The 68,751-nt window shown below is 57.8% G+C and overlaps 3 protein-coding genes across 5 annotated transcripts in view; 2 read left to right on the top strand and 1 right to left on the bottom strand.

The window, feature by feature from the left end:
- Window positions 1-3,598, top strand: part of LOC121167552 (protein NATD1) — a 7,275-nt gene extending 3,677 nt beyond the window's left edge. The window contains exons 2-3 of the mRNA XM_040997025.1: window positions 365-483; window positions 1,130-3,598. Coding sequence (XP_040852959.1) covers window positions 365-483; window positions 1,130-1,246 — 236 coding nt within the window. The 3' untranslated portion in view covers window positions 1,247-3,598. The remainder of the gene's footprint in view (window positions 1-364; window positions 484-1,129) is intronic.
- Window positions 3,599-14,786: 11,188 nt separating this feature from the next.
- On the top strand, window positions 14,787-24,597 carry LOC121167551 (transmembrane protein 11, mitochondrial). 3 transcript variants are annotated; one of them, XM_040997021.1, is made up of 2 exons: window positions 14,787-14,874; window positions 23,829-24,597. In XM_040997021.1, the coding sequence occupies exons 1-2, from the start codon at window positions 14,810-14,812 to the stop codon at window positions 24,343-24,345; spliced, it is 582 nt and encodes a 193-aa protein (XP_040852955.1). In that variant the 5' UTR covers window positions 14,787-14,809; the 3' UTR covers window positions 24,346-24,597. The 3 variants fall into 3 exon arrangements, with proteins under 3 accessions (XP_040852955.1, XP_040852956.1, XP_040852957.1); XM_040997022.1 differs by lacking the exon at window positions 14,787-14,874 and adding an exon at window positions 18,237-18,285; XM_040997023.1 differs by lacking the exon at window positions 14,787-14,874 and adding an exon at window positions 20,046-20,059.
- Window positions 24,598-25,797: 1,200 nt separating this feature from the next.
- On the bottom strand, window positions 25,798-58,979 carry LOC121167536 (dehydrogenase/reductase SDR family member 7B-like). The gene is made up of 7 exons (XM_040997006.1): window positions 58,938-58,979; window positions 38,685-38,863; window positions 34,707-34,816; window positions 29,566-29,782; window positions 29,136-29,228; window positions 27,226-27,378; window positions 25,798-26,554 (listed from the first exon to the last, which is right to left on the bottom strand). Exons 1-7 carry the CDS (start codon window positions 58,955-58,957, stop codon window positions 26,349-26,351), a joined length of 978 nt encoding a protein of 325 aa, XP_040852940.1. The 5' UTR covers window positions 58,958-58,979; the 3' UTR covers window positions 25,798-26,348.
- Between the last annotated feature and the right edge of the window lie 9,772 nt (window positions 58,980-68,751).

Here is a 68,751-nt window from a genome sequence, read left to right as displayed (position 1 = left end):
GTGGGCGGATGTGTTCGTGGAGGAGTAGCTAGCTGGATGGCTCGATGGAGGGGTGAGTGGTGAATGGATAAGTGGGTGACAGGATATGCTTATCCAGGCTGATGGGAGGTTGGATAGAAGAATGGCTGGATGGGTCAGTGGGTGCCTGGGATACATGAGTGGCTGGATGGAGGAGTGGGTAGAAAGATGGATAGTGAATGGAGGCAGGTGGGTGACTTGGGATGGGGTTCAGGTGTAACCATGGAGGGGGCAGCAGAAACTGACCAGGGTAGCAACCGATGCCCACCTGAGTGTTCTTTGGGGGCTGCCATGTTCAGCAGGCCTGGTCTCTGGTGTCCCTGAATGTACCTGTTCCCTCCCCCAGGGTGCCATGACCGGGCTGTCCTGCTCTATGAGTACGTGGGCAAGCGAATTGTGGACCTGCAGCACACCGAGGTCCCCGATGCCTACCGTGGCCGAGGTATCGCCAAGCACCTTGCCAAGGTATGGGCTGGTGGGATGCGGGGCTGGAGATGGGTACAAGGGCCTCCATCTTTACTAGCCTATTGCTGGGCCAGCGTGAGCCCGGTCTCACGCTGCAGCTGGTAGGTTGAAGCTGGCACCTGGCGCACCTCACCTCCTGAGCATCTCCTGTGGTTGCCGGTGGTCCTTGCGAGCCCTGTGCTTCTTGTCCTGCAGGGTTCTAGCACAGTGAACCCGCCAGGGTCACCACGTGCCTGCTGGGTTAGCCTGCTCCTGTTCCAAGACCCAAGCACTTGGCATATAGCAGGTGTACTTCTGTAAACCCTTGCAGAGCTGGTGGTGGCATTGGCATGGGGGGTGGGATGGTCATACCACCTGGCCCATGTCCAGGCTTGGGCTGGACCAGGGGGTATTGCAAACACAAGCGAAGAATGGCCTGGGGGCCCTCAGCTATCCCTCCTCCTCTCACCTGTCCTGACCCCTGCTCCTTCCCCAGCCTAGCTCAACAGAATGGCAGACCCCTGGGGACTTGCACCTGTACCTTGTACCAGGGTCATCCTGGGTTACCAGGGAGGAGGAGGCTCAGAGATGCCATCAGTAAAGGCCCTATACTACTATGTGTGTGGCAGGACTCTGACCCCTCCCCACTCCTCTACCCTGGCCCCAGGCTGCGCTGGACTTCGTGGTGGAGGAGGACCTGAAGGCTCACCTCACGTGCTGGTACATCCAGAAGTATGTCAAGGAAAACCCCCTGCCGCAGTACCTGGAGCGCCTGCAGCCGTGACGGCCCCCAGCTGGCCCCACGGTCTTTCCCCCTGCCGGGAGCAGACGCCAAGAGGACGCTTGCCCGCCTGTGGACCCCGGCTCCTACTCCTGGCTAAGGACGGGTCCAGCACCCACAGCCTCGGCTCTCGGCAGCTCCTGCCATGCAGACACCAGCCGAGCTTCGCGGGGGGGGTACCCCAGGCTCCCTACAGCAGCGCTGTCCTGTGGCCACCGCCTGGGAATGGCTGTCCTGGGAGCCAGGAGAGCATCTCCGGCAGCCCCATGGAGCAATAAATAACCCTTGCATGCCAACTTCCAAGGGCAGGAACACTGCACCCCAGCTACCAGCAGCACCCCGTCCCCCCAGCCTCTCCTAGACCCTGTGTCCCCAGCAGGGGCCGTGAGGGGTGAGGACTGAGCACCAACCCAGGCTCAAACTCATTCACACACACACTTGCACATGCACGACACACACACATGACCACGTGCTGAGCGGTGGCCGTGTTGTCCTTGGCCGTCGACCTCTGCAGCAAATGGAGGTCGCCACTGCCTGCCTGCCACAGGCAGCCCGGGCTCAGCTGTTTCGGAGGCAGTGGGGACCCCAGGATGCCTTGGGATGGGGGAGTCTCCGCTCTCCATCAGGGCCCCCCCCCCAGTCCTGCCCAGAAGCCCAGTGTAGCAGCAGGTCGTGGAGGACCCCTGTGGGGGCTGGGATGAGTCCAGGCCCTGCTTTTCGGGTTCACGGCTCCCTCTGTGGGCTGGGGTGTCCACAGGAGTGCTTTTGCATGACCCCCCTTCGCTGCCCAGTGCTGGCACTGAGACCCTGCTCTCTGTGGGGAGTGCGGCGGAAGGGAAGGGACATGCCCCAGCCAACTTCCCAAGGGTGGTGTTGTGCGCAGGCGCAGGGACCTCAAGACTGGCCTGGGCTCCCAGGTGTGGGTCAGCAATGGCCACTGGCTGGCTCCCCTCGGTGCCCTTCAACCTGGGATCGGGGAGCAAGGGGCTCAGCTGGCCTGTGCCAGGTGCCTAGGGTTACAGTTTGAGAGGAGAGAACAGGTTGTGGGCCTGGGAGTGGCTGGGGGGGCTCCCCAGGAGGTCCCCCCTACACACACACACACACCCCCACACACACACACACACACACACACACGTGTACATACCTAGAGCACAAGCTCCTGACTTCTTTGTGGCTCAGTGGCCGAGCATCACCAGGGCTGGCCATGGAGCAGAGAGGCAGTGATGCCCCCCTGGCCCCAGCAGGGCCCTGCACACTGTGCTCCTCAGCAGGTAACTGACCCCCCCCCTCCGAGTACTTGACCGTGGGGTTTCCACAGGCGAGGCCCAGGCCTCTTGGGGCTGCCTTAAAGTGACACAGACCGCCCCTCAGCCAGCATATCCTGATGGCCCGTGGCTGGCCTGTCCTCTGGTGCTACCCCACCCCTGTCCCCAGGAGCCCCGTGTGGCTGGGGCCTGGGCCCTCAGCCCGTACAAGACCCTGGTGGGAGCAGGCAGGGAATCCGTGCCTTTCTACTCAGGACCTGCTCCCTGGGCCGGCTCCGTTGACCCTCACGTGGCCTGAGCGTGCCTCCAGGGCAGTCACCCAGTCACCCCGATTTTGAACAGACAAGGAGACAGACCAAGGCTCAGCGGGTAGACCCAGGTGTGATGAGCGTGGCAGAGTGGCTGGGGCCTCCCAGCTGTGCTGACATCAGGATTCCCCACCCCACCCCGCCAAGGCCGGGCACCTTTGCTGCCTGTGCCCTGCCCATCCCCCGTTGCCTAAATGCCCCAATGGGGATGTATTTTTTTTTTTTTCTTCTCTTAGCCCTGTTTCTTTCTCCCAGCTGTCCCTTCCTGGGCCTGCTGGGCCAACAGGAGGTGCACCTGAGGCTGAGGGCGGAGGGATTCGAGGGGTCTGGCTCACAAACCTGCAGCCCACACAGCTGGAGCAGCCCAGGACACAGCCAGTTTCCAGCTCACGTGCTGCCGGATCTCAGCAGTATCTAGGCGACAGGTGGCCACGGAAAGCAATAAACAGGTGCAAGCCCCCCCCCCGCCCCCCCACACACACCCCCCAGCTCCCTTGCAGCGTAGCCATGGGGCTCTGCCAGGCTACTCCCAGGCTTTCCTGGCACCCTCCCCCTCCCCAGGCCTGTCCCTGTCCAGCTCAGTGTGTCTCTACCGTTCTCAGGGTCTCACTCCTTCCAGATCACTCCCCACACCAGAAATCCAGCGGGGCTGTGCATGCCGCCTGGGGTGCAGCTCCGCAACCGGCAGGATCAGATTGAGGGGGTTTGTGTTTTTTTGGCCATTTTTGTTCTCCGTGTCTACAAGAGGTTAAATAAAAGCAGGATGCTTTTCTGGTTGTCAAGGGTGCCGTCTTGTGCTGTGTGTGTGCCTGGACACTTTTTTCCCCGGGCGGGGGGATGGGGGGGGAGTCAGAACCTGCCAGGTGTCCCTGACCCGGGACCCTTAAGGTTCATGTTCAGCATGTGTTACCCAGGGGTGCCTGTCAGCCACTGGGGTGAGGTTCTGCCCTGTGCTGCTGTGCAGTTGCTTAATGGGGACTGAAGAATTCTCCCTTGCAGTCCAGGAGGCTGGGGGTTGGGGGGGGCCAGGGACCCTCCTCTGGGTCATCCCACAATGAGAGACAGAAGGACAAGAAAGCCCTGGGGTCCCTCGCCCCCGTGATGGCACACAGGTCCCACCCTGTAGTCCTGGCAGTTGTCCACTTGCAAGGTCCCCCATCTCGGCATGCTTGTCTTAGCTTAAGTTTCCAACACATGAACTTGGTTGTGGGGGTGGGGGGAAATTTAGATGCAACCACTCTCAGGATCCCAGCCCCACAGGGAGGTCATTGCCATGTCCCATCATGCCAGCCAACCAGGGCCTCGGTTTCAAGGAACTGTGTGCTAGAAGATGACCCCTGCTACCAACAGGGATGCCAGCTGTGGCTGGAGAGGGGGCACAGGGATGGGGCAGAGGAGACCTCAGACAGAGGGTTGATTATGGGAGCCAGCTGGGCAGAAAGGAGGGCGAACAGGTGACACTCCTGGAGGGTGCAGGATGCAGGAAGTGGAGCTCGTGCAAGGTTGGAACAGCAGTCACAGGCGTCAGGATGAGCAACGGCTGAAGATGCTCTGGCAGAACCCAGCGGGACCTAGCAGTGTGTGTGCACTCCACAGCTTCCTCACTGCCAGGGCCTCCCTGGCAAGTGCAGCGTATTGGCCCCTTGGTGATGACACCCCAGCCACTTGTCAGAGGGCACGTCGTCCAAGGTTTGTCCACGGGTGCCGAAGGCCACAACAGGTCGCAGAACCTGGTGGCTCTAACACGGGGCCCCTCCTGGCTGCAGCACCTGCAGGAGACGCTCACTGTCCGGAGGAACTCTGCTGGAAGTCAAGGGCGATCCAACTGGCTGAGCTTCAGGAGGCAGCGGAACCTGGGAGGTCCCAGGGCCAGGAGGGTATGGAGGACTCTTTCAGGACTAGCCTGACCCCCCTAGAGCAAGTGTGGGAGGTGCTGGGCCACTCCCCATCCTTGAAGTTCAGGGTTCAGAAGGCTGCTCAGCCATCCCTTGAGGACAGGCACCCCCCGACTCCTCCCAGATGGGGCAGCAGCCCCAGGCCAGGCCCCTCTGCGTGCTCAGGTAGGAGGTGAGGCCATCCTGGCACAGCATCAAAGGTGGTGAGATCAGACACGCCTCCCCTACCCCACACCCCGCCACCATCCTTGGCAGGACGGTGGGTGCCCGGCCCAGACATGTGACCATGCCTCAAAGATGGGTGGCCTCTGCCCAGGACAGCCTGTAGGCACTACAGGCTCTAGACCATTCTCTGACCTCTCACACTCCCACCCCAGGGCCTTTGCGTGTGCTACCGTGTCCACCTGGAGTGGGTGGAAGGGTGGATGAATGGATATGGAATGTGGGTGAGTGGGTGGTGGGGTGGCTGATGGAAGGGCAGATGGGTGGGCGGATGGAAAAGTACACGGTTGAATGGATAAGTAGGTGGAGGGGTGGGTAGGTGAGTGGGAGGGTGGGTGGAAGGCTGGTTGGGCAAGGGAAAGGAGGCTCTGGCTGCCTGAGACATGAATGAAGACCTGGAAGTGAGATGGCTGTGGCATATATGAGGGCCTGAAGGGAGGCAGGTGAGGCTGTGAGGAGGTGGGAGTGGACAGGGCTGGGCTGGAGCATGGAGGGCGTGGTGGGGTCCTCAGCCATGCCACACCTTACCACTGCCCTTCCTGCAGCCCTGGCAGCACGCATGCCTGGAGGCCTGACTCCTGCCTGACAGGTGGGTTGAGTGTGGCCCCCAGGCTCTCTGCTCTGAGCATGCTGCTTGCTCAGGCCTTCGGCAGGGTGAGTCCAGCAGGAAGAAGGGCTACTTGCCCAGCCCAAGCTCCTGCTTAGCGTGGCTTGTTCCCCGAGGTACAGACATCCCTGGGTGGGGTCACCGCTTTGTATGCCATGGTCTGTGGGCTGTGGCACACGGAATTCTGATACACTAAACTGAGTGGGGGTGGGGACCATTTGGCCCACAAGAATTGTGTGGTCCGACCCTGCCAAGGCAACTGCAGGCAGGACTCCAAAGGCAGTTTATCCATGGCAGGTTAATTTTTTTTTAAAGATTTATTTATTGTTATTGGAAAGGCGGATTATACAGAGAGGAAGAGAGACAGAAAGGAGGATCTTCCTTCTGATGGTTCACTTCCCAAGTGACCGCAATGTCTGACCCCGAGCCAATCCAAAGCTAGGAACCAGGAGCTCTTCCGGGTCTCCCACATGAGTGCAGGGTCCCAAGGCTTTGGGCCATCCTTGACTGTTTTCCCAGGCCACAGCAGGAGCTGGATGGGAAGTGGATAGTAAGCTGGATGGTAAGGAGCTGCCAGGATTAGAACTGGAGCCCATATGGGATCCCAGACATGCAAGGGGTGAGGACTTCAGCCACTACGCTATTACACCGGGCCCTCTTTTTTTTTTAAGAGATCGATTTCTTCATTTAGGAAAGGCAGAATTACAGAAAAAGAAATATAGACAGAGGTGAGAGAGGGTTTTATTCTGCTGGTTCACTCCCCAAATGTCTGCAGCAACCATGGCTTGGACCAAAGCCAGGAGCTCCTTCTGGGTCTCCCACACGGGTGTAGGGTGGAAGCGCTTGGCCCAGCCTCCACCGGTTTCCCAGGTGCCTTCGCAGGGAGCTTGATGGGAAGTGGAGCAGCCGGGACTCGAACCAGCTCTCAGACATGGGTTGCTGGTGTTGCGAGCAGCAGCTTCGCCCGCTATACCACAATGCCAGCCAAGAATGTATTTTTGGGGGGCAGGGGGAGTGCGTATCTCAGTCCGTTGAACTCACTGACAGCATTTTCCTCCTCCTGTCTTCACCGATGTGCGGCTTCACTGTCCCCCTTCCCTCCCCCTGACCCCCGCCACTGGGCCCTGTCCTTCCCCCAGGTCATACGCGAAGGGGCAAGGCAAGCTGTTTAGGGCACAAACCAGACATCCCCAAGCCCGATCCCCACGGCTGCGGCCCCCACCACATCGGCAGCTTGGTGCCCGTCCTTGCCTCTTGCGCCTTACTGCGACACACGTGGGGGAAAAATGGTGTTGTTTAGCGCAAAGTGCACCCGTATGCATAGCGGCTCATCCTCCCCTGTGCGATCATGCCACGCCATGAGCGTTCCTCCCACATGAATGCAAGGTGGCTTCTCAACTCTGCGGAAACACACAACATTTAATGCCACTGTCCATGAAAGTGCTCGTTGATTTTATTGGTATTTAAAAGGCGCTCTTACAGAGAGGAGAGACTGAGCAGTGGGGGCAAGATCTTCCTGGACTGAAGCCAGGAGCCTCATGCAGGTCTCCCACGTGGGTGTAGGTGCCCAAGGCTTCGGGCTGTCCTCTGCTAGCCCAGGGAGCTGGAGAGGAAGTGAAGCAGCTGGGATGTGAGGTGGCACCCATATGGGAGTCCAATGTTGCAGGCAGAAGCTTAGTCTGCTATGCCATGTGCCACCCTCCCTACCCCGACATTTGAAAGCAGTCCTGTACACGCAGCTCTATTCCACTGCTTGTATTAGTAGTTCTAAGGGCACAGTGCTTGTGGTGTGGGTGCCCAAAGTCACTGCCTGCAGTAGTCCATATGGATGCTCATTTGAGTTTTGGATGCTCCACTTCCAATCCGGCTCCTTAAGAACACGCCTGGGGAAGGCAGCGGAAGCTGGGCTGAGTGCTTGGGCCCCTTTACTCATATGGGAGACCCAGACGGAATTCCTGGCTCCTTGGCCTCAGCTTGCCTCAGCCCTGACCACTGCGGCCATTTGGGCAGTGAACCAGGGATGGAAGCTAGCTCTCTCTCTCTCTCCCTCTGTGTGTGTCTTTCTCTCTCCTTTAATCTCTATAACTCTGCCTTTCAAATACATAAATGAATATTAAAAAAAAAAACCTAGTCCCTCCTAGATGCCTCTTAGGACAGCATTTGGGAGATTATAAAACCAGCAAATGTCTTTCAACTATGAAAAAATGGCTACTGCCAACAACACTATCATATCCTGAGAGATGCTTAGATGCTTTCTATTTGATAGGACGGAGCCTACCAAGCCGACACATTTTTATTTATTTCATTTGAAAGGTAGAGAGGCAAGGGAGAGGTCTTCCATGCAGCAGTTCACCTTCCAAATGCCCAGGCTGAAGTCAGGAGCCTGGAACTCCAACTGGGTCTTCCTTGTGCGTGGCAGGGGCCCAAGGGCTGGAACCATCTGCTGCTGCTTTTCCAGCTGCGTCAGCAGGGAGCTGGAGCAGAAGTGGAGCAGCCAGGACTGGAACAGGCGCTCTGATACCTCCTGGATGCTGCAGGTGTAATGCCAGCTCCTGGTCCTCCTGACATCTCTCTATAAGGATTCGAACCTGGCAGGTTAGGGCTCACCATCAGGATCTCACTGGTACTCATTTACCCTTGAAAAGGCTCCTCTCAGGTCACTTCCAGAGGCGCTGGGTGGTCCGGGCTGTGACCTAGGAGTTGGAGGGGACATCGGGTGGGAATAGAGGCTGTGAATAGCGCTGCAGGTTCAGGGCAGCACATTTGGCTGGGCATGGCTGTTCCCGGGCTCCGGTCCTGTCTCCTTCCCTCCCCCACCGGGTCCTGTGGCCCTGCCCTCTGCTGCTACTTAACAGTACCAGCCCCTCTGGGGAGTTCTGCCTCTGGCAAGGACCTTTGGGGCAAATCGTCTCCTCCAGCACCTCCTCCTCATCCTTGTTTGCTTATTATTTTTTTAAAGATTTATTTGTTTATTGGAAAGTCAGATATACAGAGAGGAGGAGAGACAGAGAGGAAGATCTTCCCTCTGATGAGTCACTCCCCAAGTGACCACAACGGCCGATGCTATGCCGATCCGAAGCCAGGAACCAGGAATCTCTTCCAGGTCTCCCACACGGGTGCAGGGTCCCAAAGCTTTGGCCCGTCCTCCACTGCTTTCCCAGGCCACAAGCAGGGAGCTGGATGGGAAGTGGAGCTGCCGGGATTAGAACCAATGACCATATGAGATCTCACTGCCTGCAAGGCGAGGATTTAGCCACTGAGACATCGCCGCACTCAACCCCCTCTGTAGGAGGACATTGTGATCCATGAAGGTCAGCGAACACAGGATTACAATTAATTGGATAGTATCTGTATGATAAAAACCCAATGGATACCTTTAGTATAACTGATTGGATATCATTTGTAGCTTTCACAAGCAGGGAGCTGGATGGGAAGTGGAGCTGCTGGGATAAGAATCGGTGCCCATATGGGATCCCAGCATGTGCAAGGTGAGGACTTTAGCTTCTAGGCTACAGTGCTGAGCCAGGAGCCAGGAATTTCTTCTGGGTCTCCCATGCAGGTGCAGGATCCCAAGGCTTTAGGCCATCCTCCACTGTTTTCCCAAGCCACAAGCAGGGAGCTGGATGGGAAGCAAGGCTGCTGGGATTTGAACAAGCACCCCTGGTGGATGCCAGGAGCCAGGAACTTTCATCTTGGTTTCCTACATGTATTCCGGAAGGCCTAAGCACTTTTGTCCTCTGTTTTCCCTGGCGCATTAGCAGGGAGCTAGATCTTAAGTGGAGCAGCCAGTACTTGAACTCGCACTCCTATGGGATGGCCAGGCTACAAGTGGCTGCTTAATGGAATGCATCAAAAGCCCCCTCCTTCCTGGGTCTTTTCTTCCTAGCACTTACTGTTGTGCGAAAATATGAATTTATTAGTTGCTTTCCCCACACTTTGCTAACTTATGCTGCATCGTAGACCAGAGGGTGGCCCTAGAACTGCTGGAAGAAGCGCAGAGGTGGCAGACTGTCCCGCAGCAATGGACTTGGCGCATGGAGCCGATAGCAACACTCATGGACTCTGACTGATGGTCAATAGCCTAAGTGTATTAGTGGCATCAGACTGTATACACGATTGACATATGGGATAAGGGAGGAAGTGGAACTCCTTTTGTCTTGTATATTCCAAGTGTTCCCATTCACATGCTGTCTACTCAACTGTTCTCATACAAATGACATCCAATCAGTTATACAAAAGGTATCCACTGGGTTGTTATCATACAGATACTATCCAATCAGTTGTAATCCTGTGTTCCCTGACCTTCTAGGGTCACAATGTCCTCCCACAGAGGGGACCGTGGCAGGCACTGCAGCTGCTATGCAGGTTCCGGAGTCTTCACTGCTCATGCCTGAGCATGCCGGAAACTGTCAACCTCTGCCACCTGAGCGGAGCAATTAAGAAGCCGGGTTGGCCAGGATCCCTCCCGCCCAGGACTTCTAAGTTGGGTTGGGGAATGTGGGAGGGTGGGGATCTCAGTGCAGGTGGGCAGTCCGGAAGTTAAGGCAGTGGCACCAGGGCTGGGAACCTGGGCTTTGGTCCATGTTGCCTGTGTGTGGTTTGCATGCGGCTGCCTATATGCACTCCCTGTATATGCTGGCAGTGTGACCCTAGCGGCTCACCTGTTCTCCTCACAGTGGCAAATCCATTAAGGCAGCTCCCGGCGCTACAAATGACAGTGTGCTGGTACACAGAGGTTTGCTTAAGATGAATGTATTCTTGGGCCCAGAGCACTGTAGCCTAGTGGCTAAAATCCTCAGCCTTGCATGTGCCAGGATCCCACATGAGATCCGGTTTGTATCCCTGAGGCCCCGCTTTCCATCCAGCTTCCTGCTTGTGGCCTGGGAAAGCAGTGGGGGACGGCCCAAAGCCTTGGGACCCTGCACCCGCGTGGGAGACCCAGAGGAGTCTCCAGGCTCCTGGCTTTGGATCAGCTCAGCTCCGGCTGTTGCGACCACTTGGGGAGTGAATCAATGGATGGAAGATCTTTTTCTCTGTCTCTCCTCCTCTCTGTATATCTGACTTTCCAATAAAAATAAAATAAAAACTATATATATAAAAAAAGAATGGGAGGCAATGACCTGCTGCCATGCTCCACAACAGGGTGCACTGGCCCAGGGGAAGGGTGCGGGCACCCAGGGGGGTCTGAGGATGCAGGTGGGGGGGGTGGAGAAGGCCATGGGAAACAGCATGGTGGGCATGCTGGTGGGCATGTGGGGACCTGGGAGCTCACCTCTAGACAGGTGGAGCCTATGTGCTTGGTACTGGGTGAGGTGAGGAGAGTGGAGGGGAGAGTCCCAGGTCAGCATGCTGTCCTGGTGTGCTGCTGGGCCAGGCCTAGAGACTTCAGTGGGTCTGGATTTTAGGTGTGTGGAGCAGAAAGGCACCAGGCCAGCACATGTGCCAGGAGCTTGGGACCCTGGTGGGCGGCAGAGCACTGGACCGACACACCACCCACTGGGCTTCTAGAGGCTGGGATGGAGAACCCATGCACGCCTGGGCACAAGGACTGTGGACTGATTAGGAAAGGAGCAAGGGGATATAAGGTATGGAAGACCATCCTGTGAGTATCTGAGGTATGGAGCACCATCCTGTGAGTATCTGAGGTATGGAGCACCATCCTGGGAGTATCTGAGGTATGGAGCACCATCCTGGGAGTATCTTGCAGGTGAGGAATGACTCCTGAGGGACTCCCAACGACAAGGCCACTGTACTTGCAGGTAAGTGAGGGGACTGAGACCTGGTAGTTTGGAGGGGAGAGCTCGGGAGATCTTTATGGGTCAGACCGATGCCCCAGCCCAAATGGCAGTTCTGAGATGGGCTTGTTAGCATTGAACATCGCTGACCACCATGCACCAGCCCGCACAAAAGCTAGGACTGTGGCCTTGTGTGGCAGGGCTGGATCCCAGTACCTGACAGTGATCAGGGGATGGGTCACAATAAGTTGGGCCATGACACTAAGCAGCATGCAAGAGAACCAGGTCTGGGGGTAGATTCTGTGGGGGTATGTGGGCCCAACCCTATGGAATTACAAGTCCCGCTGGTTAGCTTAAGAGTTGGAGTGGTGATGGGCTGCACTAGGTATGACCATGGAACCCACCAACACTCACAGGTCCTGAGGCTGGGAACAGGCAGGGAAGGTACAGGCTGCAGTACCTGCATGAGCACCCTAAAACAGGGTGTGGGGCAGTCTGAGCCACAACATCTACCAGTTCATACAAAGACCAGGATACAAATGGGGCAGGCCGTGCAGGGTAAGGGCCTAGCACCCGTTGGCATGTGTGAGATCTGGGTAAGGGAGTGAACCGAGAAGGGGGAACTTAGGAAACTCCCCTAGTGGGTCATAGCTCCCGTTGAAGAGCACATGGTCCAGATCTGAGTGTTGGGCAGGCTGGGCAAAGTAGCTCTATCCGTTGGCAAGTGTGTGAGTTGGTTTTGGAAAGGTGTGGGCCAGGCAGGGCCAAACAAATCTTAGTCCACTGGCAAGTGCAGATACCAGGATGAAGTGCGGGTCATTCTGGGCTAGGCTGTCACACCTACTGGTTTGCATGAGCCATGGATGGGAGCAGACTGAGTAGGGCCAGGTTGTAGTATCTGCAAGCTGGAGTTAGAGACTGGGGGTTGGACCAGGCGAGGCTGCAGCATCTGAAGCCAAAGGCCAAAATGGGTGAGGGGCTTTGCCAAGCCGGATCATAGCAACCTCTGGCATGCAAGAGGTCTGTGGCTGGAAACAGGCCTGGTTGGGGAGCTAAGGGGATGCCCTGGCTGGGTTGTGGTTCCCACTGGTGAGTGTGAGGGCCAGAGTGGGGGCTGCTGTCTGGTCTGGACATGGCTGCAGTGTCCCTTGGCACAAGTGTGGACTGGATCTGGAGTGTGCCAGACTGGGCTAGACTCCAGCACCCACTGGTGCTCATGAGAACCAGGGTAGGTGTAGGACAGGCTAGGCTAGGTCTCTGCCCCTGCTGAGCCATGTGTGAGCTGTGTCTGGGTGTGGACCAGGCTTGGCTGGGCTGTAACACCCAACAGTAAAAACCGGAATGGGTGAAGGCCAGTCAGGAAAGGCCACTGTTCCTGCTAGGACAGGAGGTGGACTGAGTAGAGCTATGACCCATGGACCCACTGTTGTGTGCAAAATCCAGCATTGGAAGAGGTTCTAATGGAGGAGCTTGGGGAACTCCTCTGTTGGGACACAGTCGCTGCAGGTGAGCAGGCCACTGGTATTCTTTTGGCTCAGGTCGGGGGTAAGCCAGGCTAGGCCAGTTCATATCACCTGCTGGTGAATCCGAGAACCAGAATGGTATGTGGGTCATGTCAGGTCAGGCAACACTAGTCAGGTCACGTTAGGGCTGGGACTGGGGCTGGTTGGGCTGGGCCAGGCTATAGCACCCACTGGTAAATGCTGAGGTAAGGCAGGCCATGCCAGACTAGGCTGCAGTGCCCAATTAGCGCACATGAGATCCAGGGGAGAGGGCGTCAACCTAGTAGGGTGGTGTGGGGGGCTGCCCTGCTGGGCCATTACTCCCACTGGTTTGTGGGGCAGACCAGGCTGGGCAGGGCTACAACACCTGTTAGCCTCATGTGAGCTGGATCAGGAAAAGCCAGGCTGGGTTGACTGTTCCTACTGGTGCATGCATAAGCCAGAGTGGGTGTGGGTTGACTGGGCTTTGCCACAGCCACCAGCTAGCAGATGTTGGCATGGGGGGCAAATTTTGTCAAAACTGCAGAACCACCTGGAGAGTACAAGATCTGGGAGTGGGCTCCTTAGGGAAGTTATGGGCACCTCTCTGATTGGCTGCAACTGCCAGTGGTGAGCATGGAAACCAGGATTAGGGGCAGGCATGGCTAGACAGAGTGGCACCTGCTGGCATGTGTGTGAACTGGATAGTGGGGCTGGTTGGGTTGAACCAGGCTTCAATGCCCATTGACATGTACGAGAGCTGAATGAGATGTGGGACAGATTGGACCAATCTGCTGTTCATGCTAACACAGAAACCACAGCAGGGCGTGGGACTGGTGGGGGTTATTGCGGGTCGCTCCAACTAGGCTGCAACTCCCACTGGTTTGTGTGAAGGCCGAGTGTGTGGTGGGCAGGATCAGGTTGGACTCCAACACTCATTGGTCTGTGTAGAAGACAGGGCTGGAGACAGAACTGACCCAGCAATTGCAGCTACCAGTGTGTGTGTGGTCTGATTGGGGTGACAGACTGTGCTGGATCCTGTATTGGCAAACACACACAAGAATCAGGTCTGGATCACCTTAGACGAGGTTTCTCTGGGAATCGCTCCAATTGAATTGCTGGACTCAGAACTCCAACCATGGCGAGAATGACATGGTCTGACTATGGAGTTTAACGTGTCAGAGCTGGGCCTCCTCAATGGCTTAGACTGAGCAGTGGACAGCATAGCCAGATGCACATGGAGGATATGGCAGCCCATTGGAGCCTGCAGAGGACACCTGGTACCATAACAGAGGACGGAGGACAGAACAAATTGATCAACTACCCCAGCCAAGTGTTGGCAGTGAATATCTGGGCAAACGGAGACTCTAAGGTGGACTATGTCAGCCAGTGGATTCTGGAGAGATTTCATCGTGCTTGGAGTGGCAAGATTGGCAGCAATTCAGAACTGTTGAACAACCGAACCCACCTGAGCAGGACCCTTGGAGCGTGCCCCACATCGGGGACCCCGAGATGGTTGGGAGGCTTGCTGCGGCCGACCAGAAGGGCCCGGAGGCGCACCGCAGGCCCCGCCTAGGGCTCCGGGGCTGCGGGTCCAAGGCGGAGGCCGCGCGGCGCCCCGGGAGTCGTAGACGCCCGGCTCTCCAAGTTCCACAGACGTCGGCGCGGTGGGCGCCCGCGCGAGCCGACGGAAGCCTCCGGGACACGGGGTGGGGAGGCCGGCTGGCGGCCGGGGCGTCCTGGCTTCTCCCCGCGTCCCGCCCGTGGACGCCGGACTACATTTCCCGTCCTGCCCTGCCGGGGCGTCAGCGCGGGGGACTACATTTCCCGTCCTGCCCTGCTGGGGCGCCAGCGCGGGGACTACATTTCCCGTCCTGCCCTGCTGGGGGCGCCAGCGCGGGGACTACATTTCCCGTCCTGCCCTGCCGGGGCGCCAGCGCGGGGACTACATTTCCCGTCCTGCCCTGCCGGGGGCGCCAGCGCGGGGACTACATTTCCCGCCGCCGTCCGCCCAGGCCGCCGCGCCGGCGCCGGCGAGCCAAGTGTCTCCAAGATGGCCGCCTGGGGAAGGAGGCGTCTCGGCCCGGGCAGCAGCGGCGGCGGCAGCGCCCGGGAGAGGTGAGGCGGAGGGGCCCGGCGCGGTCGGCGCGGAGGCCGGGGTGGACGCGGGGGGCCGTCGCCGTGGCGCCGCTCGGGCGCGCGTGGGGCGCAGCGGGCCTGGGGGAGCCGGGCTTGGCCGCGGCCTCGGCCTCGGCCCCGGGGAGGATCGGACACCGGGCGTCCCCCGCGCAGCTCCCCGGGGCCCGTCCGCCTGTCCCCGCCGACAGGGCGGCCTGCAGCGCGCGCCTCGTGTGTCCGCGCACGTGGCCGCGGCGGGCCCGTTCGGGGTGCGTGGCGGCGAGGTTGGGGGTGGGATGGCGAGGGCAGCGGCGGCCGCGCGTTCCCCTCGGGGCGTGGGTCCTTGGCCCGCCGGGACGCGAGCTGCCGTCCCGGGCCACGCTCGCTCGCTCGCTCGCCTCCCTGCGACTTTTTCCGGGCGTCCCGGCGAGCGCCGGCGCCGCGGAAGTCCTTTGGAGTGACCTTTGCGTTGGTAATGAATGATGTGCGGGGAGGGAGGGGCGGGTGGACGGGCATGGCGCTTGGGGGGAGCGGGGGCCGCTGGCGCTCGCCGGGTGGGCTAGCAAAAGTTTCGAACTTGGCCTTTGTATACTGCGCCGCTCCTGCCTCGGAGGAGAAAAAAAAAAAAAAAAACATGGTTTGTTTTTCCTGGCTGCTGTGTGAGATGCCTCTCTGTGGGGAGGGGGCGACCCGACCCCCAGTTGCCGAACTGGAAGGGCCTGGCCGTCGTGCGCTTCTGCTGGACGCCAGCCTTCACCTGGCCGGTTCCCCCGCGCCCCCGGCCTCCCTGCCGAGCCCCCAGCCTCCCTGCCTCCCTGCCGCGCCCCCAGCCTCCCTGCCGAGGCCCCCAGCCCCCAGCCTCCTTGCTGAGGCCCCCAGCCACCCTGCCGCGCCCCCAGCCACCCTGCCGCGCCCCCAGCCCTCCACGCGGGGCCTGTCCTGCGGCTCCTCTGCCGCTTCCGAACGGGACGGAAAGACGCCTGCGTTTTGGTGCAAGTCCTTTTCTTTTTTTCTTTAAAGTCTCCGCCTACTTCTTTTTTCTTCTTCCACAATAACTGCGTCTTCCGGGAGCTTTTGGAATATTCCCGATCCCTGGGCTAGGCAGACTTAAACTTTCTTGCCGGGAGGCCAACAGGGCTGCCTTCAGCCCGTTGATCTGTGGCCTTTTGGAAGGAACCTAGAAGTTTCTAGCACGTGGACAGAAGTGAGCCCCCGGGTTTCCAGGAGCGCTTAACAACCCCTGACGCTCATCCACCATCCGCTGCTGACTTCCTGCACCCTGCTGGCAGGGGCGCATTAAGCCGTTGTTTATTTGGGATGCCAGTATTGTTTTTGTTCTGACTTGGCTGAGGTGTGAACTGCAGGCCTCTCGGCTGCTCACCTGGGCGCTCACCTGGGCACGGAGCAGAAGGGAGATGGAGGGAGCCACAGGCCTGGTCTGCCTGAAGCGCTCCAGGTGAGCGGGGTGTGGCTGGCTGGCTGTGGGTCAGGCAGGTGCTTGCCTCACCTGACTCACCGGGCGACCTTTGGCCTGGAAGGGAAGGCTGTGTTCCCACACGCGAGAGTGGGGCGCTGCTCTGGTGACTTGCGTCTTGCCATCTGTGTGGAGGGCTGGAAGCCCCAGCCGAGTTGTCTCTGAGGATCCGTGCACGTGTGCGCATGCGCCAGGCTTCCCTGAGGTTCTCCCCGCGAGCGCTGAGCAGGGCTGGGGGTGTCCCACTGCCGGTGTCCCCCGCAACACTCCTCCCCTACCAGCTGCTCCACTCGGCGCCACTCAGCCGCACACCTGGCTGGCGTCTGCTGTGTGCTGGGCCTGGGTGGGGCTCTGGGCAGAGAGCACTTCGGGCACACACGCCAGATTGGCCCGTCCCCCGGACTCGGCAGTGTCCTCCATGAGTAGAGACCCGGCTGGTGCCAGAGTGTCCCCACTGTTACTGTCGGGAGAGGCCTGCCCCGGGGAACAGCATGCTGGTAGCTCCATCTTAGTTTTTCTTTCCACACCGTTCAGTGTAGGGAGCCAGCAGGGTCTGTAATGAAGAGCCTCATTCTCTGAGCTCTAACCTGAATTCTTGTCCAAAATTCAGCCCCCTGGCAGCGCGCACGCCACACACACCACCGCTTGTCCTGGCAGCGTCTTTGAGACACGTTTGCACGTCTGGGAAAGTGTGGGGGCAGGTAAATGTGTTGTGCCACCTGTGTGCAGTGGGTCCCATGCAGGACTGGGCCTGGGGTTCCATGAAGGCCGCGCTGCCGTGTGGTCACATGGTGTTGCGGGCTGTGGGGTGCCCAGGTCTTCGGGTTTGGTGGTTTTCTGTGCCTTCTCTCCTGTCCTGTGCAGCCTCTGCCTTAACTTTTTTTTTTGTTTTAAGATTTATTTTATTTTGCTATCGGGAAGGCAGATACAAAGAGGAGGAGATAGAAAGATCTTCCATGCTGTTTCACTCCCCAAGTGGCTGCAACAGCTGGAGCTGATCTGATCTGAAGCCAGGAGCTTCTTCCAGGTCTCCCTTGTTGGTGCAGGGTCCCACTTTCAGCCATTCTCCACTGCTTATCCAGAGCACAAGCAGGGAACTGGATGGGAAGTGGAGCAACTGGGATATGAACCGGTGCCCATATGGGATCCCAGTGGATGCAAGGCCAGGATTTAGCCAATAGGCTATATTGCACCCAGCCTGGCCTTGACATTTTGAAGGCAGCAGCTCCTGTGGTGACTGTGGAGCACATTTTGTGCCTGGAACCTTGTCATCCTCTTGGGCTCCAATGGACAAGGTCCCAGATGGTCATATGCAGAGGGGTGCCAGTGCCCAGTTCTGTTGAGTGGAGAGCCCCCAGCCTCGGAGGAGGCCAAGTCATGTTCCAGGGCTGCAAGACCCCTTCCTGACCTCGTCTTGCCCGTGTGAGCCAAGGGTCTTGGAGTTTGGGGTGACAGGCGGGTGGGCACACGAGCTGGTACAGGACTTGCATGTGGGGCTGGTGGTGTGAGCCACCGTGGGGCCGATGGGGGCAGGGGCTCCTGGTTCTGGCAATAGGTTGGGCACTGCCCTGCACCTTTTCTGTGCCACAGGTGAGGCCTGTATTCAGCTGTGTGGAGTGGACCTCCAGGCTCAGTCCTTTAGACTGCATTTTTGGAGGGCCTGCTCCTCCCCCCTTTTTATATTTTCTTTGAAAGGCAGGGATATGGAGAGAAAGGCAGAAAGAGGGCGTTTCCATCCTGTAGTTCGCTCCCCTTGATTACAGCAGCCAGAGCTGGGTCTGTCTGAAGCCCGGAGCTTCTTCCAGGTCTCCCATGTAGATGCAGGGTACCAAGGCATTGGACCATTGCAGAGTTGCTGGGAAGTGGAGCAGCTGGGACTTGAACCAGGCGACTACAAACAGAAGTTTAGTGTGCCCTGCCATGGCGCCAACCTCTCAGTAAGTCTGCCTACCTAAAGACAGGCTGAGCTGCTGTCTTGGGTAGGAGGTGGGAGGTGCCTCAGCCAGGCGGAACCCACTGGGGTCTGCTGGGTGCCAGGCCAGCTGCGGGACCACTCGTGGTCTGGCCAGTTGGGCATCTGCACTGTTGCCTGGGGGTTTCCTCTGATGGTAGCCGATTTGGGTGCCTGGGAGCACTAGAGGTGCTTTGCCCTGGTAATGAAGGCAGTGAGTGCGTGGGAGAGGGCCGGAGCCCCGCTCTCTTCTGCTGCCCCCTGCTGCTGGGGTTCTGGATGTGGCTCCCTAGTCCTGGGGGCTCTGACTGCAGCCCAGCTGTCTGCTGCACCCTTGCTCTGCATCCTTAGGGAGCAGTGCTGGGTCCCACAGTGTCCGGTGGCACCTGCTCAGGGTGCCCACATCACGCACGAAGCAGCCCAGCCTCTCGCCCCGCGCTCTGCCCCATGCACCCTCAGGCAGATGTTCCTCACCCGCGTGTCTGGGGAACGTGTGTTGGGCACTGTGCAAAGGGTCCTGCCTTCTGGGAGCTTGAGTACCCCCCGTGACCCTCCATCTCCCCCCATGAGCACCTGCAGCATCCCTGCGCGGGGCACGGGCTGAGGGCTGAGTCCTTGGTATGGCGAGGGCACACTGGCAGGGCAGGCGGCCTGTGCTTGCTGGAGTAAGGCAGGGCAGGGGGTCCCCTTCCCTGGCAGACGTGGGGCAGTCACCTGCTTTCCCTGCTCGGGGGTCGGACTGCTGTTTGCTGGGGATTTTTCTTGTTGTAAAAGGAGTACATATTTGTTTTTTTGGGAAATGCAGGAAAGCCTAAAGAAACAGAAAACGGAGTTTACCTGTTAGGCCTTGCTGGAGAAACCCAGTGTTGGTCACCGTTGGCATATAGCTACTTCGCTATTTATCTGGTCTTAGACTTCTAAGACTATTTAAACACACCAAAAGTTAGGTCAATGGGGCAGGCGGTGTAAGCCGTAGTGTGGGAGACCTGTGTCCCATACGAGTCCCTCCGCCCCCACTCCCGACACAGCTCCCTGCCAGCGTGTGCCTGGGAGGCCGCGCTGACGTCAGTGCTCGGACACGTGCTACTGCGCGTTGAGACCCAGATGGCCTGTGAGGATGAAGGGCTGTGCAGCTCTGCACAGAGAAATTGATTTTCAGAATAAACCTTTTTTAAAAAAATGATTTATTTGGAAAGTGAGATATACAGAGAGGAGGAGAGACAGAGAGGAATAATCTTCCATCCGCTGATTCACTCCCCAAATGGCCACGACGACCAGAGCTCCACTGATCCAAGGCAGGGGGCTTGGCATTTCTTCCGGGTCTCCCACACAGGTGCAGGGTCCCAAGGCTTTGGGCCGTCCTCCACTGCTTTCCCAGGTCACAAGCAGGGAGCTGGATGGGAACTGGAGCAACTGAGATATGAACCAGTGCCCATGTGGGATTCCGGCTCCTGCAAGGCTGAGGACTTTAGCCACTGGGCTACTGCGCCGGGCCCTCAGAATAAACTTTTAAGAAAGCTAGGTTAACGTGTGATAAACTGGCATGCTACAAGGCAAGAGGCAAGATGGCATGTATAGGAAATTTGTGGCTTGGCACATCTTTAGTCTGGTGGTCACCAGGGCTGGGATCAGTGTGGCGCTGTCTGCAGCTCTGAAGTTTTGGGCCTGCTGTAAATGGGGTGGTTTTGGGGTCCAAGGAGGCCACTTTGCTAAGGTCATTGCTGTCAGGAAATGGCCACCAGAGTGATGTTGGCTGGGATGTGAAGTGGCATCACATCGAGTGCCCGGGTTCAAGTCTGGGAGCTGGCCCCTGGCCCCGGTCTGGGGTTTGTGGGGCTCATGCCACTGGGGTGTTGTGCAGGTGGATCATGCAGGAGTGTGTCCCTCAGTCACAGGAGTGTAAGATGTCGTTCTTAAATTTGAAATGTGGGTCCGGTGTGATGGCTCAGTAGTTAAACCCCTTGCCTTGAACTTGCTGCGATCCCATATGGGCATTGGTTCTAATCCTGGCAGCCCCCTTCCCATGCAGCTCTCTGCCTGTGGCCTGGGAAAGCAGTTGAGGACGGCCCAAAGCCTTGGGACCCTGCACCCGCGTGGGAGACCTGGAGGCTTCTGGTTTTGGATCTGCTCAGCTCTGGCTGTTGCGGCCACTTGGGGAGTGAACCAGCAGATGGATCTTTGTTTCTGCGTATCCTTTTCTCTGTAAATCTGCCTTTCCAGGAAAAATAAATCTTCAAATTTGGAACAGAGTGACCAAGTTGATGTTTCTCTCCACTGGTTTACTGCCTAAATGGCCACCCAGCCAGTTCTTGGGCAGGCTCAAGCCAGGCACCTGGAGCTCCATCCAGGACTCCCGCACAGGTGCAGGGACCCAAGCACTTGGCCCGTCCTGAGCTGCTTTCTCTTGTGCGTCAGCAGGAAGCTGGTGTGGAAGTGGAGCAGCCAGGACTTGAATTGGTCCTCAGATATGGGAGGCTTAACAGAAGCCTGTAACAGACAGGCAGTGGCTTACCCCGCTGTACCACAGTGCCATGCCCAGGTGGTAAGTTTAAGTAGAAAACCAGGGTTGCCTTAGCCACCTGGCTCCCTGGGGGCTGGCTGTGCTGGAGCCCACTCGTGGTTCCCTCCTGCCAGCTCTTAATGTACAGAGGGGTCTCTGCAGGCTGGCCTGCCAGGATGGATGACAGGCCTGGGTTGGGGTAGGCCACCCTCCCGGCGACACAGGACCTGTCCTGCTCTGCAGCAGCCCCAGTGGCAGCGTGGTGAGTGTGTGCTTCCTGTCCCCGTTCCTTACGAGCCAGAGCGGCCCAGCTGAAAAGAGCCCAAGCAGGGCCACTCTTCGTTGCCCGACCACCCGGCTGCCTCGGTGCCCGACCCGAGTCATGTGTTTGGATGGTGCTGCAGCTGGCCTAATCTTGGTCACTTTGTCGTTATCAGTACTATGATTTACCCTTCACTTGTTTGATAGAGGTCTTTACTTCCCATGTAGTTGCAACAGCTGCAGCTGGGCCAGGTCAGAGCTAGGATCCCCGTGCCATCTGGGTTTCCCATGTGTGCAGGACCAAGCACTCGTGGGGACTAGATAGGCAGCATAGAGTAGCAGCTGAATTTGAACCAGTGTTTCAATGAGGATGTCACATTGTGGGCAGTGGCTTACCCCATTGCCCATGGTAGTCCACTGCTATAATAACACACACTTTATTCTCTTTCCAGTTATTTACTTTGTTGAGAGGCACAGAGGGCCGGAAAGCAGTGGCTCCCATCCTCTGCTTCATCCCCCCGGTGCCTACAGAAGCGAGGGGCTGCATCTGGGCCTCCCACGGGCGGCAGGAAGGTAGCTACCTGCATCTGGAGCAGAGCCGGCCTGCGGCTGCCCTCTCTCTGGGCCAGATGCTTGCCCCCGCTAGGCTGTCCCACTGGGTGCCTCACACCTGCAAAAATGTGACCTCTCAGGAGGCCTGGAGCCAAAGGCTGGTGGAGAACAGTGCTTCTGTGTGCCCGGGAGCGGGTGGGGCCGCCTGTGCAGCCTGCAGGACCAGCAGGGGTGGCGTTCCTGGGCTGCCTCACCAGGCCCTCGTGTTCCTTACCCTATCTTTGAGCCAGAAACAGAAGTGAGCTCAGGTGCATGGGTGCTGGGCAGCTGAGCCGTGGCTGGAGCAGGCTCCCTCTCAGAACCCTCGGTCTGCAGTGTCCTATGCAAAAGGCACAGCAGTGCACGTGTGGCATGTGGTTCATGTGTGGTGTGTGGTGTGTGTAGTATGCATGGTATGAGGTGTGTGGTTTGTAGTGCGTGGTGTGCATGTGGTGTATGTAGTGCCTGTGCCGCTGTGGTGGCAGCTCCAGGCTGGTCTGTCTGCTGTGAGCAGATGCCATGGACTCTGACAGGCATCCGCCTACTTCGCGCTGTCCTGGTTTGAAGCATGCTGTCTTCCCATCTTGCGTACCATCAGGGGGCCCTGGCCTGACTGCAGAAACCTCCCCTGTAGACCCCCCTCCTGGCAGCAGGCAGCCATGGGATGAGCTGCCCTGTGGCCTTACGGGCAGTGGGGAGCGGAGCTGTGGGGCTGTCTCCAGGGACGAGCACACCTATGTCCACACCGGCCCCAGGAGTGACTGTGGCACCGGCATGTTGGGACAGGTGGACATGCTCCTGTACCTCCTGGGTTATGCCTGCTCTTCCCGCTCTGCAGTCCTGTGCGTTGACCAGCAGGATGCTGCACCCTCTCGCTAAGGGAACCATGTCTCCCCAGAGCCCAAGGCTGTGAGGTACCTCGGAGAGCCCTAGTGTGAGTCCATCCTGGTTAAAGCAGCCCTGCCTGAAAGCAGAGCCTGCCCCCTGTGCCCCTCTTCCCACTTCTGGGTCTACCGTGATCACTGGGTGTTTATCCAGTTAAAGGTTTGCTCTTTGCTAAAGTCACTTTTCAGGTGGGCGCCCTGCTTGGAGTGGCAGGGTCATGTGGGTCTTCTTGGGGGGATGCCCCGCAGGCGCAGGGTCCCAAGGCTTTGGGCCGTCCCTGCATACAAGCAGGGAGCTGGATAGGAAGTGGAGCAGCTGGGACACAAACAGGTATCCAAACAGGATTTGCAGGAAGATTAGCCAGGCGAGCCAGCACGCCCCACTTCTGCTCCAGCTCCCTGCTAACGGCCTGGGAAAGTCAGACAGGATGGTGCAGGTGCTTAGGCCGCTGTACCATGTGGGCGACCGGAAGAAGCTCCTGGCTGTTGCGGCCACTCCGGGAATAGACCAGCAGATGAAGACCTCTCTGTTTCCCTCTCTAACTCTTTCAAGCAAGAATAAGTAATGCTTAAAAAAAGCAGTGTGAGCAGATGACCTGAGACAAGGAGGTGATGGGTGTGTGCAGCCTCCTGCACCGGGATCTCCTCTTTAGGTCTGTTTGGCGGGAGAAGCTGGTCCTGCATCTGTTTCCACAGTGACTGAGCCCGGGCAGGGCCAGGGGCTCCTCTCAGAGCAGCTGAACACCACTGGGGAGCTGGATGGGAAGCAGAGCAACCCTGCACGGGCAGGCATGTTCTGAGTGGCAGCCTGCCCCGCAGTTCTGTGGAGTGCTTTGTGGTGTGTGCTTGAGAATGGCCTGGATAGGCTGAACAAGCCCAAGAAGTAGGAATCGGTGGCAATGTGGTGTGTGGGTGCCCCTTGAGTGTGGTGAGGCCTCGCAGTGGCTGGGAGAGGGGCTCTGGGCACACACAGGCCGCGGCAGGCCCGGCTCCGAGTGCATGTGGAGGCCTTCCTGGAGGGCCAGGGCACTGGGATGCAGCCGGGCCCCTCAGCTCTCCTGCACAGGTGTCCACGCCCTGCTGGTGGCCGGTGTGCTCCTGGGTCCAGCCAGCCTGTGCCGCGCTCCCTCGCCCTGCCCAGTCTGTGTTTGGCATGGACACCCGGCATGCCTCTTCCTGCACCTTCTTTGCTGCTGTTCACTGGGTCTGCAGGGCATGGAGACCCAGGCGCCCCACAGAGCCTGGGGTCGTGCTGACCCTTGGCCTCACGCTGTCTCCTTCCCCCCCTCCCAGGGTGAGCCTGTCGGCCAGCGACTGCTACATCGTGCACGAGATCTACAATGGCGAGAACGCCCAGGACCAGTTTGAGTACGAGCTGGAGCAGGCCCTGGAGGCGCAGTACAAGTACATCGTGATCGAGCCCACGCGCATCGGCGACGAGACGGCGCGCTGGATCACCGTGGGCAACTGCCTGCACAAGACGGCCGTGCTGGCGGGCACCGCCTGCCTCTGCACGCCCTGGGCCTTGCCCCTGGATTACTCCCACTACATCTCCCTGCCCGCCGGCGCGCTCAGCCTGGCCTGCTGCACCCTCTACGGCATCTCCTGGCAGTTCGACCCTTGCTGCAAGTACCAGGTGGAGTACGACGCCTACAAACTGTCGCGCCTGCCGCTGCACACGCTCACCTCGTCCACGCCCGTGGTGCTGGTCCGCAAGGACGACCTGCACAGAAAGAGACTGCACAACACGATAGCGCTGGCCGCCCTGGTGTACTGTGTAAAGAAGGTGTACGAGCTCTACGCCGTATGACTGCGGGCCGCCCAGCCCGGCACGGGGCTAGTCGGATCTTCATTCTTTTTAAAGTAACACAGATCATGGGTGTGCCAAGGGGTTTCCAGCTCGCTGCACTGAGCTGTGGCTTCCCGCAGCCCAGGGGGGCCGGGGCCAGGGGCACCTGGCGGGCCGAGGGGCGCGTGCTGGGGGGGGCTTGCCGTAAGCTGTGTCGCTGCACCATCCAGAGCCAACCGGGAGCTGCTGACCATTAAAATTATGATGACTGCAGCGCCCACCCGTCTCCTTCCCTGAGTGGGGGGCTCACTTGGACTGCCTGCTCACTGCTGCGGAGCGGGCAGGGCCCCCCAGATGTGCACAAGAACTTGGCCTGGGGGATGGGCTCTAGGTGCTGTCTTGCTGGCACATGGTTGTTCACCCAGCACCTTGGGCCATCAGGAGCCACTGTCACAGCCCCGTGTCAGCAGAGACCAGACGCACAGTGGGATGGCCCTCATGGGCAGAGCCCAGGTCTTGAAGGGCTCTTGCGCTCTCCAGTCTGGGGAGACGGCTCAGCGTGCCCCAGGCCCCTGCCCAGTTGGGTCCCATCACAGCTGCCCCACTCTGGCTCAGTGCTAGTGTGGGGAGTGAGATTCTGTTCCGCAGTAAGTGCGTCTGCTGTCTGCAGTGGGCTAGGAGCCAGTCCCCTTCTTAGCTGCCATCCACTAGGCAGTGGGGACTGGGCTGGGGCGAAACCAGGGGCAAACCCAGCGCTGCCCTCCCCCACAGGCCAGGATCTGCTCTGCCAGGAGCCAGGGCTGGGCACCCTGCAGTGTGCCTCTCCCAGCTTGTGCCTGAATAGCCCTGGCATGCTCTGGGGTGCCTCCTTGGTGTCCTGTTGGCTGTGTCTGGGAGCACCCATGTGGCTTTCTCTCCCATTCCCTGGTTCTGGCTGTGAGTCCTGGGGAACCAAGTGCCTGAACCGTGGCATGCCTGAAGGCAGAACCAGCACAGTGCTGTGTTCTGCAGCCGTCCCCGCAGGCCCAGGGCCGAGACGCCCTCTGCACAGAGTGGGGACTGCCCCTGGCTGTGCACAAAGCCAAGAGCTGCCCGCAGTGCACCAGCTCACCCCGGGCACCTGAATCGGCCTCAGAACACTGAACTCCAGGAGCTCTGTGCTGGGCAGAGCAGGCGTTAGCTGGCCTTGCGCGGAGGCAGCTGTAGGGAGCTGGACCTGGGCAGCTGTTGGCTTTGCCCTGCATTATTTCCTATGTGCGTGACTGGCTAAGACTTCAAAGGCAGCTCACACACTCCTCCAATGTGCATGCCCGGCTGGGATTTGTAAGGCAGGTCACCCTCAGACACAGGGCCCCCCTCCCCCCCAGAGCGTGCCCATCTGGGATTTGTGTAAGGCAGGTCTTGTGGAGTGGCACACCTGCCTTGAGGATAGCCACGCTTGTGATGAAGAGGGGTGTGCCAGTCCCTGGGGACCTGGGGAAGACATTGCATGTGCAGGAGTGCATGCTGCTGTGCTCCTGGTGGCCATGGGATGGAGGGGGAGGCAGTCCCCCAGCTGCAGTATCTGACCTAAGGAAGCAGCCTTCGATAGACCAGGCATCTGAGCTAGTGTATCAGTTTTTCTTAACTTTGAAGAAATGAAGCTGACCTTCACCACAAACCTCAGCTCTTTATTGTCCATAAACTGGACAGGTGGGAGAGGGATGCCTGGCTACGGCCAACTGGGACAGCCTGGCCTGGGCAGGTCCTCTCCCTGCTGGCTGCTGTTGCTTAGTAAACTCCTCTTGGAGTGGCACCTGCTGTCCCAGCACCGGCTGGATGAAGGCCAGTAGGGGAACAGGGCTCCTCTCAGGTGCTGCCGTGGGCACTACATGGGACACTGCAAACCGTCCTCAGGCCCACACTCTTGGCTGTGAGGGATGTCCTTGGGTGAGGGTTGGGAGGCTGTGCCACAGCAGGCAGGCAGCCTCAAGAGCTGGCAGGCAGAGGGCCTGGCCCGGGACCTCCTGCGCTCCTGTGTGCTGCTAGGAACCCTTGGCCTTGTGCTCCTTCCTGGCCCTAGAGGCCATGAGTCTGAAGAAGAGTCCGGGGGCCAGCGTGCGCAGGTAGATGGCCAGGGAGGGCTGCAGGTCGGCCAGCACCACGTCCTTCTGCTTCCTGCCCACGGCCGCCAGCACGGCCTGGGCCACCTGGGTGGGGCTCTGGCCCTGGGCTGTGTTCTTATCCATGGCTGAGGTGAACAAGCAGAGCACACACAACCTGAGTGCTGGAACGCAGGCCCAGCACCCTGCACCCGTCAAGGGCCTGGGGGATGCTGGGGCAGATGGGAGCAGAGACAGAGGCCACCTGGGTGTGTGTGTGGGGGGGGTTCTCCAAGCAGGCCCCCACCAGAGAAGCAACATGACCTCTGAACTCCATGTGATCAGGAGCTGCAGGACCTGGGGTGCACTGCAAGCTTATGCTGGCCAGGCCAGAGGTAGCCAGGGAAGGTCCCCTCCTCCACATCACCTTGGTTTTGCAACCTTAGCGCCCCCTACCCCCTAGGCTCCCTCACCCACCAGCATCTGCCCTGTGCACTGAGAACACAGATGGGAGTTTGTGGACAGGAAATGTGAAGCCCAGGCCCCTGAGTGCTTGCTGCCACACAGAGCATCCATGCCAATGGTCAGGCATGGCTTGGGAGGGTCACAGTGGCAGGGTGGGCAGGAAGGCACCACCAGCCCGACTTGAGGAGGGGCTCTGCGGTACCACCACCCACACCTGCCATGGGGCTGGGGCCAGCTCTCCTGGAACCCTGGAACAGCTGGAGTCGGGGGGCCTCCAGCAGGGTAAGTGGAGACAACCCACCCTCCCTGTCCAAGCACTGTGTCCCTCTGCAGATGCAGGAGGGCCTGGCCTCACCTCCGTATCTAGAACCGTTGGCAGTGACGGCGTTGAGAGAGAGGTTGGTGTGGATGTAGCCGGGGCTGACGACAGTCACCGCAATCTGGTCCTGTTCCAGCTCGGCGCGCAGACAGTCAAAGAATGCCTGGGTGGCATGCTTGGAGGCTGCGTCTGGTGGGGCGGGTGGAGGGGCTGGTGAGTGCCCTGGCTGGGTGGCAGTGAGGACCAGCTGCATCCCATCCCCCCTCTTCACACACATAGCTTTAAACAATGCTTAAGTATTTGGAAGGCAGACACACATCTTGCATCTGCTGGTGGATTCTCCCCAGATCCTGCCATGGCCAGGGCTGGGCCAGGCTGAAGCTTGGCACTTGTCTAGGTCTCCCATGTGGGTGGCAGGGACCCAAGCACTTGAAGCGACACCTGCTGCCTCACAGAACGTATGCTTAGCAGGAAGCCGGATGGGAAGCAGGGAAGGCACCTGAACAAGCCCTCCAGCCTGGGATGTGGCCATGGGCCTGCCCATAACTGCTCAAATCTGCCTTCAGAAACGGTGCCGAGTGAGTGCAGTTCCTGCCTGTGACACCTGGAGAGTTACGAGTCGAGACACTGAGTCTCCAGCTTCCTTTCAGATGGTCCAAGAAAAACTGCAGGTGCCATGGCCTTGCGCCACACTGCTGCTCCTGTGTACAAGGCCTGTGTGTGCGTCAGGCCCTGGCAGGCAGCAGCAATGGCTTAAGTAACAGCTTCCTACTCTAACCTCCACTCCTGTGTGCAGGACACGGCCTTGGGCCTCAGCAGAGCTCTGTTTCTTGGTCTCTTCCTGCCTTTCAAATGAGTGAGAAAAGGGCCTGTGCAATGGCTTGATTGGCTAAGCCTCCTGTAAGTGCAGACACCTTATATGGGTAACACCCTCCAGCTCCCTGCTTGTGGCCTGGGAAAGCAGTTGAGGATGGCCCAAAGCCTTGGTCTCTGCGTGGAGACCCAGAAGAGGCTCCTGGTCTTGACTTCTATCAACTCAGCTTTGGCCATTGTCGATTACTTGGGGAGTGAACCAGTGGATAGATCTTTCTCTGTTTCCTTTCTGTAAATCTGATCTGCCTTACCAATAAAAATGGAAAGACAACTGCTTTCTGGGTAGGCATCTGCTGCTGTGACGTGAATGACACAGCTGTATTCACACAGGGAGTCCGTGTGGCAAGTGTGGTTTCTGACTCCACCTCTCTTCATTGTGGAGCCTCCCAGGACCCAGGGGTGAAGGTGTCCCTGTACACGGTGTGTGGGACCTCATGCTTCTGGTCACGCCCTGGCTGTCCAGGGCTCCGACGACGCAATGAGAAGCAGACTGCAGCCTGTGGATGGCTTTGGGTGTCTCATGCACAGCAGAGCCTGGAGGTGGGGACACGCAGCACCATCTTCGCAGCAGTGGATGCTGCAGGCCAGCAGTACTGCTAGGGGCCCTCAAACTCACTTCTGTCCCCTGACAGCCCCCCTGGCAGGGTATGGGGGGCCCAGGGTGCCAACCCCCTAGATGTATCCAATTCCTGGCTAAGCTGTGAACCCTGTACTCTGGGGTGTCCGTGGGCTCAGGCATTCCCTGGGCACAGCTGGTGCCATTGCTGGCTCTCAGTGCTGTTTCCTCCATCTGTGTGGGCACAGCTGGAAGCCCCCACCTTTGCTCTCACCCAGGTAAGCCAGCGCACATTCCCAGTGTATCTCTCAATGTCATGGCCCCTCAGCCACCAACCTTTACATCATCCCGGGGGGTTTAAGAATTGCTGGCACGCCCACCTAGGCTGCCCGAAGTACCTTCTCTCAGCAGCAGCCTGGGCTGGGGCTCCAGGGCACACTCGCTGAGGGCACCTATCTGTGTGCTGCCCTGATGACTCAACTGAAGAGGTGGCTGCAAGGAGGACCTGGATACTCACATGCCGAGCGAAAAGGGATGCTGATTCTGCCCTGGACGCTGCTGATGGCAACCACGTGGCCCTGCTGCCTCTGGATCATGCCAGGAAGGAGTGCTGAGGAGAGACGGTGCAGGCATGGGTGGGGGCCTCAGGGGCGCTCCCTCTAGTGCCAGCCCGCCAGGGGCGGCCAGGGTTCCCTGTTCCAGTGCTGGCAGCAGTCCACTTTGCACACAGTGAAGCGAGGCGAGGAAAGGAGTGATGCTGTGCCAATAGGACCACTGCCGAGGACAGCACCTCAAGTGGAGGCTGGAAATCAGGCAGAGACACAGCACCCGTCCCCTAGCCACAGTGAATCCCCTCCAGCCCTGCCCTGGGGTGGGAGGACAGGACAGCCGAGGCTGGGCCGAGAAAGACCAGCAGAAGCAAAGACAGCCCCATGCCAGGCTGTCACCTTTCGTTAGAGCCACCGGGCCGAAGTAGTTTGTCTCCATGACCTTCCTGTCCACGTCCACGGCCGTGTCCTGGATGGCGCCACGGTAGCTGATGCCGGCATTGTTGATGAGGATGTCCACGTGGCCGAAGCACTGCACGATCTGTGCTGCCGCCACCGCTATGGCCCCAGGGTCTGCGAGGTCGAAGGTCACCGTGTGAGGCTTGTGTGTCTGCACCTGCTCAAACGCCACAGACAGGAGACAGCTGAGCCACCGGCCCTGTGGACTGCAGGGCTCTGCGGGAGGCTACAACACGAAACGACACGACTGCCACAACCCTCTGCCCAAGAGTCAGGGCCCGGGGCTACCTTTCTGCAGGTGCATAGCCGCCTCTGCACTCCACCAACTCCAATCTGGGGCTGCTCGTCCCCTGCCTGGCAGGGCGCCAGCTGCACAGGCCCAAGTCTGATGCTGTACGTGTCCCTGGAGTGGTGTGAGATGCCCCACAGCTCTCGCTGTTCTCTGACCATCACTGTGCTGTCTGGCTTGGGTTAAGTGCCATGCATTCACCTGCATGAGAATCACTTTTGGCAGGCCCCCTGGGTGCCAGGCACTGGGGACATGGCCACTCTTTGCAGGCCCCGTGGGTGCCAGGCACTGGGGACATGGCCACTCTTTGCAGGCCCCCTGGGTGCCAGGCACTGGGGACATGGCACAAGGTGCAGCTGGGTCCTGGAACTTTAGGGAATGCTTATAAGGCTCCAGAGAAACGAGGGATCGAGCAGCCTGACTCAGAGGGCTTTTCCATGAAAGTGAGGGGGTATGAGGGCAGAGCAGGTGGCAGAGCACAGCAGCCCAGCCCTTTGCCCTCTTAGCTGCGCTGGCACCCTCTCAGGTTTCCCCTCTGGGACCTGCCTGCAGCTTCTTCCAGGGCCTGTGCTATTCCCCAGAGACTAGTAGCCAGGAGTCCTGACCAGGGAAGACAGGTGACTCTCCATGCCAGGGAGCACAGGGGGACACTGCTTGCACAGTCCCCAGAGCTGGAAGCGCCAGCATCCTGCTCAGGATGTCCCTTTGAGGAAGAGGGGTCAGGATGGAAGAGCAGATCTGAACAGGCAGAGAGCTGACACCAAGAGGTGGCACTGTGTCTGAAGAGAACCGAGAAGAGGATGGCGACTGGTGAGCAGAGGGACCCGCGGGCTCTCACCACACAGCCAGGCAGCCCAGCACAGGAGCTGTGGACATCGGGGTGGGGAGAGAGCAAGGAGCTCTCCTGGAGCTGGAAGCCTTCCAACGCTGAGGTAGGACCCTAGGTGAGACAGAGCTTGGGCGGGATCCCAGGTGAGGCAGGGCCCCAGGCGGGGTAGGGTCCCAGGCAGAGGCAGGGCCCCAGGTGGGGTAGGGTCCCAGGCAGAGTAGGGCCCTAGGCAGTGTAGGGTCCCAGGTGAGGCAGGGCCCCAGGCGGGGTAGGGTCCCAGGCAGAGGCAGGGCCCCAGGTGGGGTAGGGTCCCAGGCAGAGTAGGGCCCTAGGCAGTGTAGGGTCCCAGGTGAGGCAGGGCCCCAGGCGGGGTAGGGTTCCAGGCAGAGGCAGGGTCCCAGATGGGGTAGGGCCCCGGGCGGGGTAGGGTTCCAGGCAGAGGCAGGGTCCCAGATGGGGTAGGGCCCCGGGCGGGGTAGGGTTCCAGGCAGAGGCAGGGTCCCAGATGGGGTAGGGCTCCAGGTGAGGCAGGGCAATCAGATGCCCACAGCCAGAGAGGCAGTTCCTCTCCTGCCTCATCTTCAGCGTGATGGCCAGAGGACTTGTCTGCAGAAATCTTGGAATGCCAAAGCCAGCGGGCTGATAGATTCAAGTGCTAATGAACAAAACCAAGCAAACCAACCAGCCCCAAACTCTGCCTGGTGTGACTATTCTCCAAATAACCAGAGCCGAAGGAGTTCCGGCCGGCAGCCCTGCCCCGCAGGGAGCGCTCACGGGGACCTGGCTGGGCAGGAAAGGAAGGGGCCGGTGAGCGACCTGGCAGGCAGCGGAGGAGACAGCCACCTCCAGGAGTCGCACCCCTCCCCTCCAGCTGCGATGCTGGCTTAGGGCTCTGCTTTTCTACACCACCTGAAGAGCCATGTTACAGAGCAAACAGGGGACGGAGCTGTGACCCGTCACACGAACAGGAAGGGAGACAGTGTTCCTATCTGCTACTGAAACGGAATGGTGTGTTGGTGTTGGAACTTCAGTACAGGGATGGAACCCCCAGGCAGCCACCAAGAAAACATACATGGGGGTGCAGGGGAAGGACACAAAAAGAGAAAACATTTCACTACCAAAAACTCAGCTAAACACAAACGAACAGGATGGGAAGAATGAGAGGGAAAAAGTCAGGTGCCAGGGAAGTGGGCAGAAGTCGGCCACACTTCCTCAGGGATTACTTTAGACACGAACAGATTAACGTCTCCAATCAAAAAAGACAGAAATGGGCAGAATGGATCTTCTTTATTTGAAAGGCAGAGTTACAGAGGGTCTGTCTGCTGGCTCACTCCTGAAATGGCTGCAGTGGCTGGAGTTGAGCCGGTGTGGTTCAGAATCTGCAGCATGGAGCTTCCGCTGGGGCTCCCACATGGGTGCCAGGGACCCGAGGACCTGAGCCGCCATCCACTGCTTTCCAGGCACAATAGCAGGGAGCTGGATCGGAAGTTAAGCAGCTGGGACGGGACTTGAACCAGTGTCCGTGGGGGATGCCGGCACCACAGATGGAGGCTTAACCTCACTACGCCATGGTGTGGGCTCCAGAATGGATCTTGTAGAAAGGGATCCACTCACACACTATCTATGTATAAGAAGTTCACTTTAGGCCCGAAATTACAAGTGGGTTGAAAGTGAAAGGATGGGGGGCTACTGTGGTGTCTCAACAGGCAATTCTCTGCAAGTGGAGGATGCCCCAAAGCCTTGGGAACATGGGAGACCCAGAAAGAGCTCCTGGCTCCTGGCTTTGGATCGGTTTAGCTCCGGCCAAAGTCCCCACTGTGGCCAGTTGGGGACTGAACCAGTGGTTGGAAGATTTCACTGTCACTCTGCCTTTTTCTCCCTCATTCAATGCAATTCCTACAAAACAACAACAAAACCACCTGATGATATTTTCTTTTTCTCAGAAATAGTGAAAACCAATTCCTATGGGACAGCAGTGGATCATGAATAGCTAAAACAATCCTGAAAGCGCTCTTCGACCCCAGTACTAGAAACCCGCAGTGATGAAAGCGGAAAAGCACCGACACGGACAAATACATCAATGTAACAGAACAAAGAGCCTCAAGTGTGTGGGCCACTGCAAGGTGCCAAGAACTGTCCAGTAGGGAGCCCTCAACAAGCAGGGTTGGTCAAAGTGGACACCCAAGGGCGGGCACCAGTCAAGTCACTGCCTGCAGTCCCAGCACGCGTATGGGCACCTGTTTGTTCCTCCTGAAGTCATGCTCCCTGGGAAAGCAGCAGAGGATGGCCCAAGTGCTCAGGCCCCGGCGCCCACGCGGGAGACCCGGCTGCAGCTCCCGGCTTCACACCGGCCTAGCTCTAGCCGTTGAAGGCACGTGGGGATTGAACCAGTGGATGGAACATCTGCCTCTAATTCTTTTAGATAAGTAAAATAAAATCTTCAAAATAGATAAATACAGTAGAAGATTCACACTCTGAACAATGAGGCTGAAGCTCTATCTAATACCATATCTAAGAGTTGCAAGTAAAAAACCCCTCATAGACCTCATAAAAACTCAACGGGTGTGGTCGCTCAACAGGCTAATCCTTCACCTGCAGCGCCTGCTTACATCCACATGGGTGCTGGTTGGAGTCCCAGCTGCTCCACTTCCACAAGCTCCCTGCTTGTGGCCTGGGAAAGCAAAGATGGCTGGCTCAAGCCCTTGGGTTCTTGCACTTCAGTGGGAGGCCTGGAAGAAGCTTCTGGCCCCTGGCTTTGGATCGGTTCAGCTTTGGGCAATGTAGTCATTTAGGGAATGCAGGGCAGCTTCTCTCTGTAAAGCTGCCCTTCAAATAAAAATAAGTAAATATTAAGAAAAGTTATAGAAGAAAGCACTGGAGAAAAATCTTCATGACAATGGACTCTGTAACAACTTGACAGATGTGACATCCAAAACATGAACAAACCAAACAAACCTAAAGAACTGCCACCACAACAAAAGCAGATGAACTGCATTTCATTAAAAACAAAGCTTTTTATATAGAAGACAGTCTACTGATTAGGAGAAGGTACCCGAGGCTGGCGGACCTGATGAGCAAAACCCAACAAGAATTCCCAGCCGCCTGCTTCTGCTAGGGCAGAGAACAGAGGTGCTCCTGTAAAGGCGTACAAATGCCGGGAAAGCATGAGCACACACACTCAGCCCCTTCGGGACAGGGAAACAGACATGAGACCACGGGGAGCGTCACTTCCTACCGGGATGAAGAGAATCACGAAGGTGAGGCCCCCCCAGCCAGGGGCCCTGCTGGTGGGGTGCTGCTGCTGCTACTGTGGCAAGCATCTCAGCAGAGCCACCTTCCCTCCCAAGGCTGAGATGGCCAGACTGCCTGGCAAGGTGGCTCAGAACAGCAAACACTGCGATGCAGGACCCTGAGTACCAACGCTCACTAGAGTCAAAGGGTGGGAAACCAGCAGAGGGACAGGTAAGCCTGTCACACACACACACACACACACACACACACACACACACGCAGCGGAGTATCGCTCAGCCTTCAACAGGATGCTGACCCTGGCACAGGCTGCAGCAGGAGGACAGCGTGCCAATGGCATGTGAGGCACCAAAGGCAGCCGTCATGCACGGACATGGGGTGATTTCCCCCCATGGTGGGGATCTGGAGTGGTTCCACTCACAGGAACAGAGAGACATCGAGAGGGCTTCCAGGGGCTGTTTGACGGGCGCAGCACTTTGGTGGGGATGTTGGGGGAGTGTTGGATGTGGAGAGTGGTTCACACCGCTGAGCTATGCGTTAATAAATGGCTGACACACCGCATGCTATACAGTTGACTTAATGGCTTCAGATCTGTGACTGTTTTGGAAGGTCACTGCTAACCCCAAACACTGAGGGTGCAATGTGCCATGTTGTGGGGATCCCCCTGGGACCAATCCACCCTTCTCCCCCAAGCACAGCGGCCCCGGGGCTCACCTTGGTGGCAGGAGTGGCAATGAGCTCTCTGGCGAGTTCCTCCAGGGCCTCCACGTTCCGGCCACAGAGCACGAGCTTAGCCCCCGAGGCGTGGAACACTTTGGCACACTCTGAGGAAGGAGGTAAGCATCCTGAGGCCAAGGCAGGCCTGAGCTGCCCACCCGCCAGCCCTCCCCAACGTGGCACAGCATAGCATCTCTGCTCCGGCCCGTCAGCCCACGGTAGAGCCCACATCCACACTGGAGCCAGGCACAGAGGCAGCTCGTGGAGAATGGCTAAGTAAGCTCCGTGCTCAGAACATTCCACAAGCAGCCCTGTGGCCAGCGTCCCATTTGCCCACGAAGCATCAGCAATGTTCCCCCAGGTCATGCGGCAAAGCCACCCGGATGTTGTGGTCTCTGGACCCCATGCTGCAGCCCTGGCCAGCTCAACTCCCAGCAACACAGATGCGCTCGGGGCACTCACACAGACTGGGGGACAGGGGCCAGAGTCCTGCAGTCAAGCGTGTGAAGTCACCAGGGCCAGGGGTGATGACACCGGGTAGTAGTGGGGGTCTCACAGCCTGGTTGGGCTGGGGGCTGAGCTCACAGGTGAATGCCGGCCACAGCAAAGGACTCCTCCTGCCGCCAGGACGATGGGGACCGGGCCAGGCCAGGCTCCAAGAAGCCAAGCCCAATGTGACAGACAGGGCTCGTTCTCACTCAATTCGGGCTTCAAGCGATATAACTGAACTCACACTGGGGCATAGCAAAAAGAGAACTCAACTCCAGAATGAAGAGAGAGCTGGTGGCTTGGTGGCCTCTGGCCGGGCTTCCTTGAGCCACCTTCTCCAGGACACGGGCAGGCGGGCAGCCTGCTTCCCGAATCCCAGGGAAGGCCTTTGGTCAGTAACCTGGGAACTCAGTTCTTTTTAAAAAATTTATTTATTGGAAAGCCAGTTACAGAGAGCGAGTGAGAAACAGATCTTCTATCCAGTGGCCACAGTAGCTAAGGCTGGGTCAAGCCCAAGCCGGGAACTTTGGGCTCCCACGTGGGTGGCAAGGGCCCCAAGCACAAGGGCCATCTTCCACTGCTTTCCCAGGCCCTTAGCAGGGAGCTGGATGGGAGGTGGAGCAGCCGGGACTCTAACCTGCGCCCATCCGAGATCCCAGCACTGCAGGTGCAGCATTATCCACTACACTGCAGTGTTTGAAGAGCTAGAGCCCAGAGGTGAGGGACAGGGACAGAGTGGGACGCACACAGGCAAGTGGGCTCCCACCGTGGTCGGCTCTGTGCCCTTCATTGTCCTCTTATATAAGAAACAGATGAACAACACAGCTCCCTCGGCTGACCGTGTGGGGCCGGTACTCTGCGGCCTTCTCATAAGCCTCTGAAAGCTGCCTGATGTGACCCACAGCTCGCCTGTCTGGGGTCTGAGAGGCACTGCCCATGCTCACCTAAGGCCTTGTCTCCTTCAAACACTCCCGGGCCCCAGTGACCATGGCACAGCCACTGGGGCAGCCACACGAGCCCAGATGGAACCTCAGTGGTGTGCGCTATGGCTTAGAGGGGTACAGGCCCGCCCTGCGGGGCCGTTTCATCTCAGGGTAAGCAGTTGGAGAATGAGGGTGGTCACAGCCCTCGCAGAGGGGCCCACTGTGTGTGTTGGCCTCAGCCCTTCCCTCACAGACCTGCCCACCTCCCCAGAGCTGGAGGGGTGCAGTGGGGCGCCCTCTCTGAACCTTCTCTGCAGAAGGTTTGGCTGCTCGGCTCTCTGGCACACAGGACAAAGGCCAGGGCCCAGAGCGAGCTGCAGCCTGTGGCTGCCCATCCCTGGGAGGTGTGGCGTGGCCAGAGCGGCAGCCTCCATCAGTGAGCTGCCTCAGCAGAGTGGCAGGGGGGTCTCGGGGTGTGGTGGAGGGCAGAGGCCGCCATCCAAGCCAGCTGCCGGCATTCCTGACTCTCGTGTGGTTGGTTCGGTCAGAGCCTGAGAACTTTGGCCCATTTTCACTGCGGTGAGCAACCCCGCGGGGTACAGATGCACCATACAGTTAGGGCAGTGTGTTAGAGGACGTCGCCTCCCTCTCTACTTTGGGCAAAGCCAAAGTGGCAGGAAATCAAAGCCATTCAGGGAGCAGCAAAGGTGGGGACAGCCGACTAGAAGTCGTCCATCTACCCTTCTAGAAAATGCTGGTTTGGGGAAGCAGGAAGGTCCCGGGAGGAGGAAGGCAGCTCCATCTATTCAGGCTGGATCGCCAACATGGGCTCAGAAATCAATGGGGCTATGCAGCGCCATGCAGGGCCATGTAGGGCCACGCAGGCCCAAGGAGGCGCGGGGAACAGGCCGTTCCTTCGCTCAATGGTCCCATTGTTGGCAAGGACAGGCTCCTGGAGCTCTTGCCCACCACCCAGGAGACAGTGGGAGGGGACAGGAAGCCGTCAGGGCCCTTGTCACTCAGGCCCAGCTGCCGTGGAGCTGACAGGGCAGGGGCTGGCAATGACCTTGGTGCCTGTCCTAAGGTGGCTGGCAGTTCAGAGGCTGCTGTCACCTTCTCTGAGATGGCACCTCAGATGCTGGACATGGTGCCATGCGGCGGGGGAAGGGCGCAGAGCATGTGTTTCCACGGGCTTCCCAAGGACTGAGTGAATACACAGGGGCTTCTCCTCCCTCCACATTCCTGGTGGCCTGGGAGTGGGGAGGTAAGGAGAGCTCCACCCACCCCACCAGTCGCCAGCACGCTTCTCTCTGGGACCCAAAGCAGCAGCTGCTGCCTGTCCTACACAGGAGTGGAGTGCAGTCAGGGACAAGACTGAGTGGCAGGCCTGGGGGCAGCTGGCTATCGGGTCTGCACAGCTAGCAGTACAGGTGGCACTCATGCCCGTGGTCTGTGCAAAGCCAGGAACCTGGGGCCCTGGAAGCCACTGGCTGCACACTGCTCCCATCTCTAGCTCCATCCAGGACGACCCCCTGGCCATCCCCACCTGTCCCGCTAGATGAGGTTTCAGGAGTGTGAGTTCTGGGGTCCTGGGGTGTGGGCTGGATTCTCAGCGACAGGACAGCAGGCCTGTGCAGCACATCTGCCTGGCATGTCTGCCCGCCCCTACGCTCCTCTGCACTGCAGAGGATGTGGGCGGGGGCTCGGATCAACTCCAGGCCTGGGTCCCAGCCCACAGTCCCTGAGACTTGGGGGGCAGGGCATTCACGAGTTAGGATGGACCTGAATGGAGAACCACGTTGAGGCGTCCCTTGCCCCGGATCTCCCTGCCGCCCTGGTCTGGCCCCAGGGAGAGCATGGTGAGGACAAGGCACACGGAAGGCCAAGGCAGGGGGCACTGGCTGCTTCCAGGCAAGGACAGGCTCCCCTTGGCATCCATGGAGGTAACACAGTTTCCAAAGCCACTGTTCATGATCTGAGCAAACAACCCCCAGTGCGGTAGGTATCCAGAGGAGTTGGTGCGTGTCAAATCACTCCTTGTGGTGCCAGGACCCCGTGGCAGAGTGCTGGCTCGAGTCCTCGCTGCTCCACTTCTGATCCAGCTTCCTGCTAACGCCCCTGGGAAGGCAGAGGGCTGAGGACCCCAAGCACTCGGGCCCCAGCCTCCCCACCTGGGAGACCCAGACAGAGTTCTAGTTCCGGGCCCCAGCCTGGTCCAGCACTGACTGGTAACTGCCATTTGGGAAGTTTATGTGGAAGATCTCTCTTGCCTTTCCCTCTCCCTCAAATAAATAAATAAATCCTTTCGAAAAACAAAAACAAAAGCAGAAGCAGTAGGAGCTGAGACTGCCCTTGGACAGGCACGCGGCCTCCACTGGCCACCGTCACAGCTTGCTTCTGCCCCCGCACCGAGGCCGAGTCAGGGCCGCATCCTAGCACACCTCCGCCCACAGACCACACATGGACAGGCACAAGCCACCTGCTTCCCTGAGCCACATCTACCCTCCCTGAGCCCATCCTGCGCAGCCAGCCGTGCCAGGCCGTGCCCCACCACAGCACCTACCTCTCCCCAGCCCCGAGGTGGCACCCGTAATCACCACCACAGCACCTCGCAGGTAAGCCCTGGCTCGCAGCCACTGCAGCAGGCGGAGGAGGCCGAAGATGCCGACGCAGCCAAACAGCAGCGGCAGGATGGCCGTGGAGGTGATGAAGTCCATGGCCCTCGCCCTCAGCTGGCCCTTCCTGCAAGAAACAAAACCAACATGAAGCGGTGGCAAGGCGGTACGGCCTGGGGGTCTGGTGCCTCCTGGGACGGGCAGACGGGCAGCGTGGCTCTCTGTCCTACCACATAGGGCGCTGAGGCCTGGCCAGCTGGGTGCCACTCCACAGGGCCCCCTAGAGGACACACTGAGGTTGTCACTCAGCTCAGGACTCGCCTGATTCTCCTGAACTTAGGGGAACTTACGCAAACAATTTTTGAAACTTAGAAAAAAAAAAAAAGTAAGCCAAAGGAAAAAGGAAACCGCAGTAATTCCGTGCCTGCAAGCCCACACCAGAGGGGGGACGGCTTCTGGGCAGGGCAGCCCCGGGCCGCAGCTGTGACACCACAGGAGCCAGCTGCCTGAAGCCGCATGCCTGCCAACATGTATGTGCATGCACACTCTCCTCTCCCCCCAACACGGCGCTCTCACTGGGCATTCTCAGGGGACTCGGTCGGCCAAGTGAGTGTGTGTGCAATGGCGGAAATGCATCCCTCTGCCACAAATGCTCACTCTTTCCTTGTGTGCCCCGAGCCCCCTCACCCTGGTCACTCACCCGTGCTCTGGTGCCTGAGGAGCAGCTGAGCTAGGGCAGCACCCTCCCTGCCTCGGGTGGCTTGACAAGCGGGTCAGAGTCTACGGGGCCGAAGGTTTCCCTGCCCCACCCCAGGACCGCAGCACTCCACTCCAGGAGGGAGGGTGCAGGCGCCCTGCAACAGTGCCTGGAGCCTCCGTTCTCATTCATTTATGTCCATTTTATCTGGAAGGCAGATGGAGAGAAACAGAGAGGGGAACACACACACACACACACACACACACACACACACACACACACACACTGTTTGTTCACTCCACGAATGCCCTCACACAGGCAGAGCTGCCTCAAGCCGAAGCCGGGAGCACAGAGCTCAATCCAGGTCCCCCACGTGGGCAGAAGGAATCCCTGCTGCTTTCCTGGGCTCTGTGCCAGCAGGGAGCCATGGGGACTTGAACCAGGTGCTTCACTTCAAAATGGGGTCCCCCCCAGCATCAAGTGCCCACCCCTGGACTGAAGCTTTGAACTCTTCACAGCTGGGGAGCAGGAGGGCACGCAAAGCCCTCGCCTACCTTCTAAACGCCCCGTCTCCTCAACTCTGCACACTTCAACTCAGGTTTCTTGCTTTGTCAAGATGACCACCACTCTGCGTGCTGGGTGGCCGGGAGCTCTGGGGATTGCAGCAGGTGGGCATCCAGCTCACGGACCCTCAGACACTTGGGGTCATGTGCTGGCCTAAGCTTTAGCTCCCCATGCCATCCTGCCCTGTGTGTAATGCTGTCGGGTGTGGCTGAACTGTCTGCACAATGAGTTCAGGATTCAGTTCTTCCACCTGCCTTCCCAAATACTAAATTCTTCATCGCCATAAAAAAATCAGCATTGCTCTTGGGCCTGTAAAGGTGACAGTCTTCCATGAACTGCCATTCGCTTTCCTACACCGTGCTGTGCCCACACTAGACAAACCAGGAATGCCAAGTGGGACTGCAAGTGGCATGCCCTTTACCCAGTTGCTTCTGGCACGATCCCTGCCCACGTCAGGATGCTCGGGCCAGGCGTGCCCAGGCGACACGGAGCTGCTGGGGCCTGTGGGGCCTCTCTCTGGCTCCAGGGAGGGCCTCAGAAAAGGCTCTGAGAGGGCATTGTGCTGCGCCACCCTGGGGTCCTCCTGAGGCGGGAGACCTAACAGCTGGGGGTGAGTACAGCAACCAGCAGGAATCATAGCACGCGCAGGCCTTGGGGTCAGCACAGCTGAAAAATTTCCCGTGATGAACTAGGACTGGGAGCTCAGAATTCAGCTCGGCTGGGCAAAGTCTTTTAGGGAAACTTATTTTTTTTCTTCCTTACTGCAATTCTAGACCCTTGTGCCAGGCAGGTCTCAGAGTGGGACCACCCTGTTATGCCCACAACAGCCCAGGGCCCAGCTGCTGCTCGGAAGGAGCTGGGGGAGGGAGAGCGGAAGGGGAGTTGGGGGTGCTGTTCAGCTCCTGGGGCCAGGAGCCAGAACTCCCTGCAAGGCCATGGGACCCAAGCACCAAGCACACAGAGGTTCCAGAGACAGCCTGCTGAGCCACCAGCAGCCTGGGACAGAGTGTGGAATTCGTCATCCGTCAGGGCAGGTGGGAGTGGCCCCGTCTAGGTGTGGCACGCATGTGCACACAGCTGCACCTGCCCCCCGCAGCGGGCTCACAGCCACTGCACAGCCAAAGCTGTCCCCTGGTTGGTAGACGCTGATTCTCCCCAAACGCAGGGATACTCAGCGAACACCGAGTTCACTGCAGATTCCTGTCTTCACGAGCCCTTTCATCTAACCTAACAAACCGAGCCAGTCACGATCTTGCTAGCTGCATGCGAAGACGGGGGCTCCAGGGAGAGCGCACACCCAGGGAGGGAGCAATATGAGTACAGGCTGCCCGGGCAAGTCCCCCATCCAGCCCGCTTCCCATGGAAGGGCCCCAGTGTGAGGACCAGCAAAGCTCCCCGCCACACATGGCATTTTCATGCACCTGAATTAGAACTGAAGCCAGCCAGCCAGTCAGTTGGGAAAGAGGAGAGCTACACACCGTCTGGTACCCTCGTGGGATTCTGCGAGTGCCTGACACAGCAGTGCAGGCCAGCCCAGGTCTCCTGGCCATGGGGGGCGCTGTGCCCGAGGCCAACGTGGCGCTGGGTTGATGGGCTCCATCCCTGGCCCAGGGCCACTTTCCAGGAGAGCACACTTCTGCGTTCCGTCTGCAAGCTGTGGGAGCACCGGGAGGCAGAGCAGGCTGCGAGCGGGTGCCAATTCCAACACGGTGGTGCAAGATGCTGTAGAGCTGGTTGAGAATCAGGTTCAACATCAGCGTAACCTCCCTGACCGGGTCAAGTTGCTCAGACTGGCAACCCTGACTCTTTCCAGACTTTTACAACTTGCATTCCTCGCTGCTGGGGCCCCAGGTCACAGCGATGAGCCCTGGGGCAGCCAGATTACCAGCAGCAGCTGGGCCAACACGGGCTTGTGTTGTTCGGCAGCCAGGACCCCTCAGTTCCCACTGCCTCCCCGTGGTGGCTGGGGCCTTCTCACAGAAAGGATGAGTCCTGAGCAGAGGAGGACTGTGTCCCAGCTGCCACACGTCCGATCAGGAAACAGTGCCTCATAAGGCCAGGTGCAAGAGAAATGGCATGTGTTCCCAAACCAAGCACTTTCCACCAAATGGCCAAGCGAGGGACCCGTTCCTGACTTCCAGCACCTGCAGACCAACTTGCAGAAGGCAAGGATGGTCTGTTCAGTGCCCCTGTGAACGGGACATGGCGCCTACCAGCCGTGCGCCCCGTGTGCCAGTGAGCCACATCCAGCTGCAGGTTTCTCCAGAGCACAGTGCCATGACCTGGGCTAGGAGCGCTCAGGGAGGAGAGGCCCTGCAGCGTGAGTGTCCTGCGGGCCTGGGCAGCTTCTCACTGCAAGCCAGTTCTTGTGCCAGCAATGCCTGCCTTTCTGCCTTCGACCCACCCCTCGGGCTTGGGCACTTGGGCATGGCACTGCATTTCACAAACAAAATCTGTTCCCAAGATTCCCTTCTTCAGCCAAGCATATAAAAAAAAAAGCCTCACCCCTGAGCCCAGGTTGCTGGAGTCTACTGAGAAAGCACGCAGGGACAGGGAACGCCTGCCTGCATCCGCCAGTCACAGGGGAACCTGCAGGCTGTCTGGAGCTCGACAGAAGGGCTCAGGCCTGGGAGGACCGGGGCCACGTTACAGGACAACAGGCCGAAGGGCAGAGAGGGGAGCCAGCTGGAGAGCTGGGCCTAAACCCGCTGGCAGGGAGGGACTGGTTCCCACGGATGTCCCCTGAGTCCTGCATTTCCTCACTGACCGTCAGCGCTGACCGGCTGCTTTACAGAAGGGGACACGGCCATGGGCCATGCCACTGGCCCACGTCTGAAAACACACTTGAAAATTTCTAGTTTCAGAAAGTGAAATCGGGGTAAAGCCTAGCTTTTATTTATTTATTTATTCTTAATTTCAAGCATCTCAGAAGTGACAACTACAACTGCCTTTGGCCAGAAAAGAAAGAGCGACACCCTACCTCAGGCAGCAGCCAGGGTGCCCATGGCACAGCGACCGAGGCCAGAAAGCGGAGGACACCGTCGGGTCAGCAGGCCCTGCCTGCCTGCAAGGCCAGAATAAGCTGTCGGCAGGCAGGCCGTGGGGTGTATTCTGGGATGTGAGCCATGGGGCCCTGAGTATAAAGGAGTGCAGGCTGGCGCTGGTAGAAGCTGAAGGCTGGCTGGGAGTGCTGGAGCTGGGCTCCGGGGTGTTCCCTGCTGGCAAGAGGAGCGTGCTGCAGGCAGCTCTGCCTGCCCCAAGTCGCTGAGCACAGCTGCTCGGCAAGCAGGCCAGAGTGACAGGGGCGCTGCCAGAGGCCAACCCAGACCCTGTGCTGTCTCCCAGGACTGGGGTGGCCACGAGACAGAACTCAAATTGCATAGGCTGGCCACTGTTACGCCCCACACTGCAACCACATGGCTCCTAAGACCCTGGGACAGAGAAACAGTGTTGGCTCTAGTGTGCTGCAGTTAGAGAGAGAGAGAGAGAGAGAAATCTTTCACCCACTGGTTAATTCCCCAAATGCTTGCAATAACTGGAGCAGGGCCAGTCCAAAGTTGGGAACTTCTTTCAGGTCTCCCACACAGGTACAGAACCCAAGCACTTGGACCATCATCCGCTGCTTTCCCAAGCCGTAAGAGGAGAGCTGGATGGAAGCGGAGCACCTGGGACTTGATTTGGTGCCTGTATGGGAAGCTGGTGCCCCAGGCAGTGGCTTTACCCATTATGCCACTGTGTAGGCCCCTGTTGCCTTTTTTTTTTTTTAAAGTGAACCTAGTGTCTGCAAGATGCTATAAACACTCATGAGGTCCAGTTCCCAGGTGCAAAGTTGACAAGTCCTTGTGGGGGTGGAGCAGAAGCAACCCCAAAGTGGCACCAGGGGAGAGCCGACTTCAAGGCCCCTCGCCCCGTGGATCAGTAATTAACTTCAAGATGGTGTCACGCCCACCCCGTGAGGAAATGCCAACGCTGGGCTGGCGTGGCCATGTGTGCTCAAGTCGTAAGTGCTGCAGCCATGCCCACAGCACAGAGGACTCTTCACAAGGAACAGGCCACACCACGCAGGGCCACCCTGGCTGCCAGCTGGGAGTGACTCAAGGACTCGGGTCCCTGCTGGCCATGCGGGACAGCTGGATTAGGTTCAGTGCTCCTGGCTTCTACCCGGCCCAGCCCAAGCTACTGTGAACACTGAAGGGAAACAAATCAATGCATGAACATTGCTTCCTCCTCTTTTCTTTCTGCCTTTCAAATAAATAAAATCTGGGCCCGGCGCCGTGGTCTAGTGGCTCTTAAAGTCCTCACTTTGAATGTGCCAGGATCCCATATGGGGTGCTTGTTCTAATCCTGGCAGCTCTACATCCAGGTCCCTGCTGTGGCCTGGGAAAGCAGTCGAAGATGGACCAAAGCCTTGGGACCCTGCACCCGTGTGGGAGACCTGGAAGAAGTTCCTGGCTCCTGGCTCTGGATCAGCGCAGCACTGGCCGTTGAGCTCACTTGGGGAGTGAATCATCGGATGGAAGATCTTCCTGTCTTCCATATCTCCTCCTCTCTGTATATCTGACTTCGTAATGAAAATAAAATAAATCTTATTAAAAAACACAAATAAATAAAAGCTAAGTGTATACTGTACAAGGGCCACACTTTTTAAAAAAGAATACATTTATTTTGTTTGATGATATTTACATAGTTGAGAGGGATGCATGCCCATGTGGACCACCAATTAGGGTGGGGAGGGTCGAGGAATGGGGGAAAGTGGATGAGACAACTGCCTCCAATCTCCTTTTTCTTCTTGCATCTGGGGAAAGCGGGAAGAGAAGGGGAGAGGGCCGCTTGCAGCAGCCCAACAGCATCAGGACCAGGGGTGGGGGACGGCCACTTACGGTCATCCCAGGGTCCCCAGTGTGGAGCGTGTTCTGAGGATACTGTTTAAGCGGTGTTGACAGTTTTGAGATGTTGTTGATTTTGTTGCTCCAAGGTTGAGGAAATCCATCCAAGGTCCATTGGCTGACGCAGTTCACCTTAGAGCCTCGACTCACCAGCTATTCACTGTGAAAGCTTGGCCAGGAGAGCTGTCCAATCTGTTCTGCCCTCCATGGTGCTAGACATCCTCTGCAGGCCTCAGTGAACTGGTTGCCATGCCCACTGTGAGCATCTGGGCACAGGCCTCAGCAACCATGGAGACCCAGTTCTGACACATGTACTCCACGATCAGACCTCAGATCCTGTGGTTTTCTCCATACTGGAGCTCTGAGTTCAGTGAGAAGCCTCACCACAGGTGACCTCAGCCTGACTCCTGTGTGTGCCAGCCAGCGTGGGGCCCAGCTGAGTCTGTCACCCACATCAGCCCCCCCACACACACTGGTGGTTACAGTCGCCTGGTCCCAGTTCTATCCCCAGCCCCATCTCATATGCACAAACAACAGATGCTGTGGCCCCGGCTAACCCTGCCCACCACACCTGGCCCTCATGCTCACAGCAGGAGCTGTAGCCTAGTAAGACAGACTCCCAATAATCCCCACCAGCCCTTCCCCCAGCCTCGGCTCCTGCGTGTGACAGTATGTGCAGCAGAGTGAAGGACCACATCTCTAACTGGGCACCCACAGCTGTGGGTCACCTCGGGTCCTGGGAGTTAGGTCTGATCCCACAGAGTTCACAGCGGGGGCACCGGGAGGGCACTGCCAACAAGCACAGACAGGGGATGATGGTGACAGGAAAGAAGCCAGCACTGTGAGACAGAGTAGTGAGCTGTCTGAAGGAAGGGCCTGGTCCAGAGATGATGCTCAGAGGCACAGCCACTCAAGGGACTGATCAGCCAGCAGTACACACCTGCCCCAGGACTGCTGGAGCTTGTGTCTCCACATCTCAGGCGAAGGCCTTGAGATACAACACACAGCAGCAGCAGCCACCAACACGCGGCACTGTCAACAAAAGGGACTCAGTGCAACTGCCAGGAGCCAGCGTGCAGGCGTCACTCCCAGCACCTCACAGCTCCCAGGTACCCGGGGCTGAGGGCAGCACTCACAGGCTCGCACCAAGCAAGGGCATCCCTGAGCACTGTGGCATGCCACCTGGCCCAAGCTCTGACTTCCCAGAGACCATGCAGTAATGGGCAGGAGGCAAGATCCGAGTGGGCACATGCAGGGCAGACATTCGGGGACTGGGCTGTCAGCAGCGGCCACGCCTCCTGCCATGTCAGGGCTGCGAACCTCCAGAAAACAGGTGCCCAGGTACACAGCAGCCGTGCAGGGCTGCAAAGATGAGCTTCCCCTCCACTAACACAGCCTGTAGGGTCCCCTGGGAATTTCCTCATAGCAGGGACCTCCTCAGGAACATCTCACAGCCAGCAGAGCTGGGACCTACAGACAGGCAGGCAGAGATGGAGATCTTCCATTCACTGGTTTACCTCCCAAACGGCCACAATGGCCAGAGCCGGGAACTCCACCTGCACCTGTCTCTCAAGTGGAAGGGTCCAAGCACTTGGAGCCTCTGCTGCTGCTCCCAGCACATCAGCAGGGAGCTGGATCGGAGTGGAGCAGCTGCGGGCTCGAACTGGCACCCAGAGGGGATGGCGAAACTTTAGCTGGCTATGCCACAGCAGCAGCTCCAGATGATGTACTATTATTTTTGTAAGTGAACTTGGCTCACTAAAATACAGTAGAGTGGTCAAAGATCTAAGGCCAAAGCTCAGAACTGACTCACGCCTGGGGATCGACGGCCACGGGTCCTGACTGTCCCAAGGCCACTCCTTCCGCGAATTTCATTTAGACCTGTATTTGGAGCACCCAAGGTGCTCAAGAAGGATGAAACACTAACTCCTTTCAAAGCCTCCGTTTCAGAGAGCATTCTTCCCGTGCGGACGGGGTGGAAGCAGTTTGCAGGCAGCCCCTGGGCCCACTCCAGCCGGGAACCTCCGACTCGCAGAGACATAAACACGAAGAACGCACGTCACCCACAGAGGGTTCGATGTGACGTGTTCCGTGGCAGGCAGCCAAGGGGTGCAGTCAGATGCAGAATCCCACCCAGCCTGGCATCCAGCCTGGCTCTCTCTGACAAACCAGCTCTTGCCCACCCAGGGTTCGGAGTCATTTTTAGAACTGAAAAACGTTATTACGAAATTTAACCTGGGGCAGGGCCGGGGATGGGGAGGATGGGGAGGATTTGTGCGATAGCTCAACCAGCTAATCCTCTGCTTTCCAGTGCCAAGATCTCCTGTAGGTGCTGGTTCGTGTCCTGGCTGCTCCACTTTCCCACCCAACTCCCTGCTTGTGGCTTGGGAAAGCAGCTGAGGATGGCCCAAAGCCTTGGGACCCTGCGCCCGCGTGGGAGACCTGGAGAAACTCCTGGCTCTGGATCAGCTCAGCTCCGGCTCTTGTGACCATTTGAGGAGTAAACCAGTGGATGGAAGATCTTTGTCTCTCCTTCTCTCTGTAGATCTGCCTTTCTAATAAATATAAATAAGTCTTCAAAAAAGAAAAGAAAGCTGTAACTAGGAAATGCCTTATACCCTGAAGTGACTTCTGAGAGTTTTTTTTTTAAACAAGCAGTCTACTCAAAGCTTGCCAGGGCCCCACCCTGCAAGCCAAGAGCCCAGGCAAGCCACAGGGTGGCAAGACTGACTGACGGGCAGAGCGCGGTAACCTGAGAGACTGTACCAGGGCCAACAGCTGTCCTTTCACCTAAAAATAGCCTGGCCAACAACCTATCACTGCTGTTCACGGCCATGTCGCCTCGGGACAGGCCACGGCAAGTCATCTATTTATTTCATCCGCTGCTAGCACCTTCCCACTGTCCCTTGGAAACTTCCTCCCATTGTTTCTCTCAAAGGGCTTTCTCAGGCTTAAAAAAGAAAATCCTATTTTGCCAACTCCAGGGTAGACATGAAAAGGGGGGAAAAAAATTCCAAATTTGAAGAAAATCTTTAGCACGCATTACCGTCCTCGTCGCTGTACTAATGGCATTAAGGACCATTTTTTCAAAGCTGCCACTAAGCCGCAAAGTCAGCCCGCACGGCTGCTGACCCAGGCGAGGGAAACACCTTCCAGATCAAGGCTGCGGTTCCTTTGCTCCCAGTGCGGCGACCACTCTCATGCTGCTTGCTGTATGCTCCACTTTTTTTTTTCTTTTAAAATGTATTTATTTTTATTGGAAAGGCAGATCAGATATACAGAGAGAAGGAGAGACCGAGAGAAACAGCTTCCATCTGCTAGTTCACTTCCAAATGACTGTAACAGCTGGGGCTGAGCTGATCCGAAGCCAGGAGCCAGGAGCTTCTTCTGGGTCTCCCACACAGGTGCAGGGTTCTGAGGCTTTGGGCCACTGCTTTCCCAGGCCACGGTAGGGAGCTGGACGGGAAGTGGAGCAGCTGGGACACAAACTGGCGTCTATATGGGATCCCGGCGCATGTAGGGGAGGATCGGCCACTTGAGCCACGGCATCGGCCCCACCATTCCACTTTTGGGCACCGTGGTTTCTCTTTCGTATTCACCTTTATGCAAATGAGGCTGGAACAAACATAACCAGAAGTGACAGAAGCATGCCCGGAGTGGCAAAATCAGGTAATAAATCCCAGTCGTTGTCACGCCCAGTAAGGGTGGCGGCTGCAGTGCCGGCCACCTTGAGTCCTGTTGCGAACTATAGACCAGCTGGCGAGCTGCACTGCAGCCTCTGCTTCCCGGCAGACCCAGGCCCAAGCTGCAACCTCCCAAGTCATCCCCAATGCTCGACTTCGCGTCCTTGCCTGCTGGGGAAGAGAGACAGAGAGGAAGTTCTTCTGTCCGATGATTCACTCCCCAGGTGACCGCCAACAGCTGGTTCTGCGCCGATCCGAAGCCAGGATCCAGGAACCTCTTCAGGGTCTCCCACACCGGTGCAGGGTCCCAAAGCTTTGGGCCGTCCTCCACTGCTTTCCCAGGCCACAAACAGGGAGCTGGATGGGAAGTGGAGCTGCTGGGATTAGAACCAGCACCCGTATGGGATCCTGGCGCATTCAAGGTGAGGACTTTAGCCACTAGGCTAAGGTGCCCGGCCCCAGTTCTTTTATTTTCAATAACAAAATACCCTTACTCTTCCACTGCCCTGTCCGTGAGCTTTCGGAAGCAGCCCTGTACGGTGTCCGAGTCCCTTCGGGCTGTCCTCTTGGCGTGTGTGTGCAGGGTCACTGTTGTCACAGCTCCTTGGGCCCCATGCGGACACTCTCGTCCGGCTCCTCGGGGGTCTGGAACAGCTGTTCTGAGGGCCCACCCGGGGCAGCCTCTGGGGACTGCCAGTCCCTCCGGGGTCTGAAGCAGACTGCTCTCATTCCTCACGTTCCACCATCTGTCGCTGCTAACTCGACACTGGAGAATTCGCAGCTGGAAACCGGGCATGACTAGCGGAAGACTGGTACGGTCACTGTTTTAATGTTGAGTGACCCGCCTGTCCATTGCCTAAGGGCCGCCTCACTGCTGCCTGCGGGGGTGCCTCTGACAGCACTTCTTGCTGATTGTTCTTGTTTTGTTACATGCGGCGTTCTAATCTCTGTAGCTTAGTGGCCAACCACTCACTGCTTGGCGCTTCCATCTCCACTGCGCATGTCCTCCCTGTGCAGGAGGCGTGCTCAACATACAGGGGTCTCCGGGAGCCTCTCACAGCTCCTCTGTGGGACAGCCCAGACCATAGAAAATGGGACAACATTTCGGGGACGTGCCTATAACCTTGGATTCTCGGAAAGACCCTGATGTCTTGGAAGGTCCCAGGAATATTAAGTGAGAGAGTGCTTATCGCGAGGACCGATCCCATTCCAGGATGAGATCGGACTTTCACAGCTTGTGCAGTAAGCTGACCGCCGCAGACTGGTTCTGTCCGCGGCCCTGCTTGCCTGCTTCAGCTGTTCACCACTAGACAGGCTGCAGCTCTGACTGCACGATGCTTAAACTGGGTGTCTGTGTTTCACACCACTAGATGGACTAGATAATTGATATTGTGCACTGATGTAAGCTTGGTGGACTGAATGACTCGCAGCATGTGCCAGTACTCTGAGCTGACTGGCTGACCACTGCCTAAGAAGCCCTGAACACGGCTGATGGGGGGCACTCCCCTCTTCTACCTGGTCAACTCGCAACACTGCAGGTGCACACAGCCGTCAGGCCAGTCGGGGATGTGGGGACGGCCCGTGCTCCAAGGTCTCTGCTCCTGCCCCCCACCTTCCAATCACCTGGGACCGGTGGGGACTGCGCAGGTCACTCTCTGGTCTCCCACAGGATAAATCCCATCCGACGTCCTGCTGGACGGTCTGCTGCCTGCCCAGCGAGGGCCACAGGGCACAGCAGAGCCACCCTTCGCACTTGCTGGCTGCCAAGCCTGCTTCCTGAGAAAGCCACTGGCCACAGTTCAGGTTGCGTTAGATTTTCTTTTCTCTCCTCCTCTCACAGGTGGACTGCTGGTCCCACCCTTCTCATCCAAAGTGCGATGGCATCCGTGAACAGCACTTCGTGGAAGCCCTTGGTCGGTTCAGCTGCTCTAACTTGGCTCTGAGGAGGTCCAGCCGCCGCCTCTCAGTGCCCGGATGCAAGTCCCAAGGACTGCATGTGACTAGTGACTGCGGGAAGGCAATGACAGACACAAAACCCTAACTGCACAGAAATGACCCCTCTCTCAGGGCCCGCTGTGGCAGAGCACGTTAGGCCGCTGTTTGTGATGCCGGCAGACCATCCTGGAGCACCAGTTCCCGTCCTGGCTGCTCTGCTCCCAACCCAGTTTCTTGGTAATGTGCCTGGGAGGCAGCAGGTAATGGCTCAAGCACTTGGGACCCTGCCACCCATGTTGGAGACCATGAGGGAGGTGCTGGTTAAAGGTGCGACCTAGAGGGTGGGAGACCGCTCCTCGCTCCCCTCCTTCCCTCCACACCACCCCAGCCATTGCTCTGCCTTTTGCAAAAGCGAATCTTTAGAAAGAAACCGTGCCTCTCCCAGCTCCTATCTGCATGTCCTCTTCACCAATGCTGCAAGTCACAGCTTCCGGAATACCTGCAAGTCACAGCTTCCGGAACACCTGCAAGCTAAATAAAAACTGTAGGGAGGGGACTCTCGGCAATAACCTCATGTTCAAGGTAACGAGAGGGGGAAAAAAGCACATCCCCCGCATACAACCTCTTCTGGGAGATCCCCCTTCCAGCGCCCGGCCAGGCGTCCCACTCAGCAGGAATCCGACTTCCACTGCTTAGCAGCCAGTGCTCCTGCCACTAGACACGTCCCCTTCAGGCCACATCTTTACTGGCCTAAGATGGAGCTGCGAGTTGTCATTTTTCTATTGAGAGAGAGAAAACAAAAGGAGGGACATAAACGCTCAGCCCCAACACTGACTGGACCAGCAAGCAGCCTCAGAACCGGGCAGACCCTGGTTCCGAAGCCACACCCGGCAGCCAGCTGGGCGAGTGTCCCTGGCCAGGTGACATACCAGGGGAGATGCCCCGCCTGCCGGCCCAGGTCCGGAACGGCCGCCGTCACCATGGGTGCAGGCCGCAGGCAGAGGGTGGCAGGGGACGGGAGGGCTGAGGGGACCAGTGAGCTATCTTGCTCATTGTGTCCGGAAGTCACAGGTGAGCAACGAGCCAGCTAAAACGAGCTTACCTCTCTTCGTTCCCTGTGGGCAATACACCGGGATGCTGTACACTGCAGCACCCTGCCACAGGCAAGGAACTAAGAAACCTGACTAATGTTTAATGAGAAAACCGCATTTGTATCTTTTTTTTTCTTTTTAATGGCGTCAGTGCTGTGGCTAATCCAAGCACCCCACACATGGGTGCCAGCTTGTGGCCCGGCTGCTCCACTTCCCATTGGGCTCCCAGCTTATATCCCGGGAAAGCAGTAGAAAATGGCTCAAAGCCTTGGGACCCTGCACCCACGTGGGGAGACCTGGAGGAGGCTCCAGGCTCCTGGCATCAGATTGGCTCCATTCCAGATACTGCAGGCATCCAGGGAGTGAACCAGGGGACAGAAGATTTTTCTGTCTCTCCTCTCCATAACTCTTTCTTTCTCTCTCTCTTTTTAAAAATTAATCTATTTTTTATTGGGAAGTCAGATTTAGAGAAAGGAGTCTCCAATTTGCTGCAACAGCCAGAGCTGAGTCAATCTGAAGCCAGAAGCCAGGAGCTTTTCCCGGGTCTCCTTGCAGGTGCAGGGTCCCAAGGCTTTGGGCCGTCCTTGACTGCTTTCCCAGGCCACAGGCAGGGAGCTGGATGGGAAGTGGGGCCGCTGGGATACAAACTGGTGCCCATATGGGATCCGGGCACATGCAAAGTGAGGACTTCAGCCACTAAGCTACCTCTCTAGGCCCCTGCAATTGTATCTTTCAAATAAAAAGCTTCTGAAGATTTACTTTGCTTTTCTTTTTAAACAAATTTTACAGAAGGTCACCATGTGAAATAGTGCAGTAAGAACGGGAATTGGGGAAACTTCAGGCGCTCCATAAACCCCAGCAGCACGTGTGTGCACCCCAAGTGCTAACACGGCCCGGTGTTTGTTAGCAAACCCTCTGCTGCTGCAGATACGTACATGGAAGCCCAGTGTGTCGGTGTACCTGGACCTCCCAGCTGCCCAGCACCGCTGGCCAAACGCCCTTCACTGTGTCAGCAAGGCAGTCCCAGGCACCTCGCGCGGCTCACGCTGAAGGGGTCTGCTGGCACCCTCCCAGTCTCCGGCCTCACAGGAAGCCCTGGAGTGTGTGTGCCTGCAGCGTCCCTGGAACATGAGATTACAAGCTGCCTGGCGGCCAGAAGGGCTGCTGGACCCCCTCTCCTGCTCAGGGCCCCTGGTGGGTGCTAACGAGCGTTTGCTGGGTGGCTGCTGAAGGAACAGAAACCATGTTGGGAAGGAGCCAGAGCCAGCGGCCAGCTGGACCGCAGCACCCCATCTGGCGAGAGCTGCGGGGTGGCCCCCGAGGTGCGTGCAGCGTGCAGCCTGGCACCTGACAGCAGGCAGGGCGTATGCTCCTTGGGAGGTCTGCTTTAATTTACAGGGCACCGTGCAGCCCCAGGTGACGAGCCTTTTTGCCCGACCCACTGTATGTCAACTCTCCAGAGCACAAGGGCTTTGCTTTATTTCTAACTTAATTGGTCTTTTTGCCTCTTCCGTGAATTCGTTCTCATATGCAGGACAACTTTAATTGAGCAAAACAGAACCTGACACAATGTCCAAACCATCCTTCAGAAGCTAAGCTGTAGTCGTTACCATGTATGGTTATGGAAGGAAGGAAAATATTCCTGACAATCGCTACCTTTTTTTAGTACTTGCTAAGTCCCCGACACCGGGCCAGGCCCTCTGCCCCGTGATGTCACCCCATGCTCAGAGCAACCCTGCGAGGCAGGAGCGCGAGCTGTTTGCATCTGCTCAGCAAGGAGGAAGAGGGCCTGGACTCACAGAGCTGGGCCTCGGCAAGCTCCCAGCCCGGACTCAGGCTGAAGCCACAGGCCGAGCAGGGACCAGATGAAAAGAGAACCAACTGGAACGACGACAACCACAACCCCCCAGCTGCAGCCTCACACAGGAAGGGCTGTACCAGGGCCCTGGGGGAGAAAGAGCCGCCGCGGTTGCAGTTTCACAAACACCCTGCCCACCTGACTCCCGCACCACACTCACGGAGAACCACACAGCACACACGCTCTGAGAACTGCGCCACAGGGTCCTAAGATGGCATCTCGCTGGACCACCCCAAGACTCCTCCCTTTTCAAGCTGCGGGCTCCCAGAGCAAGCATGACCCTACTGCCAGCAGCTGGGCCGCCGGAGAGCTCAAAGACTCCCCGGCCAACACCCAGTGCCCTGCCCTCAGACCTTCCACTGACCGCTCAGGCTGCACAGGGACAACAGGAGGGACCACAGGCCCTGCCCCGCTGCAGGGGTGCCAAGGAGCCCCTACCTCAGTGTACATGGTGCTCCACTGCCTCACGAACTCGCAGTGCTAGGATCATCTACAGAAACCAGGACCCAGGGGGAGGACTGAGGGGGCGGGCAGTGAGAGATGGCATGAATGACTTACTGCCAGGCGGTGGGCCCCGCAGGGTTAACCACCAGGGAGCAGAAGTTTGCATGGGAACCCAAAATACTTAAGCTACTGCTAACATTTCTCTTGGAAATTTTTTTTTTTTTTTTTATTATTTTTTCATTGGAAAGGCGGATGTACAGAGAGAGGAGAGAGAGAGAGGAAGATCTTCCGTCCGATGATTCACTCCCCAAGTGAGCGCAACGGGCCGATACTATGCCGATCCGAAGCCAGGAGCCTCTTCCGGGTCTCCCGCACGGGTGCAGGTTCCCAAAGCTTTGGGCCGTCCTCCACTGCTTTCCCAGGCCACAAGCAGGGAGCTGGAAGGGAAGCGGGGCTGCCGGGATTAGAACCGGCGCCCATATGGGATCCCGGGGTTGCAAGGCGAGGACTTAACCACTTGCGCCACCGCGCCGGGCCCTGGAAATTTTTTTTAAAGAAATTACTGGAGCAGGCAATGTGGCACAGCACTTTACGCTGCTGCTGGAGACGCCAGCGCCTCATTTCACAATGCCAGTTTGAGTCCTGGCGCTGGCCCTCTGGATCCGGCCTCCTGCAACTGCACCCGGAAAAGCAGCACCCCATGGGAGACCTGAATGGATGTCTGGGCTCCCAGCTCCAGGCCGGCCCAGCCTCGGCTGTTGGCGACCATCTGGGGAGCGAACTCTCTCTTTGCACTCTGCCTTTCGATAAATAATCTTTAAGGAAAAAACAAAACAAAACAAACAAAAACGACAGACAACAAACGATGGGCTAGACCCGACCGCTCGGGGCATCCTCAATCCTCACCATAACCAGCCAGTCTCTCACTAGGGACAGGGACTGCGGCACAGCGGGTTAAACTGCAGCTTGGGACATCCACACTCCACAACAGAGTGCCTGGTTCGAGCCCCAGCCACCCCGCGCTCCTAACCAAGCTTCTTGCTAATGCCACAGGGAGGCAGAGGCTGACTCAAGTGCATGGTCCCTGCACCCAGGGGGGCCTGGATGGCTTTGACCTGACCCAGCCCCAGCTGTCGGAGGCATCTGGAAAGTAAACCAGACGATGGAAGCGCTTTCAAATAAGCACACATGTAATTTTTTTAAAACATAATAATAATAATAAAAAACTATTTCTAAAATAATTCTCATACTGTCCAACTTTGGATGTTGCTCCAACAGCACCAGAAGTGTACAAAAATTTAAAAGTTTAATTTTTCCTGTTACCAAAAATGAAACCTTTTCTTAAAAAAAGAAAAAAAAAGATTTACTTTCATTTGAAAGGCAGAGTTACAGAGAGAGAGGGAGAGAGATATCTTCCACCTGATGGTTCACTCCCCAGATGGCTGCAGCAGCTGGATCTGAGCTTGCTTCAAGCCAAACCTAGGAGCTTCCTCCAGGTCTCCCATGGGGGTGCAGGGTCCCAAGGCTTTGAACCGTCCTCTGCTGCTTTCCCAGGCCACAGGCAGGGAGCTGGATGGGAAGGGGAGCAGCTGGGACTTGAGCTAGTATCCATGTTGGAAACCAATGCTGCAATCAGAGGCTTAGCCTACTTTGCCTTGGCACTGACCCACAAGGAAGCCCGCTACCTCAAGACAGCAGCGCCATCTAGAGACTGTGGAAGTGATGGGCTGCACCTGCTAGCCATCCTGCAGCTCAGCCACTCTCTTTCTTCTCCACATTTGGCAGCAGTGTTTTCTAGGCTGGCAGGAAGCAGCCTTCACTGTGCTTCCCCGACACGGATGTGAGGGAACAGTCCATGCTGCTACTTGTTTCCCTACTTGCATGGGGAAAAACGTGGACCCCGGGAGAGAGCAGGAATGAGGTCCCTTGCTGTCACCTGGGTTACCTGGGCTCCAAGCCCTGCCCACGGCTGCCTCTGGGGTATCTCTGCCCACGGCCACCTCTGGGGCACCTCTGCCCACAGCCGCTTTTGCGGGACCTCTGCCCACGGCTGCTTCTGGGGCACCTCTGCGTGGCTCACCTCAGAGAAGTCACACTCCAAACAGGATCCTGGGCTCCCTGCAGGGCTGCCTCCCTGCTCAGCCCGAGCCAGCCCCCTTCTCCAGCACCCAAGGGCCACACTGCTCCTGACCTGCACAGCCCTGGCCGTACCACTCGGTCTGCCCACAGTCCTCAGGGTTCCCGATGACCCCTGGCCCTTGGCACGGCCTGGGAGGTGCGGGCGGTCAGTGCTTGGCCCGCCTCCAACCTCACCACCCTCCCTCCCTCTGTCCTCCAACCCCAACCAGCAGCAGGAGCCACCTGACGCCGGAACCCACTCCTACTCAGCCATCGCCGGGTCTCCAGCACGGGATGCTCCTTATGACTGCGGCCACATCCCGACAGACTCATCAGAAACTGCAAAGACCTCGAGTCAAAAACGCATATGACAGGCGCAGCAGGCGATGGCCCTAGTCCTCACAGAAGGCCACTCGCCTTCCAACCCAGTCTCCCACTGCACCCGACAAGGCAGCAGATGAATGCTCAAGACTCCCTGCCCAGCCACATGGGAGAGCCAGCGGGAGACCCAGGTCCCTGGCTTTGGTCCGGCCCAACCCTGGCTGTTGAAGGCAAAGGGGAAAGGGGTAGCAGGCTTGTTCTGCACCACCGGTCCAGGGGAAGACCAGGTGACTGCCAGGGGACACCCAACCAAATGCCAAGCCAGATCCAGCTGTGCCCTGAGGACCATCGTGGCCTCAGCACCTCGAATCCTCATGGGGCGGCTGGTGGCAGGAGAAAGTGCCCTGTAACCCGAGCACCAGCACGGGGCTGGGGTCACGGGCTCTGGAATCCACCTGCCAACCAGAGGCGAGACCACACAGCATGCCACAACGCATGCCAAACACGGATTCTGTCACACATTCACATGCTCCTCTCTCCTTAACCCGTCGCAAGATGGAGGTCAGGCTCCAAGGAGAGAGCTGGAAAACGGCTGGTTTGTAGGGGAAATACGCCACTCTGAGAAGCAAGGAGCTCTTAGTTTGAGCCCCAGACCTGCGAAGGTCTCTGACCCCACAGCCTTCCCCAGCCTTCCCCACTAGCTTCCTCTGCGAGTGATCCCATTGTATAGGCCCACAGCGCCCTCTACTGTCCTGCACAGCAGGTAGCACAACCATAACATACATTTTAAGATTGATTTATTTGAAAGACAGAAATGACAGAGAAAGAGGCAGCTTCCATGCACTGCCTAACTCCCTAATTGGTCTGAGCCTATGACAGGCCAAAGCCAGGAGTCAGGAGCTTCCTCTGGGTCTCCCATGTGGCTGCAGGGGCCATCACACGCTACCTTCCCAGGCCATAAGCAGGGAGCTGGATGGGAAGCAGGGTAGCAGGAATTCCCACCAGTCCTCTGCAATGGGATGTCAGCCAGCACTGTAAGTGGTGGCTTAACGCACTATGCCATAATGCCAGCCATCACCTGCTTTTAATGGTTTAGTGGTTTTCTTGCTACTCTTGCAGCTAATGTGGGGCCAAGGGCTTTATCTCCTGTGTGTGGGTGAAGGCCCCAGTCATGAACCCCTTTGGCAACGCTGTCACGCCCAGCCACAGCAAAGGCCACAGGACCTCCGTCTGCCAGGCTTGCCAGGCCAGGGCAGGCAGCGGAGGACACGGGCCTCCCTCCAGGAGAGGACACTCCAGGTGCGGCCCGATGAGCAAGCATTCTTTCCCTGGTGGTCTTCAGAGTCAGCACCCCTCACGCCAGTTTGTGTCCCGGCTGTTCCAGTTCCCATCCAGCTCCCTGCCTATGTCCTGGGAAAGCAGTGGAGGATGGCCCAAAGCCTTGGGACCCTGCACCCGCGTGGGAGACCTGGAAGAGGCTCCTGGCTCCTGGATTTGAATCGGCTCAGTTCTGGCTGTTGCGGCCACTTGGGCAGTGAACCAGCAGATGGAAGATCTTCCTCTCTGTCTCCTTCACTCTGTAAATCTGACTTTTCAATAAAAATAAACAAGTCTGAAAAAATGATGTAGAATCTCAGAGACATTCCTAAGGATCATGAACAAATTAGGGATCGCCCCTCTATCCACTGGTTCTCTCCCAAGCCAGGAGCCAGGAGCTTCCTCCAGGTCTCCCTTGCTGGTGCAGGGTACACTGGGGTGGCAGGCAGCTGCTGACCCAAGATGCCTCCTGTGCCTGACCCGTGCTGAGTGCCTGGGGGAGTGGCCACTTGCTCCTGACCATCCCCTGGCTGAGGGGCTGCGGCCATGTCCATACCCTGGCACACACCTCAAGACCCTGCCTGGACATGACAGGGGCTGCAGGCTCTGCGTGGACACGACCCAGGCCTGTGGGACAGACGTGGACACAACCCAAGCGCGCGAGAAAGGAATGGACATGACCCAGCTGGCGGGCCAGGCATGGACATGACAGGGGAGTGCGGGCCCCGTGTGGACGGACAGGACCTGAGTGCGCAGGCCCGGCGTGGACACGACCCGGACCCCGCGTGGACAGGACCCGGACCCCGCGTGAACAGGAGCTGAGTGCACAGGCCCGGCGTGGACACGACCCAGACCCCGCGAGGACAGGACCTGAGTGCGCAGGCCCGGCGTGGACACGACCCAGGTGTGTGGGACAGGCATGGACCTGGGCTCGTTGGACAGACATGGACAGGACCTGAGTGCGCAGGCCCGGCGTGGACACGACCCGGACCCCGCGTGGACATGACCCGGACCCGCGTGGACACGACCTGAGTGCGCAGGCCCCGCGTGGACATGACCCGGGCCCCGCGTGGACACGACCCGGACCCCGCGTGGACACGACCCGGACACCGCGCACGCCGGACGCCCGCGACCCCGGAGCCCGGCCGGGACCCCGAGCAGCGCCCGCCCGCCAGCCCGCTCGGGGCCCACGGCGCTCGCTCAGCCTTCCCCGCGGCCTCCCGCTCCCTCGGCCGAGTCCGCAGGGTGTCCGGGCCGGACGCCAGCCCCGCCGCCTCGGCCTCCTACCTGCCGGCCGGGGAGACCATCCTCCGTCCGCTCGGCGACTTCCGCCTCGGAAGTGACGTCGGCCAGGCCGCCGTGCAGCGTGCGCCGCCGTGCAGCGTGCTCCCCCTGGCGGCCTGGGGGAGAGGCGCAGGGCGCCGAGGTGTCCCTGACGACCCGCCGGCTTCCAGGAGATGGAGAATGTGCTGCGGGTACCCACGCTGCTGGAACACCAGGGCACAGGGTCCAGGGCGATGGCTCAGTGGCTATCGCCTCCCCTTGCAAGCGCCACGGTCGCCGGTTCTAATCCCGGCAGCTCCACTTCCCGTGCAGCACTTCGGTGGGTGTGGTGAGAGGAGGTGGAGGGGGATGGAGCCGTGCGCACTGCTGCGTGAACTCCACCATTCATGACATCTCCCCTTTCACCATGTTTCTGGCTCTTGGAACCCAAGCCCTGACCGTAACCCAAAACCTAAACCTATGCCAAGGCCTAAGCCCCACTTCAGTCTAAGCCTGCACCGAAGCCTCCATGTACTGCTGGAGGCCCAGACGGCGTCCAGTTTCTCGCTTCTCTCCTCGCTCTCTAGCAATGAGGAAGGAAGGCCGCCTCCTTCCACGGTCCGCTCCTTCCACACGCCCCGGGCCAGGCCCTGGCAGGAGAGAGCCATGGCTCCTCTGTCAAGTGTGCACACGGCCATGAGACCGGAAGTCGTCAGGATCCTCCATCATGAAGTCTCCACCAATGGGTGAGCACTTATCGCGGCTGGGCCAATCAGACTTTGTCTCTAGGGTGTGTGCGAAAGGGGCGTGAGGCCCACAGAAGCAAAAAGGAAGTGGAGTATTTATGTAAGTCGTGGAAAGATTCCTTCTTGTGTACTTGCCCTTCATCTTTCCTTGCTAGAAAATCCCTTGGTCCCGCTGCCTCCTAAGAAAAGACTACATTTCCCAGCGTCCCATGCAGACAGCAAGGGCCGGAAGTTCTGGCGGCGGAGCCATGGCAACCGTTTGGCGTCCAGATGCTGAGACTGGCTGGCAGGATGATCCCTCCCGCGTGTTAGGCAATCCTGACGCGGCGCTGTCCTCGGTTTGGCGTGCCGGGCTGGACAGTGCAGGATCTCCGAGCTGTGCGTGGCCGAGGGGAGGTCGGGATGCTGGGCCTGCATCTTCGTCTTCATAGCGTGATGATTCCGTGCGTGCACACTCAGGTAGAACACACAGATCTGTGCACCTAAATGGCTGTGTTCTATTTACTGGATGCGTGTGTGGGCTTGAGACCACGAGGAATGGGAGTTGTTGTATCCATTCTTGAGCCCGTATTTTCCCCCCACAGGATAAAAAACCAGGCCGGAGGCTTTGGTACAAAAATACTGTATATATATTTTTAATACGTATTTATTTTGAAAAAAATTTTTTTTTTTTTTCTGTAAGGCAGGGGAAAGGGAGAGAGCTTCCGTCTACTAGTTCACTCCCTGAATGACTACAGCAGTTGGGGCCAAAGGCCGGGAATCTCCTCCAGGTCTCCCACGTGGGTGCAGGGGTGCAAGCACTTGGATCGTCCTCGGCTGCTTTTCCAGGTGCATCAGCAGGGAGCTGGATTGGAAGGGGAGCTGTCGGGCCTTGAACCCATGCTCCAATGGGAAAGGTAGCACCACAACCTGGCCCCAGCAAGCTTCACCTACTAATAAATCCTTTTCTGTTAACTTCAGGCTGACACGCAAGGGCCTTGGTCGTGTCAGAAAGTACAGTTAAGAGAGCAGGTTTGGGGGCTCAAGAAAGAAAAGGGGCCCAGCGCAATGATATGTAGCACCTGAAGTCCTTGCCTTGCGTGAGCCAGGATCCCATAATGGCACAGGTTCTAATCCCGACGGCTCTGCTCCCCATCCAGCTCCCTGCTTGTGGCCTGGGAAAGCAGCAAGGACAGTCTAAAGCCTTGGGACCCTGCACCTGCATGGGAGACCCGGAAAATCTCCTGGCTCCTGGCTTCAGATCAGCCCAGCTCCAGCCTTTTCAGCTGCTTGGGGAGTGAACCAGTGGATGGAAGATCTTTCTCTCCGTGTCCTTTTCTCTGTATATTTGCCTTCCCAATAAAAATAAATACATCTTTAAAGAAAAAGTTGATAGTTCCTCCCTGGCTGTAGAGGAGAGGCAGCAATGACCAAGGGGGAGGGGCTCTCTCAAGTAGTGCAAGCTGGAAGGCTTTCCTGAAGACAGCCAAAGACAGAGCAGGCCTCCAGGTGCCCCGTGGTTCAAGCCCACACTCTTTTTTTTTTTAATTTTATTCATATATCTGAGGTAAAGGGAATATTGAGGGAGAAGCCCCACCCAGTCTCCCACCCACCCCAGGTCCCAGATGTGGGGCATGCTCTGAGATCCTTGCTCAAGTGGTTTTGATAGTTCACCAGTTATGAATCACTGCCAATCTCGCCACTCCAGGCACGATGAGGTCGTTGAAGAATCCACTGATTGACATAGTCCATCATAGAGTCTCCATTTGCCCAGTGTTTCGCTGCCAACATATAGCTGAGGTGGTGGATTGACCTGTTCTATCTTCTGTCTTTTCTTGGTTAGGGTTCTGAGTCCGCCATTTCGATTGGGGAGATCCCCAAAAGAAACTCTGAGGTGTTCCCAGACCAGATTCTTGTATGTACTAGCAAGTACAGGGCCCGGCACAGTCCATCACCCTGATCAGCTGGTGGTTGCAATTGCTGGGTTGGTTCTGTTTTCAGCCCCGACTTCCACTGGAACCAATGGGTGTTGCAGTCCAGCCTGGTTCTGCCCAGCACACAATTGGCCCTCACATAAACCAGTGAGAGCTGCAGCCTAGTTGGAGCGACCCACAATAACCCCCACCAGGTCTGCCCCCTACCCTGGTTTGCTAGTATGTGTAGCAGACTAGTCCAGTCTGTCCCATGTCCCATTCAGCTCTCATACATGTCAATGGGTATTGAAGCCTAGTTCCATCTAACCAGCTCAACTATCCAGCCCTCACAGATGTTGCTGGGTGCCTCTCTGTCTAGCCACCCCAGCCCCTGTCCTAGTTTTTTTCCCCTCCCATGGGAGTGGTAACCCAAGAGGGAGGAGCCCACTATTTCCCTCCCAGGTCTCTCTCACTCCCAGATTATGCACTCTCCATGTGGTTCTGTGGTTAGACTTGACAGTATCAGCCCCCAGTGCCAGCTTCTGCTGTGGCTAAGCCCCAACAACCCTCACCCACTCTAATTTTGTTTGCACCAGTAGGAATAATCAGCCCATCCTGGCTTTCCCTGATCTGGTCCACATGAGGCGAACAGGTGTTGTAGCCCTGCCTAGTCTGGTCTGTCCCCATCCTGGCACATGCCCTCCAGTGGGGTATCTGTCCAGCAAAGGAACCACCCCTTATTCCCCTGCCGGCTCTGCCCCCCCTTCCTGATTCTCACGTGTGCTGGTTGGGTGCTGCAGTCACATCTGGCACAGGCAACCTCACCTTGGCATTCCGTGTTGTGTACTGCTTTTGTTGCGACCGAACCTGGCTCGACCCACACTCTGCTCTGGCATTCGGATTTGCCAGTGGATGATGTGAACTGATTCAGCCTGGTCCGCCCCTGACCCATGCCAAATGTATGCCAGTGGGAAACTTTCCATGACCTCTTCTGGGCTGTTTCCTTCCATGCTTCTTGCGCTTACTTAAGCCCACAACTCTTTAAAGTCAAATCTGAACCCGTCCTCTTCTTTACCCCTGCCCTACAAGGGGCCCTGCGCTGAAGCCTCAACTCCGTAAAATGATGCAGCTTGGGGCAGATGGCTCCTGTGAACTGACAGGCAAGCTGCTGCCTGGGAGCATCCCTGGCTAGAGTCCTGGCTACACCAGCTTTCTGCTGTAGCTTCCTCCTGTTGCCGGTGGGAAGCAGTGAAGGAAGGCTCCAGTCCTGTGGGAGACCTGTGTTGAGTTCCCAGCTTCAGCCTGGCTTGACATTGTGTGTTCTAGGGGTTCCTGGGGGAGTAAAGCAGCAGATTGGTGTCTGTTTTATTTCTCTGAGTCTCAAATAAATAAATAAATGCTTTATTTAGGAAGGAAGGAAGTTGATGGGGGTAAGTAATAAAACAGAAGCGGTCCTAGGAATCCTCTCCTCCATGTGGCCTGTCATGGCCACCAGCTGTGGCTGTGCGAGCACAGAGAAAGTCAGACAGCGTGGTTGTGTCCTGCCCTGCCACCCTCCACTGCCGTCCGAAAAAAGAGATCAAGGCAGGAAGGGAGGGAGGAAGGGAGAGGACATTGTGCCTAATTATCTTGGTTGATGTTTTGTAGCCCTGGGACTAGCCTGGTAACTGACATCTTAGTATCTCCATACTTTAAAGATTTATCCCTTCAGTCTGAAAGAGGAGCCCCCAGCAGACAATGAGAAGCATTCAGCTCTCTTTTTCTTTTAACCATCTGTTTATATGTTTGTGAGAGAGTTGCAAAGAGAGACAAAGATCTTCCATCTACTGCTTTATTCCCCAGATGGGTACAACAGTTGGAACTGGGCAAAGCCAAAATTAGGAGCCCAGAATTCCATCTGGGTCCCCCACGTGGGTGCAGGGGCCCAAGGCCAGGACTCAAACCAGCAAGCATAGGCGATTCCAGAATCCCAAGCGGTGGCTTAACTCACGGTGCCCCAATGCCAGACCACATACCCTTCAGTTCTGTCCCATTTAATATGATTCCTTCGCCTCAATCTTGCTTTCATGGATTTCCCAGCTTTTGACAGCTGTGTTGTGAACTCAGGGGGTGCTTTCACTTTCCCGTAGAAAGGCTTCCTTCCCCCCCTACCTAGGCAGTTTTCATTGTTCCCCGAGGGCATGCTGGGGGTAGAGGTGCTGCGGCTCCTGTTGCAAGGTGATCCCCTGGGCAGCATCCTTAGCAGGTGCAGCCTTGGAGAGGTGACTGAGTTCTGAGTGCTCAAGGAGGAGCGTTCTGGTCTATGCTTCCATCCCCCACCCACATGAGAACAAGGCCTCCCACTTTCAGGATGTGCAACATCCGTGGAGAGACTCAGAGAGAGCGAGGTATCTCCCATCTGCTGTTTTTTTCCCCCCCAAATGGCGATATCTGTTGGGACAGAGCTAGGAGAAAGCTAGAAAGCCTGGATCTTGAGCCATCACCTGCAGCGCTGGTGGCATGTGGGATCCTGGGCTAGTAAGGGATTAGGCAATGCCTCATTTGGGCTGGGTGCATGGCTGTTATTTTACTCTAACAGCTGGCTGTGACCCAACAAGGCCAGGAGCCTGGAACTCAACCCAGGTCTTCCATGTGGATGGCAGAACCCCAGCCACTCAAGCCGTCAGGCTGTCAGCCAGAGTGTGCAACAGCAGGAAGCAGAACTGAAAAGTCACCACCGGGAATTGGATCTACACCTCTGCTAAGGGACACAGTCCAATCCCCGAAGCACTTGGCTAACCCCCACCCTATGCCTCTGCTATGGGACATGGTCCCTCACCCAATGCCTGAAGCACTGGGCTAATCCCCAACCCTGTCTGTTCCTTAGTTCTTTCTCTGCATGTTTTTATAGGAGAACATGGAGACCCAGAAGCAGTTCCTGGTGACACCAGCACGAATCAGCTCAGCATTGTTCAATGCCGCTAATTTGAAATTGAACCAGAGGATGGAAGACCCTCTCTCTTCATTTCAGTCTCCTTTCTCTGTAAGATATATTTTTCAAACAAAATTAAAAAAAAAAAAACGCTCAAAGCAGTGCCTGCAGCCTAACCTGTGCCCAGACTCAGCGTGTGGAAAGGCCGCAGAGTCTGGCTCTAGCAGGTCCTCAGCTACAACGTCCACCCTGCAGGGTCACTCCCTCACTTTTTCTCTCCATTTACATGTGTTCTGCTGAGTTCCCATGCCGTTTGAAAAGTGGCTGATTTTGGGGTGCTGTTCTTCCCGTGCCCCATTCCTAGTCTCCTCCCCCAGGACACTGACAACACATGTGCACAAGCATGCGATGCAGCCTTTTCTTTCTTTCATCTGGAATTCTTTCTTTCCATGTATTTTCAAACATTAATTTTATTTTTAATACTGTTTAGCTGAGAGGGATGCATGCCCATGTGGTCCTCTGATTAGGGTGGGAAAGGTCAGGGACCAGAGCAGGTGGGTGAGACATACGTTGCAGTGTTTTTTCTCCTGGTTGTCAAACAACATCAGCATGCGGGGATAGGAGCCATCTTTTGATGACACTTTAGCGACCCCAATTTGGAGAAGAGTGTTCCGAGGGTGTTACAGGGGTGGTTTTGAAGGTTCTGAGAAGTTGTTGGGATCAGTGTTCAAGGGTTGAGGAAAGCTGAGGTCTATTGGCCGACCCAGTCCACCTTGGTTCATCTACAGCCCCAGGAACGTGCTGCACAGCACGGCCAGGAGAGTTGTCCAACCTGTTCTGCCATCCATCCTCTGACAAGACAAGCCGTGTGCCCTGCTGGCCTAGGTGAGCTGTCCTCCGTGATGCCTGTGTGCAGCTGGCATGCTGACCACCACATACACATCAGCAACTGGGGAGCCCCAGTCCTGATACGTGAATTCTAAGGTCAGACCACATATCCTTGTGTTTCCTCAGGGTCCGGGTCTGAGTTCAGTGATCTAGTTAGGGAGTTCCAAAGAAACTTCAGCTGAAGTGACCACAGATTGACTCTTGTGAGCTCCAGCTAGTGTGGGGTTCAGTTCAGTCACCCCCATCAGCCTACACACATACTGGTGCATGCAACTGCAGGGTCAGTTCTGTCCCCAGCCCCATATCTCACACAAACCAACAGGTGCTCTAACCCAGCTACCAAAGCCCTTTCAGAAACCTGTGTGCTGAGGGACGCTGGCAGTCCCTTCCCCTGGGTGACCTTCCTCCTGTGACCTTGAACTCATGGCACCACCATCACAGGGTCTGACCTGGGATAGGCATGGCTGGCACGTGCACCCATGCCCATAGCAGCTCTTCCCCAGCAGTGCAGTGTAGTCCCCTGAGGTCTGCAGGTCTCTGCCTGTGGCTGGGGGCTTGGGGCTTCTGACCACTCAACAGAAACCTGGGGAAACTGCTGCAGCTGGACTCTGAGGGCACAAAATGGAGCAAATACATTCCAAGCAAACAAACAATTTAATTAAACATATTTAAGTGAAGTTTTTAGGGCTCCTTCAGGAGGAGCAAGGGGGGAGGGGCACAGACTGGTGACTCCAGGCTCAGTGCCCAGACTGCCAAGGGAGATACAGGGAGGGCTACTTGTCTGGGGGTGGTGTGGCAGTCAGGAGCATCCGAGGAGAGACTCCTGCAGCGAGGAGGCCACCCCATGTAGACAGGGCAGGCTTTCGACCATTCTGCGGTGGACACTGCGGGGGCTCACTCAGACATGGAGCTGCCCTGTACAGCGGCCAGCAAGGAGGCCTCCAGCCGGGAAGGGCAGACAGGGATGGTCTTCCATCCTAGCGTGGCTTAGGGGAGGCAACAGCCCATTTGTATCGCCATGCTGCAGGAGAGTCCCATGGAAGTCATGAGAGGAAGCCGTCTTCAGCCCTGGACCAAGGGGTTCCAGATGGCCTGCATGGACCCTGGGTCAAGGGGCTTGAAGGAATGCAGGGAAGGGGCCCGTGGGCCCTCCTGGCTGTCCAGCTCTGGGGCTGGGCCATCTGTGCCATGCACAGGCACCGGGGGATTGGGCAGACTCCACCACCGGAGCAGCCTTTCCCAGTGGCACATGGTCCAAGGGGCCCTGGTGGGGCTGGACCCACATGGACTCCCACAAGCCTGTATTGGGGGGGGGTCTTGCTTGAGGGATTCAGAGCCGTCTTGCTCCATAGAGTTTCCCTCTTCTGTCCAGTCAATGTAGATGGTGGGTGGTTCTGAAAAGGGAGTCTCAGCGAGGTTAGCTGGGGACTCAGGGAGTTGCTGCAGTGTGTTTGGGCCCTGAGCAGTTTGCCTGCCCTGCAGAGGTGTGGGGGCAGCAGCAGGCTTCTCAGAGCCTGGTGCATTCCTCGTGGAGCTTTGCTGAAAGGAAAACAGAGCAGGTTTGCTTCTGCACAGGCACCAAGTGGCCTGCAGGGTGCATGGGCTGCACCTAATCCCTTCAGTCCCGACACCAGGGGTGACACCAAGGGTACCCTCCAGGCTGCTGACCCCAGGGGAAGGCTGTGTGCATGCAGGGCGGTGGCAGGAACACCTCTGGCTCCCCTGGATGGCTCCCTAGGAGTGCATGGGCCCTGACTGCTCTGCCATTCAGGTTCCTCTCCGGGGACACCTGGCATCTGCTTGGGACCTGTGGGTGGCCCTGTCACCTAACCCACTGTTTCTGTGTGTCCCATCATGGCAATGGCTCACCTATGAGCATTTGGGTCCCCCCTTAAAGGTGTGACTGGATCTGTACCCTCCAGTGTTGCTGGGAAGAGCCAGCGTGTTAGGCAGAGCTGCAGTCCCAGGCAGCCCTGGGGGATAGGCCATGCTCTCCTTCACAGTGGCGGCAGGGCAGGCTCTGTGCTTCCTTCACAGAGGGGGCAGGGCAGGCTCTGTGCTCCCAGCCCTTGGGCCTCTGACCCCTGCTACACAATAATCCCACTCCACTGGAAGACTCAGCCATCAACATCTGTGCCCGATGTGGACACAAGGAAGGCACCTGCTAGGAGGCACAGCTGGGCCTCACCAGTTCCCGTACAGGCCTGCTCTGGGCACACTCGGCAGCCTCCAGCTGGGACAAACCATGCGTGTTCTGCACAGCTGACTCAGGCTCTCGGGCCATCTCTGGCAGCAGCTGTGAGCACACACAGGGACCCTCCCCAACACACATGGGCGGGTGATGCTCAAAGTTGCACTCCCCTCTGTGCCCTCAGAGACCTTGGGCCCAGGAAAGGCTGCACCCTCTGCAGTCAGCTGCAATCTACGTTCTGCCCAGAGACTTGCAGTCCAATGCCTACATGGAGTCGGGACCCTGGGCATTGCGGTTTTCCCCAGGGCCTGCAAGGAATGGAGCCCCGGGCTCTCTGGCTTTCAGTACACAGGACTGGCCACAGTCACACCTGTTGTAGTCCTGCCTACATGCAGGAGAAAGTTCTCCCCACTCTTCTGTCCAATGAGGCTCCTGTTTGCAGGCAACTGTGTGCCCAGCACTGCACCTGTCTCAGGGCCAGTCAGGAAAGGACATCTACAGGTTAGGCAGGAATGTTGATACACTGGCAGGAGACCAGGGGCTTCAGGTTTGCTCTGGGCACACAGGAGTGGGGAGGTGCCTCTGTGGGGGTGGGAGAGCCACATCACCCTTGCACCCTCCCACATGGGCACATCTGGAAGCTGCAAGAGGCCCAGCCAGGCCTTGAGATCAGAAGCTTCCCTAACAGAACCGAGGAGCAGGGGAACACTGGGCCATGAGGAGGAGGTAGAATGCCCCACTGCCATGTCCTCCCACTGCTGACACCCCAACGGAGATCTGCCTGAGTCCTGGGCAGGACCCACCTGCGGGAGGCAGCAGGCACTTTTGCTTGGCCAGCTCATGCTTGCAGGCCTGCAGCTGCTTGATGACAGCGTCATCATCCAGGTCCCAGTTTTGTTTAAGGGTCACCTGCAGGTACACCCCGATGTGGTTGCGGGTCATCTTGAGCAGGCGCTCTAGGCAAGAGGGTGGGTGTCAGACGGGGAGGGTCCACAGGGATGGCCCAGCCGCCACGGCTGTTCCAAGCCCTGTCCCTGCACTAATAGCTGCCAGCTGCTGCCCTGGGAACCCATGGGTGACAAGCCAAGCATGGAAGGGACTGGGCAGGGCCACACTGCCCAGGAAGGACCCTGCTGATGCCCCCCTGTGGACTGTGCTGGACTGATGGGGGTATCCCAGGGGCATTCTCAGAGCCCCCCCCACGTACCAG

Source organism: Ochotona curzoniae, unplaced genomic scaffold (genome assembly GCF_017591425.1).
Source record: "Ochotona curzoniae isolate NIBS_2020 unplaced genomic scaffold, NIBS_Ocur_1.0 patch386, whole genome shotgun sequence".
NCBI classification, from domain to species: Eukaryota; Metazoa; Chordata; class Mammalia; order Lagomorpha; family Ochotonidae; genus Ochotona; species Ochotona curzoniae.
This window is presented reverse-complemented; position numbering and strand designations above follow the sequence as displayed.

Coding starts and splice junctions, on each gene's coding strand:
- LOC121167551 (XM_040997021.1), top strand. CDS start 14,810: ATGGCCGCCTGGGGAAGGAGGCGTCTCGGCCCGGGCAGCAGCGGCGGC. Junction 14,875..23,828: donor GGCGGCAGCGCCCGGGAGAG/GTGAGGCGGAGG, acceptor CCCCCCTCCCAG/GGTGAGCCTGTCGGCCAGCG.
- LOC121167536 (XM_040997006.1), bottom strand. CDS start 58,957: ATGGTCTCCCCGGCCGGCAG. Junction 29,229..29,565: donor CCCGGTGGCTCTAACGAAAG/GTGACAGCCTGG, acceptor GTCTCTCCTCAG/CACTCCTTCCTGGCATGATC. Junction 27,379..29,135: donor CATCCCTTTTCGCTCGGCAT/GTGAGTATCCAG, acceptor CCGCCCCACCAG/ACGCAGCCTCCAAGCATGCC.